Below are 60,948 nucleotides of genomic sequence, written 5' to 3' on the forward strand. Positions count from 1 at the left end.
AAGGAAAGTGCTGGTTTCACTCTGATCCCTGAACACCATGAGTTCCTCTCCGGTTTCCCTTCCCCCAGCTTTCCAGCCTGGCTGCCAAACGGAAAAGCTCATTATTCATGATGACCTACTGAACATGCCAAGAAAGATTTCTTCAAGAGATTAGGAAAATAGCAGCTCAATCTTCTGTGAACAGTCACTCTGCTGAAGGGAGGCGGCGGGGGGGGGGGCCGGGAAATTAGTCTGATATGGTACTCAAATCTATTCCATGTGGGAGCAGCTGGCAGCAGAGCAGGATGTAGAGCAGAGAGCTGGGGTCATCTAGCTTTGTGTAAGAGCTTCTCAGACATGACTATTTGTATCTATCATCAATATAAACACTAGTAAACCCTGCATAAAGTCCAAACATAAGCAACTAACACACACTTTGTGTGAAGCCTCAGAGAATATTTAAATCTTCTGCTGGAAAAGCACAGCAAAATAATTAAAAATCTGTTTTCATCTGCTAAAGATGTGCCTAGTCCTCTGCAGTGCTCAGAATCCTTTGCTCTAGCTGACACCAAGAAGACTGATGGTGCAAGCAGGATTTAATAAGTTCAGGGTAACATCTGTAAGGATTTGGGCTTTGTGTAGTAGCACTTAATTAACTTCAGAGAGCTGGAGTGTGAATCACCTCAGCATGTCTGGAGCGGGCCTCATTAAACACACACAATATCTCAGGCTTCCTACCTTGAAAAGATCTTTTTTTGTTTGTTTTACACCAGTCTCAAGCTCTGCCTAACAAGGGTAGAAATACCAAATTAATCTGCTAGATAGTAATTATCTACACACAGACAGTACAGCAACAAGAATCAGGGTTAAGGTCTTACTCAAATACAGTATATGCTTCAAAGACTTTCTCTCTTGCTACTAACTTTGTGGCTCCCACTAATCATCACATCAGAGGAAAGTAAAACCCCAGTGACTGAAAGAGCAAAAAACCATCTAACTTACTGCATTTATTGAAGCAGACTTCTTTCCCAAATAGTCCTGGTTGGTCCTTTTAACCAGGTAAACCAGAGCAGGAATCCAGAGAGGATCTGTCAGCAGACAGAGAGGATAGAGAGCTCCATCACATCCTGCAACTCAGGATCCCAGCACAAAGAAGAAAAGGAACATCAAATAAGAAAGATGGGGTTACAGAGCAGGAAAGGGAAGCTGCTGCAGACTGCAGCCTGTCTCACCTTGCAGAGCTGCTAGGACAGCCGAGCCTTTGCTGCCAGCAGTTGCAGGTCCAACCTGGCAGCAGCACTGGCTGCAACTCCTCCTGTGGACAAGACTTGAGGCTCCTGCTGTCAGAAACACCAAACTGGGAGCTGCAGGGGCAAGGTAGGAATTTCCAGACTCATGAGAAATACAATGCAAATTAAAATAAGAGAGGTTCCTCCTGACACTTGGCTGCAGTGGCTGGGGGACAGGCATCCTCACAGCACTACAGAGGGGCAACCAGGACCTACCTATGTTTTCCTTGGACACTTAGTGACTGTATTTACAAAATTAAAACAGGTATGTTATCCCCAGCAGCAGAGACTCTGGTGCAAGTGCAAGGCTTGGAGAGCAGCATTTGAGATACAGAGACAGGGGGATCACTGGCAAGAGGCCAAACCATGATGAAGTCCATGTTGAAACTGCCAGTCTTTGAGGCAATCAGGGTTTTTCTGTTGGTTCCGAGATAATCTCTCAGGAAATGGAAAGCCCAAGCTGAAGGCTGAGTTTCAAGTCACACACCAGGTTCAGCAGGATTGGCAATGTGCCCTTACAGCCCAACCATCTCCTGGGCTGCATCCCCAGCAGGTCAAGGGAGGGAATTCTGCCCCTCTGTTCCAGTCTGGTGGGATCCCACCTACAGTGCTGTGCCCAGCTCTGGAGTCCTCAGCACAGGAGAGGAATGGACTTGTTGGAGGGAGTCCAGAGAAGGCCACAAAAATGATCTGAGGGTTGGAACCTCTCTGCTGTCAGACCTTATTGCAGCCTTTCAGTACTTAAAGGGGCCTGTAAGAAAGATGAAGACAGACTTTTTAGCAGGGGCTATTGTGACAGGACAAGGGATGGTGGCTATAAACTAAGAGAGGTCGGTTTAGACCAAATAAAAGGAAGGAATTTTTTACAGTGAGGATGGTGAGCCACTGGCCCAGGTTGTCTAGAGAAGCAGTAGATACCCCAGTCCCTGGAAACATTGCAGGTCAGGTTATCTGGGGCACTGAGAAACCTGATGAAGATGTCTTTGATGACTCCTGGTGGGGAGGGTGGTCTTTAAAGGTCATTTCCAGCCCAAACCAGTCTATGACTCTACAACTATCCAGTCACTCCAGGTCAGCAATTGCAGGACTTGAGGAGGTGAAAGTGGCCTCTCCTAAACACCAACACCTCTTCTAGCTTCAGAGTGAGAAGCTGCTGAGAGAGCAGGCAGACCGCTTCATGCCGTCTGGAGACCCACACAGATACTGCTGGGTTAGTTACAGTCACTTGCAGGCAAAAACTGTGAAAACAAAGGTCAGGTTGTGTTTGGTATGAGAAGAGTGAAGGAACCAGATGTACCTGCTTGAACCTCATGGTCTCAGTGTGGAATGAGGCAGAAATACCACACTGCAGAACCACCATTTGTGAGTGTACTTCCCTAAAACTGTCCTTAAACAACTTGGCTTGGTTTCAAATGTAAAAATTAAGAAATTCATGTTAGAGGTTGAGTACAAAGATAAGGCCTTTAAGCAAGGCCCAGTGCTGTGGCTTTCCACACTCAGGATAGATAATAATGTGATCACAGCTGAGGCTTCACATACTAACCTAACGAGGACATAAAAGAACAAAGATGAAAACCAAGAGGTTAAAACAGCTACCGGACTAAAGATGATCCTAACAGTCCATCCGGAAGGAAAGCCTGTGTAGTAAGCCCACCTACACTGGATTGTCAGAGCAGAATTTTTACTGCAGGTAAAGTGGAGAAGATGCCAAAGAAACAGAAAACATAAGCACAGTGATTTCAGAACCTAGAAGCATAGCTCCTACCTCATGGAACAGTATTTTCACTTTTCTCCTTTTATTCATCAGCTCCTAGCTAAAATCTCACTTTTATGTTGCATTTCACTTCATAATGCCTGAGTTGAGTGTAAAGTATGATTCCGTGTTGGTGTTTCTTCTGTATCATAACACATGGACTAAACAGATGGAAACATCCAGAGCAATGGAGATGAAGACAGGACTCCCTTCCCTGGGTTCCAGCTCAGTAAAGACTAAGGCTACGCTTAAACTGACCTAAGGCTTCCTAGAGTTTATACTCACTTCTTTGTGAACCCTGCTTCCCTGGAGGGGTGTTCGTTCCCAGGTGAAGCTGGGAATGACATTCCTCCTGAGTTGCAGTGAGAGTAGCAATTTCTTCATGGGAACAAGCAGCTCAGATCTCTCTCTTTGCTGAGCTCCCAGCACTAAATGATGCAGCGTGGGAGCTGGAACGAATTCCTACAGATTTCAGCAGGCATGTTCCCCAGTGAAGATGGTGAGATACCAGCTGAACCACAGTAATGGTGCTGCTCTATGTGCTACTGTTACAGCACTATGCATACGAACCTTCAGTCTTGAGCAGTGTCAGCAGGGGACAAGCACTCCCAGTGAAGATGCAAACAGAGCTGTAATGGTAGGCAACATCAAATTGAGCAAGGAAACTAAATCAGGGATAATCTTATGATAGTAAATGAAGTGTACTCTTGAGCCATAAAACCAAACTTGTCTACAAGGAAAGTGTATGCCTACGGATCTTCAAACAGCTACAGAACTCAGAATCCCCTTTAAAGTTAAAAATTTTAAATAATTAAACTTTGTGTTTATTGTGTCTTGTTACTTGCATATCACTTCAAAGAAACCAAACTCACTAATAATTACCCTTCTACATGCAACTACAAATCCTACCAATGACATTTTAATCAAACTACAAATGAATTTTAAGTGGACATGAAGAAAGCAAGCAAAAAAGAAACCAGAATTCTACTCCAGCCTGTTAAATAAACCTCACTAATGTACACAACAAGCATAAAGGTATCAAACTCACCTTTGGCAGTCCTAGGGTTGTCTTGCTCTCTCTGACCAGAGTTTTCACATTCTTCATCTTCAAATCCTCAGTGTTGTGGGTTCCTTGTTCAATGGTAAAGGACACACACCCCAAACAGGACCTCAGCAAAGTCTCCTTCTGAATAACTAGTGTCTTCCAGGCTATTATTTTTAAAATGGAACCTGCACTCTTACCACTTGGCACTGAAGAGAGCCATTGCTCCCTCTTATTCTTTTAGCACTCTTGACCATGTAGTTTGTGGGAAAAAAAAAAAAAAGACTTAAGGACATAATTATGCTGTCCATCATTTAACATCTAAGCTCAGCACTTCCCAGAGCCACTGGCGGTAGAGAGCTCCAGCTGCCATGCAGCGGCACAACTGCAACTCTAATGACAAAGCCCTCCTGTCAACACCAGCAACATTAATACTTCTAGCAACATTAATTATTTTGTAGGCTTCAGGAGGGTAAAAAGGATGTGAACCCATTTCTCCTTGAAAAGCACATGGGAAAGCATCAACACTGATCACCACGACAGTTGTGCTATTGAAGAACGGGACATGCACAACCCAAAACTTTCACACTTAGAGGAAGATGTTTCCAAGGACTTGAAACACAATCCAAACCCCAGATCTCATCCAGCCTGTTTAGCATTGTTCCATGGCTAAGCAACAATTACATTAATATCCAGCAACCCTTTTTTACAGTGGCTGATGGCCTGGCTGTTCTCTTTTGGAGCTGAATTCTTGATGAATTCTTGGTGGCAGGGATGTCTCCCAGCCACCTCCTCTGACTTGAAAACTAATCTGTATGCTTTGGGTGTGCGGTAAGCTTCAGTAAAGCTTCTTAATAAACAGGTTCAGAATAATCAAGCCAAATTATCCCCCCCCAATTCCAGTCCCTCTCTGTAGAATAAATACCCTGCTACAGAGCAATAGCCAGGATTTGTATCTTTACAGGTTGGAGAGAGCTGAAATTTGGGACACACAATGAAAAGTCCTCCCCAGCCACATTGCTACATGACACCCCCACCAAATATTTAACACAGCTCATCAAGAAACGCTCTGAGAGTGTCTTAATGCTCCACAACCAAGTTTTGCTTCTTGTTTCAGCTCCAGCTCTACATACTAGAAGCCAATCCCCAGCTGTACTTTTCACTATCTATGGATGACAGTAATGTGAAGCAAGAAAAAAAGTAGATTGCTTTGAATTAGAGCAGTTTCTCTGCAGCTATTTTCCTATGTAATCATGCACTGGAATGTTAGAAGTCCTGTTTAATAACTCTGCAGCACAATGTACACTTCAAACTGCTTCCAACTATGCTTCCAACTATCAGAGTAATAATGCCACTAAAGGGCCATTTTTAATCTATTTTTGCAGATTACTGACAAGAAGAGTTTGGGATAGGAACTAAAAATGTCGTTCCAGTAACAACTTGATTGCACATTTAAAATGTGTTTTTAAAATCCAGTAGTGCAGGCTGGCTTCACGTTAATCTCCTGAAGCAAGCGCTCATGGTGGGAAACCCTGGGGCTACAGATCCATCCCTGATGACTATTAAGAAAACATAATCAAAGTATGTTTCCCCAGGGGACAGATTTTTTTTTAGCTTCAGAAGATTGTCAACCCTGCACTCTGACACACTTGACTTAGTTGCTTGTGTACACTAAATCCATTTATTTTAAATTTATTTTGTCTACATTTAGTGAAATAAAAACATCGCCCTGTACAATCCACCATCAGCAGTGAGTACAACAGCAAAAATTATTATACAGTTTATACACACTAAAATCTTCTCCTGTTTTCCTATGAAGAAACCAGAACAAACCTAATCAATATAGAGTTTAATTTCGAAGAACTCAAATTACAGAGGGAAAGCTGAAATTATTTAACGTAGTGTTTTTTTTTCTCTGAGCCCCCAGAAGTTTCCGATTCATGTTGGTGGAAGCGAGTGTGGCTGGAAGGGTGAAACATGCTCAAGTTGTCTTCTTGGGTCTTCAAAAGATTTCCCAAACATTTAAATTAAACATAGTTAAAAGAAGTATTTGAAGCAGAGCAAAAAATAAACTTGGGAATTCTGCTTTACCAGTTGCGGCTTCTTTTCAACCCAACTTGTACAATGCGCGAAGTGCTAAGCAACACTACAGACACACGTTTACATCAACACTGAAGACCTGGGGAAATTTAATTCCAACCATTTTATTTGTGGGGGGTTTTGTTGGTTTGGGGGTGGGTTGGTTGTTTTTTTTTTTTTTCTTTTTCTTTTTTTAGTTTTTTTTTGTTCGTTTTTTAAATGAGTTGTATTTTCTAAATTCCATTTTTTATTTCTTTTCCTGTTTTCATACAGTATTGAAAACAAAACGCGGCACATTCACATTTTCCCGAAGGATTGTAAGGATGATGTCTACAAGGGGTAACGTTGGAAAGCCTGAAGCTCAATCAATTTTGATGTTGAAAACTCTCAAAAGGAGTAAAAGGCTTGATCTGAACGGTCTAGAACATGTAATTTAATAGAAGAGATGGTCGTCTTAATATTAATGATTTAAAAGAACTTCCCAGTTCATGCGAAGAGTATAGTCCAAGGATAAATCAAACTTTCTGAACGCATTTTACGCTACGTAAGTGTACACTTTGCGATCCTCAGGTGTTCGTGCCAAATATTCTCTCTCAATAAGTCCTTCAATACGTTTTTTAATAACAACTGGACTTGGTAAGAATCGAGCCTTCAGCTGCTGAGTTACCTGAAACAGAAGGGCAGAAAACAGTAATGTGAGGTCACGGCACAAGCGAGAGCACTAAGTACAGAATCAGAACTGTTCAGGCGGAGCAAGACCTTCAAGATCATTGAATCCAACAATTAGTTAACTCTACCAAGCCTGGTGCTAAACCATATCCCCCAGCACCACATCAATGTTTAAACACCTCCAGAGATGGGGATTCAACCACCTCCCTGGGGAGCCTATTCCAGTGTTTAATAACCCCATCAGTGAAGATTCATCTAATATCCAACCTAAACTTCCCCTGGCATGACTTGAGGCCATTTCCTGTCCTACCACTTGTTATTAGGGAGAGACCAACCCCCATCTCGCTCCAACCTCCTTCCAGGAACAGTAGAGAGCAACAAGGTCTCCCCTTGGCCTCCTTTTCTCCAGGCTAAACAAGCCCAGTTCCCTCAGCTGCTCCTCACAAGTCTTGTGCTCCAGACCCTTCACCAGCATCACTGCCTTTCCCTGGATGCCCTCCAGCACAGTCACAACCTGAGAATACTCTCAATTTCACAGCCCTCAGGGAAAGTGGAAAGTACGTGCTACTGCTGAAGCTGTCAAAACTTTGTAGTTAAAAGCAGCAGGACTCAGAGCTCAAATCTCTCAAACCTGGACACGTCAGTAACAAGATCAGAGCAAAAAATAATCCTAAGTACAGTGGGGTTTATTTCAAGGAATTTGAGAACATCACAACAGCACTAAAAGGGAGGAGGTAAATAGGATATATCCATGAATACATCCTGAAGTGAAGGGTGAGGATTTAGATGTCTTCAGATACACAGGGAAAATAATCCTGGAGGAACTGAACACAGCATCTCTCAACAGTCTTTCAGAAAAATGGGAGACTTGTTTAACTTTCACTTAATAGGAAAGGCAAAAGGAAACCTCAAGCCCACACTAGAACTGTATACAAACGTACCTCTGCTACTAGCACATTGTGTTGCATCTTCTTCCTAGATTTCATTATCCGAACTATAGCAGCTTCTATCTCATGTTTCCTGTCATCATCTACTTTCTGCCTTGTTTCTTTCCTTTCTGGATCAGACTCTCCTTGTTTGGCAGCAACTTAAAGAGAAGGAAGGAACGTAAAGCACAATAGTAAAATTAGAATTAATTTCATTGTGTAAGTGTGAGCTTCAGTATTTATTTCACCTAGACATCAAGTTCTATTTTCCTGAGTTTTGACATTCCCAAACTTCATTTTTTTGTTTTATTGAAAAGCAGCCACAAGAACATATTAACACTTTCTGGCATACTGATAGCAGCTGACAAGGTACCAATCTGTTATTTAATTATTGCTATCTTAAAACTTGAACAGTGCTCAAAATCTGCTACAGGCACCACCAACCCTCATGCTCCCACTAAATGTTTTCCTCTTTAATATAGAAAATAATCCATTAATTAAAATAGAAAGAGGAACTGAAAATTTATTTCATTAATTAAATGCCTTAAAAACATAGAAGAAAGAGCTCACTTTTACCCTCTCCAGCTCAACTATACTCTATTTTCTTCTCTTCTTCTATTTATAGTTTATTTCTGCCCCTACGTCTAATTCTTCTCACCCTTTCACCTTTCATTGTTGTACTCAAGCCCTTCTCCCACTCTGCTGTAACACCTTCCTTCTGCCCTTCTTCACTCCCCCAATTATTTCTCAGTCTTAAAGCAATACACATAAGTCTAAGACAGAAACAAAATCACATGCATCAAATTTGCTTTAAAACCATTTTGAACCCCAAATCATATCCACCACATGTAGGCAGTGGAAATGAAAAGGCAAAACTCCACTAAAGCTCAAGGAGTTGTCACAAAATTTACTTCAATTACAGCAGGGAAGTGCCTTGGGCCCTGATCAGAGGGTTAAAACCATTCCATTGCATGCCAGTGCAGCAACTTCTGAGGCAATTCTCTTATTTCTGAGTCAATCAGTGGAGTATTTTTAATTGTACTAACGAAATTGAATTTTATTTCTTGTTTAACATTTGCTGTCGAGAGATAATTACAATTTTTTTTTCAATAAAAACCTGAACTATGACTCTTCCAAGCATTTAACTTTCATTTTGATGCCATGAATCAACAACAACAAAGTATTACTCTCTTCCTTTTACTTGTATGGGCATCAATCCTGCAAAAGGTAAGTTGGCATTTTAAGGCAGTTTTGGGGCTGCAGAGAGCAGGCTATGAACTTCCCTTACCCGTCTGAATCTTGACTCTGTGTAGTTTGGATGTGAACTGGTCGTTCACTGTAAATATGTGACCATTCTCTATTTCTTTTGATTTAGGCTCTTTCGTGAGGACACGTTGCGTTGGTTTGCCACACGCCAGGGACTGCAGGGCTCGAACCAGCTCTCTTTCAGGGATATCAGTTTCTTGTTGAATTTCCTGAAGAAAAATAATCTTTATTAGTTGATGGCTGTGGCAGAAATAAGTATCACATTTTGCAAACAGCACTGACGCTTGCAAGGTTAAGAATCCATTTGATAACCAAGTCTCAAGAGACACATATACTATGCAAAATGATTCACCTGGGTCTGTGCAGAGGGAATTCTGTCAAGTAAAGAGTCACCATGAGCTGAAAAGAGAAGAATGAATACCACCTGCTTCATCTCACTGTATTTTTGAGAAGACTTAAAGGATTTGCTCACTCTCCAGCATTTGCTGAACAGAACAAGTTCTAAATCAGCGATGGAGAACATCTATAATGTTCCTGATTATTCCTGATCAAGAACTGCTTTTGCATTCAGCAACACTGTTGAAAAGGTCTTTACCAATGGAAGGGAGAGCCAAAGATGATCCGAGGGCTAGGGCATCTCTCTTATAAGGATGAGCTGAGACACTTGAGATTGTTCAGCCTAGGGAAGAGGGGGCTCTGGGGAGACATTAAAGCAGCCTTCCTGTATTTGAAGGGGGTCTACAGGGTAGTTGGAGGGGGGCTTGCTACAAAGGCATGTAGTGACAGAGTGAGGAAGATTTAGATTAGGTATTAGAAAGAAATTCTTCCTCATGAAGGTGGTGAGGCACTGGAACAGGCTGTCCAGAGAAGTACAGAAGGCTCCAACCCTGGAAGTGTTCAAAGGCAGGATGGATTGGACCTTGAACAAGCTGGTCTAGTAAGAGGGAGTAGGAGGTGTCCCTGCCTGTGGCACTGGGGTTGGAAGTAGATGACCTTTAATGTCCTTTCCAACCCAAACCATTCTGTGATTCTCCCAGACCCTGCCCCTTCGATTCACCCTAGATTAATGGAGACCCACATGACAACCAGTTCTTTTGCATACATAAATAAACTCTACAGAAGTACAATCAATCCACACATTTTTGTGAAGGAATTTTGATACTCAGTAACTTTAAATTTCTGTAGGATCTTAGGCATGATTTTTGCATTATCATTATCTCATTTTTCTCTCAATCACAGAATTATTATGTGGATGTTGTCAAGTCTGAAATTAATAACCACACTCAATGTAAAGCAAACCACCAAAATCTGCTCAACTGCGAGGGGGACTTGTTAGCTGGGAATCTGCAGGAGCACTTGTGTATCAGAGCTGGATGCTTATACAAGCTCACCCCACAATCGTTTCTCATGCTGTGCTGCACTAAAAGCACTTATTTGATATGACAGAGAAGTAACAGTTGGCCAGCATCCAGCAATTAATCACAGTGTTCAATACTCAATGAACGAAGATTAAGTTCATTCCACTCTTAGGTTTTCAGAAACTTTCCCAGCAGAAGTTAAAGACAACTCCCACACACTTCACCAGAGAAACCAAACAAAAACAAACATGTCTAAATGCTGTAGATACAATGGGGCACAAAAGAAGAGTTTAAGAACTCCTAAAGAAGAAATAAACAAAATAGACACAACCTAAAAGCACATGGACACATTTCTCTATCATCTGGCCTTAGTAAAACAAACTATAAAATAGAGCATGTATTAAAATCTGTATTTGTCACTGCTCTGCAAAGTATTTAGCCATGTGTGGGTGAGACACCACCACTCCAAAGCCTACAATTTTGTGGAATAAGGTATCCCCCAGCCCAATTTCAACACCAAGAAAAACTGAGCTAGGTCATCTTTATTTCTTTGTTCCTCTTCAAGTATTCTGCAGAGAAAGTACTCAAAGCTGTAATGCTCCTGCTATAGATTTGACAAGAAACATCCTGTGCTCTAATATCTTTTTTGAAATATGAGCAGTTCATTAAGAGCCTCTTATTGAACCTGCCTTCCTTAATCCCAACTGAGACCACTTCAAAGAAATATTATTTATTAACAGGATAGAATTATGCCAATTAAGTTGAAAATAAAATCCAAATAAAAAGGGAAATTATTATTCTACAAAGTCAAAGGTAGATAAAGCAAATCTGCAAATTCATTGTTCCAAACTATGCTCATACTGCTTTTTGTGGCTGCCAATGCTCTCTCAAACAGAAGACAACATCTAAAATAAAACTGTTAATTGCCATTAACACCATGATGCTCAAACATCATAGCACAGGATCCTCCTCCGCTCCCAAAAGCTTCTCCATCACCATCTTACCAGCTGACCGCTTTAACCACTCCCAGCAATGGCCCTCTAGACTCCTTGTCCTTTGTGGCTCACCATCTCAGAGAAAAAAATGAAAGCTTTTTGATTCATCCTACAGCTCATTCCAACCAGCCAATTTAAGCACCTCCATGTTTAAGAAGCCAGGATACAAACCCTTCTCTACCTTCTGGCCTCTAAATCCAGTTGCTCAAAGATAAAACGAGGAAATGGAGCCACCTGCTGCTTTCCAACTTCAGCTTTTCTGTAGTTCTGTGGCCCAGGAAAAACCACACTAAACTCAATTCAACCTTCCCAAAAACCTCTGTTCCCAAACAATTTCCTCCCCTAGGACTGCTTCCCAAGATGCACTGCTTGTAATCTGTCTTCTCTATTGATTGGCCTGATCCACGCTCAAATGAGAGGTACCTTATCTTCAAAGGTTTACTCAAGAGGCCAAGAAAGTGCCTAAAACAGTTAACTGAAACCTGGCAAGAAAACCACAACTCTTACCTCAAATGTGTATTTTTCTCTGTTGTTAAAGAGCATTAATATTGTCATCTGGAAGGTGGAGACTTGCAATATGTGCTTCCGTGTGTTTGAGCCAGTTACTTGGGCACCTCCTACGCCAACCTCTGAGCCATCTTCCTATTTTAAAAGGACAAAACTACTATTAGGTGATTCTCCACTGCAAAATATTTTACCTTGGCAAGATGGAAGCTATATGATGAAATAATTCTCTTGGAGATCAGCTTACACAACTGACAGAAAAGCATATGCCTTGACACAACGTCTCTCCAGCAACTGTCTTGGAATCGCAGGGTGACCGAGGGTAGACGCAACTCTGTAGGTCCCACCAAGTGGGCTGGCCACCACTCAAAGCCAGAACTGCTAGAGCAGGATGCTCAGGGCTGCCTTCAGAAAAACACTGAGTCAAGGATGGAAACTCCACTACCTCACTGTCCCCTGTTCTACTACTTCCTTATCCCTCAGGGTTCTTAGTTTTATCTCTAATACGATCTCTATATTTATCCTACACTAACACAATTTTAACATCCTCACAATTGCACATTAGTACTTTGTGTTAAAACTCTTGGGTTTATTTTGCATTGTTGTCTATCTTTCTAAGCCATTACTACCTCTAAGCTTAGCACTTTAGAGCTGGTCTTAAACCACCAGGAAATTATTTTCATGCATGTGTGAACTTTAAGCACTGTACTTCCATAAATCCTACTAAGATTCCAAAGTTTGAAAAAATGCCTTTGTATAAAGGTAACAAAGGCATGACACCAAGTGATGCACTCAGATCAGATTTAGGGCAGTGGGGAGGGGTGGAAATCAAAACTGCCAAGTAAGAATCAGACTCTAAAGCCAATGGAATGCACCTTATTCTTACACTATTTAGAGTTGTCTTCTCTGGAGAGATTCTGAACCCACCTGGATGATGCAGTACTGGATAACCTGCTGTGGGTCACCCTGCTTTAGCAGGGGGTTGGACTAGATGATCTCCAGAGGTCCCTTTCAACCCCCACAATGCTGGATTCTGTATGACTATCAATGGGTAAGCTTTTGTTTTACAAAATCCTGAAGTTTTTACACTTGTGTATTCGTTTCTTTTGAAAAAAGGACAAAATATTTTCATAATTTTGACACTTTACCTTTTTAACAGGGCCATAGAATGTGGCGTTGAGATCTGCAGAACCCATATGGTGCTGGAGTGTCAGCTGTCGCCCACTGTGTTTGGCTAAATAAAATCTGAAATATAATTGAATGGAAAGCTTAATACACAGTTCATGCTTTGTGTCTAAGAGGAAACTGCTTTAAACAATTACAGAGAGTTTTTGTAGCCAACAAGGACACAAAATTTCTAACTTGTACTTTGCCAAAACACTGTCTTGTTAGAATTCTACTGAAAAGCTCCCAAAATCTCAAGCCTAAAAACGTGACTACAGAATTCTCCAAATTCTGCATCAATTTCTTCCTAATGCCTAATCATGTTAGCATGCTAACACATCCTTAATGGTAAAATACATCTGAAAGTTGACGAAGTTTCTACCCTGAAATCTGGGGGTTTTATATACATACCTTCTAAATATTTCAAAAGCATGCCGGGGCGCTGGAGGGATGTTGCACTTTGGTGTGGCTGACTGAGTAGGCCAGTAACCTGTTGTGAGGACCCGCACTGTGAGATCAACACCACCTAATGAGACCTATGGACAGATAGAAGAAAACATCCACTAAGTTAAAACAGGATCATATTTCATTTGTCTCAGTGTAAAATGTATAGAATTTTCACAGACTAAGAAAAAGAGACATTTATCTTGAAACATTATTTTTACAAAGGAAGACAGATGAATTCATCATTATCAGGGTAGATGGCACAGGAAAAATATTCCACATTATTCCCCTCTGGCACTTAGACAGAAATTAACACAATAAATTCTTAAACAAGAAATGTCTGTGATCGTGAACAAAACTGGTAATCCGTTCAACAAATCTTTCTAAACAGGTTTTTGAAAAGATACAATAAAGAAAGGTTGCTAAACCTATCAGTTTCAACATAACTGTTTATAAATTTCTTCTCTGGAAAGAGAGAGTAAATATTGAATATCTCCTATCAAACCAGAGGGAGCTGTTCCTGCTTGTACCTCCGGACTGCAATGTAAACAGTGACTGAAGTTTACAGATGCAGCCCTGCCACTTGATCCCTGAAGATAGCCCTTACCAGAAATATTCACCACTGGTTATGAAGAATTTGACAGTTGAAGCGTTCATCTTTTAAGTAACTCTGATAGGGGGTGCTAAACATCTGATTACCAGCGAGGCATATTCCTTGCTAGGTATCACAACTAGAGTGGCCACAGCCAGATGAGGAAGATAGGCACAGCCAGGCAGGGCTGGGGCCAGGCGGGAGCCGGCAGGCCCAGCCGGGCCGGGGAAGGGCAGCAGCAGGCAAGCCCCGCAGTGCCGGGAAGGCGGCGTCCAGGCGCCCCCTGCCGGCCGCACGAGGCAGATCCACCCCGTGGACCTGCCGCAGCGCCCGGCCAAGGGAATGGGACACAACAGGGACCCCAAAGGCGTTTCATGGAATGGGACTGGCACTGCTCCGGCTGTAAAACAAGCCTCGAACAGACCTCCGTATTTCTGTAAATACCAACAAATTAAAACCCTCTAGGCTTGATAAGGTCTGGGGTTTGTACAAGCAGACATAGCCTACTACACTCTTACCCCAGTTGCCTGAAGATGCTGCCTGAACTCATCCATCGTCGTGTTTGAGATGCTCATGTCCCTGAACATTCCTTCCAGTTTAGACGTGAACTGACATCCACATTCAGTCTGAAAATACACAAAATATTTTATTGTGCAGCACTATAAAAGCAAAGCTTCTTGTACGTGAACTGCAAATTAGTTTAGAAACCTCGTAAAAATGGTACTTCTGTACATTTGGTTACTGGATTCCCATTTCCATTACTTTAAGAACACAAAACTGAGTTTTCTATTTCATACAAGGATCTAACTACACATATCCAAACTTGCTGTCCTGCTCTTTTCTCTGTTAATGTTTTTTTTTATGTTTTTTTTAGTTTCCTATCTCATCTTAAAATAGTATGTCAAGCTTACCAGACCAAGGCAGACACTTTCAGATGCTTTTTAACATGATACTGTAAATGGAAATGAACTTGCTTTTTATCAGAAAAAGGGAAAATTAGACCTTTTGAGAGTCAGACATAGGCATTTAACAGCAACAACAGATTCACAGAAGCACAGAAGCATTTTGGTTGGAAGAGATAATTAAGATCACTGAGTCCAGTTCTTAACCCAGCATTGCCAAGTCACCACTAGACCACATTCCTCAGCACATCTACCCAGTTTTTAAACCCCTCCAGAGAAGATGACTACACCACTGCTCTGGGCTACCTGTTCCAGGCCTTGACAACCCCCTTTCAGGGAAGAAATTTTTTCTCATGTCCAGCCTAAACCCCCGCCGGCACAACTTGAGGCCATTTCCTCTTTCATCAGTTTTCCCTCAGGAGGCTGATTCCACGCTCCAACCTCCTTTCAGGGAGTTGTAGAGCACAAATCAAAACGTATATGATTTATATATCCCTTATGTAAAGACAGAAGAAATCATATTTACTAAAATAAATGAAGAAGCATGCAGATACCATCTTACCTTTAATTTAGATATCATATTTTTCTCAGAGTCATCTGAAACACTCTTGTTCGTAAGAAGCCTTCTTGCCAAGTGCTGCTTGTAATAGCGTTCAAAAACATCTTTCTCTTGCATAAACCTAAATAAAACCATTGCCTTATCCAAAATAGTTTCTACTTCTTGCTCTGTTAGCTGCAAAAGAAATAATTTGCTAGTTCAAACCTTCCAGCACAAGTGTTTTATATAATCTAAGTCACAAAAACCATATGGTCTAACAGTAGTCTATAGAGAAGCTAATACACGTGAATGACAGAGCCAACAAGCAGTGCACAAACTCAATAGAACAGAGAAACAAACGTCTAAAATGGAGGGAAAAGCAATGATTAGTGACAATGGATGCGTAGAATGCCTGGATAAATATAAGGAAAAGTTCCTATATAAATTTTAAAGTATTTTAAAAAAGCACACATGCAAGTCAGTATTAGAAGTATTTTAGCTTGGAATTGAAGCCCTTAAATATTAAGACTTGTTTTGCAAAACCTACCTAATGACACAAGAAACAAAATGATTACTAAATTTTATAAACAAACAGAATTTAATTTTAGCATAAGACACATGGAATAACATCCATCTTTATTCAGAGCCACAGAAGCCTCAGCTGAACCACCCTGTCCAGTTTCAGGTGCCCTACCTTGAAACATTTCATGAAAGAAGCTATGAGTTAATATTGAGAGCAACAGTTGCACTTAAGCTAGGTAAGACAGACACAGTAACAGTCCTCTGGTATGTAAAAGCAGTAAAAAGAAGCAAAAGACAAACTGTTTTCCCCAGTCAAGTGAGTTAATTTACAAAAGAAAAATTATTAGCTAATTTTTAGATCTCAATTATTAGACCTATTATTAGATATTAATAATAGATAACAAGGAAGGGAACTTCAGAATCTGCTACAATCTTATTTCTAATATCTGCCAGAAGTAATCCAGTTACAGTGCTTCAGAGATGGGGGATGAGCCACACAACATCTTAAAAAGTAAATTTATACAAGGAGATCTTATTTAATTTATACTTACTCCCTTGACTCCCTTTTTGAGCTTATCATCAATAAATAATGAGAGGTACTCTGGAGACCTAGAGTTGAGGTTTAGGAAGTACTCAAAGTCACCCGCAATAGTCTGCTTGAAGAGTCGATCGTTATTGAAAGATTCTTGCAGAAAGCGGTCAAACCTGCTCTTCAAATCCAGTAAACCCTTCAAAAAGAAGCAAAGACAGATCTTCACTGATTTGAAGTTGCAAAGCAGTAATAACAGATGAAGTCAGAGATAATCACATCCACAGTCAGATTCTGCACAGCTCTCCGTCCAGCATCTATAGCTGCCACAGATCTCTTACAGGAGCAATTTTAAGATAAAATTGGCTAAAATATTGGTGTCCAATACCAGTGCAGTTTACCAGAATAGGCTACTCAAAGATTAAAACAGCTTTTTGATCACCCTTGTTGAACAGGTTGGTTTAGTGTAGTTTTAAATCCACAACTTGAAGGAGCTACTTGTTCTGGCTGTCTTTCGAATAAGGTTGACAAAGTCACAATCACAAACACAGGATAGGGGGAAGACGAAGCTAAGCACCCTTTAACTGCAGCCCTAGACAAGTCTGAGGAGAAAACACACTGCAAGGACAGACTTAATCTTGAGGGGTTTCCCGTCTCATTTCAATCCAGGGACATGTTCTGCAGTATTCAGTTGCATGCTTTGTACTGATCTTTAAGAGTCACTGTTGAGATAAGGAAGCCAGATGCAAGCTCTTCAGTTATCACAGCGTGAAGTTCACAAGCCCAAGGCGAAACACTTTCTCTGAGCTAAATCAGCAGATTCTGAACATGATTTTTAGGGTTTGCACCATCTTCCCCCAGAGTTAAAAAAGCTGAGTGCAGAAGGCAGAAGCATCTGAAAATCACCTGAGCACCTTGCTAAGTACGTATGATACACACAAGGTTTAGACATGACTACAACAGCATTTGACAGAGGAAGAAAATTTCATATCAGAGTTAAACTTATCATGGATAGTGACTGCCCACAACAACTGCTCAGGTTAAATGATCTTAAATTCTTCTTTAAGAAATTATTTCTCTGTGGTTATTTAAAGAAGCTATGCAGGAATTACTCAAAGTAGTAGTAGTAATGTTTCTTGAACTAAACATCTCACTTAAAGGAATGGTCTTTAGATAGGCTAATTAAAGCTCACTAGAAATATCAAACTCAAGGTAAATCCCACTGTCTCTCTGTTTACCAAGGTTAGTTCATGTGTCCTCATCCAGGAGTACACCATCTGAACAACCTGGTGTCCAACAGGAGAAACTGTTAGTACCTTCAATTACAACAGCAGTTCAACATCCCTTCTGATTAGTGTAGGAATTTTTCAGTCTAAACCCTTGGCAATGCTTTTGCAATCATCTCAACAATTACACTTGGGGTTTTGGTGATGTCACGTTGCAGGGGCAGTGCTGCACTATGATGAAATTTCTTGATGGTATAATGTGGTTTCTTGTGTATCTTCTTACTGCTATTTAAGTCCTTGAAAGATTCAGATGTTCAGATTGCTGAGATGAGCAAGATGGTTCCTCAATTCTCTTCTTCCATTGTGTCAATGGAAGCAAAGGATTAATCAAGCGGTAACCAAGTATCAACCCCTTCTTCCCTTGGACACCTTTATGAGGTGGTTGGGCTACATACTGGTGGGCTGAGAGGATGAGCTCTGCCAGAGCACATGCAGCATGGCTCTTCTTCGGCTTCACAATACTGTTCACTTTTGCAGCAGGAAACATCATGAGCATCTTTACAATTAAGTTTTTAACTCTTTCCCAGTTAGCCTTTTTACAATACCTCTTTAGGTCCCTCAGGATTTAAAAAAGAGTGAAAACTTCTTTGAAGCAATCCAGATACCCAGATACTATTTTTCCACAAAATTTTCCTTGCTTTTTAGTTTTAAATCATACCACCACAGAAAACCTAACAGATTTTAATCATTAAGTCTACTGAATTTCAAAGGTCATTCTCTCTTCTTGTTAACAATCCTTGGATAGGTGATTCTTGTCCAAGCTTGGTAAGAAGTTTCCTTCAGCATTGCCAGAAAATTAAGAATCCAATTAAAAGTGGTTTTATACTCAAGTGACTTCTTTCAGTAGTAAAGAGTTCTAGCAATGTTATTGATTTCAAACAAAGCAAGAGAGATGAGGACAGATACTCAGCATTACATGCTGCTCATAGAAGAGACCAGGCACAAGGACTTCAACTACACATTTAACAACCTTAATGTTTAAATAAACACAAATTTTCACATGAAGTATAAAAACATCTCCCAACTATAAAAATATTTCCTTAAAGTTCAATGAATTCTAAAGATTTTATGCGCAAATTCAAACCACCTTCTCGAGTGACAATGGGAGAGGAAAGATGACAATCAGTCCTGAAGCATATTTTGTGTGGTACACAGCACTTTGTAGCAACGGAGAAGAAAACACACTTAGATCTAACACAGAGGTGTTCTGTTTCTCAGGAAGTTTGAGAATGAAGCAAGTTATTTATTGTGATTTGTAACACCTTCACCTCTCAGTCATATCTAATCTTGCCATGGAATTCTGTCAGGCTATTTTTGTCTTATGAAAGCTTGATAGCTAACATTACAGAAAACCATACAGAATAGGCAATATAAAGCTATTTGCCAGCAGATGCACAACTTGCTCTGGAGGCAAATATCATTTAGGATAATTCAGAAAGTCCCCAGCAGCTTGATAATCAGTCTGAGGGAGTCAAAAACTGAGCATGCATTTTTCAAGATCAGGTAAATGAAGAGTTCTAAACATGTCTGAAAATACAGAAAATGTATCTCAAAAAAACAAAGACAAAGTAAAAGAAGTGTAGCTGATTAATAACAATCCCTTTTGAATCAGTACTAAAGTTACCTTGTCAATCACAGAGTTAACAGCTATTCTGGAGAACGTGGCCAAAGTGGGAGAAAAGAAAGTTATAATATTTAACTACCTGAATGTAGTCAACTGGATTCTTTCCTTCTCCTTCTTCCGACACTAGTGCTTTGCCTTGCTCTCTCAGGTACGAGCTCATGCATTCACACATTGTCTTCAGACCATTTGGCACACGGCTGAACAATTTGTACATGCAAGCAAGGTCTGGAAACAAGGAGGAGATATTATACAGGACAGTCTGTTAGTAACTCATTCATCTCAGAGCAGAAGACAACAGTAAAAGTTCAGCCACAAACACATCCTGTAACAGCTCAGGCCCTAGCATCTTTTGGTGACCCCTTTCCTTTACTCCTGACAAGCTGACTGCAGCAGCCACAACATTAAAACAAAGATTGTCTTCAATTATTTTGGGATGTCTGAAGCATGGAATCCACTACTGCTGACCCCAGGCTTGTGCTAAAGGATAATGCACTGAAACTTCAGTGTGGTTGTATTTTTCAGTGTAACTTCCAAGATTTAGTCCACAAAAATGATGAACCCCACTGCTCTGAGGACAGCCTGAGAAAGTTGGGATTGTTCAGCCTGGAGACAAAAAAGCACCAGAGACCTTATTGTGGCCTTTCAGTACTCAAAGGGCCCTGTAAGAAAGACAGGGACAAATTTTTTAGCAGGGCCTGTTGTGACAGAACAAGGGGTGATATAAGGAAGAAAATTTTTACTGTCCCAGGTTACCCAGAAATGTAGTAGATGTCCCATCCCTGGAAACCTTCCAGGTCAGGTTGGGCAGGGCTCTGAGCAACCTGATTGAGCTGGAGATGTTCCTGCTCACTGCAGGGGGGGCTGGACAAGATAACTGTTAAACATCCCTTCCAACCTAAGCCGTCCTGTGATTATCATTCTAAAAATCAAACATAATATTAGAAGTTATTTTAAAAGTCTAAATTAAAGCAATTACAAAAACACTGAGAACTCTGTTTCTGTATTAAAAGGAAAACCTGCAGTTCAATTCATATTTATTTGAAGTAAGCTGTATCATTTTAACATTACTTTGTTTCATCCATCTAAAATCAGAAGTGGCTTGGGTTAAACACAGCTTTCCAAAAGAGAAATCCATCCTTGGTCATTTATATGAAATCTTATCTCCACAATGCAGCAACTATCTCCTCTTCAGTATTTAACTAAATCAAATCAAGGCCTGTAAAGGTTAAACTAATTTCTCTATCAATACCCTTCAATATCCTTGTACCCTCAGACTGAAGGCTATCTTAACTGGATGCTAAAGAAAAAACCCAAAACATTCAGTATAGTATCATCACTTTCCTTTTCAATGCAGTAATTCTTTCAGCTGAGAAATTTGCTCACTTTGTCACTCTAGCTCCTTGTAATTGTGAAGCTGCTTTAAGGAACCAAAGCCATTAATCTAAGCAGCAAGGCCATTCCCCATTTTCAGGGCTTTAGCATGAGTTCTAAATATAGATACTACAATCACTCCCTTCATTATGCTGCTTCAGAAACTTATTCTCTATTTCTTTCCACACTATCTTTCATTCAGTCATTTTGTCCTACATGAGCCTCTATTAGAGAAAACCACATCAAGCCAAGCCTCTTTTTCAACTTCATTATACTTTCCTCTTATCCTTTAAAAACAGCCAACATTTTTTTCTGCAACAAAGCCCTCTCACCAAGAATTGGTCCTGCAATAGTTCTATTAATGTCATTTATACCAGCACTTTTTACATAGATTTGTTTTGATTGCAGAAGATCTGTAAGATCACTGAGTCCAACCATTATTTAATAACCATTCTTTCAGTGAAAAAGCTTCTTCTGATAACCAAATTAAACTTTCCCTGGTGCAACTTGAGACCATTTCCTCTTGTCCTATCACTTGTTACCAGGGAGAAGAGACCGACCCCCACCTCACTATCATCTCCTTTCTGGGAGCTGTAGAGGGCAAGAAGCTCTACCCTAAGCTTCCTTTTTCCCACACTAGAAAAGTCCAGTTCCCCCAGCTGCTCCTCACAACACTTGTTCTCCAGACCCTCTATCAAACTCGTTGCCCTCCTCTGGTCCTGCTCCAAGACTGAATGAGTATTCAAGGAGTGGTGTCACCAGTACTAAATACAGGGGGACAATTACTGCCCTGGTCCTGCTGGCCACACTATTCCTGATTCAGGCCAGGATGCTGGTGGCCTTCTGGCCACCTTGGCAGATGCTGGATCAACTTCAGCCAGCTTTTGACTAACACCCCCAGGTCCTTTTCCACCAGGCAGTTTCCAGCCACTCTTCCCCAAGCCTGTAGCATCACAGGGGGTTATTGTTGAACCTTATACAGTTATTTTTGGCCCATGGATCCATACTGTCCAGGTCCCTCTGTAGAGCTTTCCTACAGTCCAGCAAATCGACACTCCCAACTCAGTGTTATCTTCAAAGTTATTGAGGATGTCCTTGATCCCCTCACCCAGACTACTGATACAGATATTAAAAGGAACTGGCCCCAACATGGAGCCCTGGGGAACACCGTTAGTGACTGGCCACCAGCCAGATTAAACTCCAGGTCACCACCATTGTAGGTAGTGAACTGTCTGTGGGCCAGGGGAAAAAAAAAAAAAATTGCATTTTGACAGCTACATACTAGAGGAGAGAAAGTCATAGAATGGCTCTTGGAAAACAGGTAACAAGGACTGCTACAACAGGCATGTGCTTTTATTAAGAGATACCTGGCTTACCAAAAAAATTACTTGTATCTGGTACTAAATAAAATAAGTTATATGTATAGGTTCCGTTTTAAGAGCCCGCTAAAGTCCTCTGAAGTCATATTTTGAGGTGTTTGCAAAACAGTGCCACTACAGTGTTCTTACAATTACACAGGAACACAAACATTAAGCTTGACTTATCCAATGTTTAAAAACAACAAGCAGTATTGTAACCATTTCTGTCTTCACACGATACACTCTTACCTTCTGTCTTCCCATTTTTCAGCATATGAACTAGCCCAGAGTTCTCCATTTCCACTATAGTTTTCATATGCTTGGAAATAAGTTCCCTCTCAACAACTTTCACAATTGGTTCTTCGGTTGATTTATCCAGACAATGCATCACCCGTTCTATTTCTTCATTAATTCTAGCTTCTACTTTCTTTATATATACAGAAGCACTGTTTTCAGCTAAAAATTTCTGACTTTCCATCTGTGATTAACACAAATTAATACTTTAGAGTTTATTTTTAAAGGGAAAAAAGTAACATAGTAGTTAATTCAGATCAGCATTTATAAGCAAGTTCAAGGCAAGCCCAGCACATTATACACCTAAGATTTACATACATGCTTAAGACAAACAATGACACTATTACACTAACTGTGCTACATATAGAAGGTGGAACATTAAGCATTAACCCGGTCTTTTTCACCTGAAAACTATCTAGCCTAGCTTTCACTTACCAACTGCAAGTTTTAGCCATGGGTCCAAAGCAAATGGAAGGACGGGCAGAAGGAAGAGGCAAGGATTCCTTTCCGATATCAATTTATGGCACATTTATGAGTTGTGAGGATCACCAGTTACCACTTGTTAGTGACAATGCTGAGCACATTATGATCTCAAACTGGTTTTATCCATGCTGGTGAGCAGAGTCTTTTGGAGGACTTTCTAATTTACTTTTCTTTTTTTCTTTTTTTTTTTTAAGGCAAGGCTAAGAGGGTATTACAGACAGCTGATACTGCTTAAGAACTGGGAGACTGACAAATGACCTTATCTTTTAAAATGCTTTTATAATTTCTATCCATTTTTAATAATAGATGAGCAGTACACTCAACAACCACAAAACTAGATTTTTTTCCTGAAGCTATCTCACAAAAACCTCAGGAAATATTTAAAATGTATTATTATTCAGTAGCTGACCAATAACTAGATTACCACTTGGATACACTTAATTCCTTGAGTTGCTTCATTTTATTACAAAGTAACTCATAAATGTAGAGACGAGGAAGGAAACTGTTTCCTCAAAGGTAGGCTGACAGAAGTCTCCCATCTCCATTCCCAGCTTGGAACAGTTTGAACCCTTCATGCTACTGGTATTTCAAACAGACTGGCTTAAAGGTGCATGAAATAGCCCGAAGCAGGCACCAGATGAGCATGATGATGACTTTGCATGTTACTGGAACCCACAGCTCAGTTACATTTAAATTATGGTATTTGTGTAAAATTTTTTTTCCTCCAAAGATAGTGATTTTACTTATTCATTTGACAGAGATGGACAGACTCAGCAAATAAGCAGCAACCACAAAGCACCACCAATTCTCACAAATCCATGTGGTTACAACAACTTTCCAAACATGATTATTACAACATTGCTGTACCTGAAAAAATTCTGCAGACATCTCCAAAAACGGAGCCTCAAAGTCCTCCTCATAGACTGATCTTCCTTCAAGACCTAGAATCATTAACATCTGGCAAGCATTTCTTATTGCGCCTCTGCCAAAAAGTAAGTTGTTAACAACTTGAGAAATCTACATGCTTGGGAGACACAGCAGAATAACAATTCAGAGCAGAATATCAGCATAAATACAGTAATAGGAATTCCTCCATATCATAATAAGTCCATCTGTTTGCTACATGACACTTTTTCAAGATTACAGGAGCAAAATTGTTTAGTTTTGTTCTAAATGAAGGAGCTGTCAATGTTTATTCAATATTCAAGGTGAGGCTCTGGGCAACCTGATGTAGCTAACGATGCCCTGCTTACTGCAGAGGGAGTCAGACTAGATGACCTTTGGAGGTCCCTTCCAACCCAGACCATTGTATGACTCTATAACTTTAATATTTTTAGTAGGGTGACAGGGACGCATGTCTCAAAATTTGGAATATTTCAACATACAAGAAAATCATCAAAAGTACTACTTCAAGGAGAACTGGGAACTGCACATGTAGGTTGGAACTGAGCAATTCAAAACAACTGCACAGAGGGAAGATGCTTTGCAAAGCTGAGGTTTTTTAGATGGTTGGTTGGGGTTCAGGTTTTTGTGATTTTAAAGAAAAAAACAACAAAATGAAAATGGATTTGGTTAGGCAGTGACACGTCAATAAACTGTAAAAACAAAAGAACTGCATCCAGGAAAAAAATCCTCTATGTGGCAGCAGGGGACAATACACAGCTGTGACGAGGGACGATTTTTCTCTTCATAACTTGAATGTTGGGCAATCTCAGCCACAGAATTGCAGCCAAATTAGTATCTCCACACCCAACAGCTGCTCTGAAACTGGAGAGGCACAAGAAAACTGGCAAATCTGAAGTGGCTTCATCTGCAGAATCTGTAGCATGTGGCATGAAACTCCACACCTATTAAACTGGCTAGAGAACATAAGGAACTGATTAAAAGCTCAGAGATGCAACTGAACTACCAAGAAACAACTGGGTCAAAACATGAGGAGAGGAAATAGAATTTAAAAACTTCAATAATAATACTACTACTAAAAAAAACAGGTAGGAGAAAAATCAACCTCTTGGTACAGAGAAAATGTAAGGGAGAAAGAGGCAGAGGATTGTCGAAACTCTACTTTATAACCAAATGCTCTGGTACAGGGGTTTCAATAGAGAGATTTAATAAAAGTATTAAAAAACCCACAAGACAAGTATTAAAAAAATATTAATGAGATTCCCTCTTTACCATTATGCTAAACCTTCACGTACAAAGAAGCATGGATAAATTCTACTTGTGATCAGAAATGCAGCCTTAAATAATGATTTTTGTATGTCTTTGATTCACTTGTAGCTGACAGGTTATTTCCAACCCAAGACAGTCACAAACATCTTACCTGTCTACAACTTCTCCTTTCCTTTCTCTCGCAATCATATCCAGCAGAGTCTGCCGCAGGTGATCCCTGATACAGCCGTAGCGGACAACTTGGTCTCGGAAAATAATCAAGCCCAAATTGTAGACGTTCTCTACGTTATTCTGCTGCACATACACTCGATCCTACAACAAAGGCATACATAGCAAGACAATATTACACTCAGTACACACATGCTACTCAAAACTGCAAGAGATAGGTCAGATTTTCACTGTACAGACATAATCTCTCCTTTCTTCGTACAGAAAAATTCTCAATACCCTCAAAAATTCAAAATCAGTCCCATCTTCCAAAGCTTTATTTACATAATCTTTACTTAAGAGTGCGAGCCCATTTATGACTAAAGCAAGCCAGAACACATTTTTTACAACCCTGACATTTTTTAGTCTTGGGGACTGGGGAATCTCCAAATACTGACAACATTCATGGTACAATCTGAAAAAGGTTTTACCTATCTATTCAACCCCCTTCCATCCACCTCCTTTTTGTTAAGAAATTTGTTTCTTTCCCATCTCATCTTCCTCCCACTCCTTTTAGTCAACAAGTTCCACCTCACTATTCAGAGAAATGTCCTGAAATAGCATCATTAGATGAACAGCAGAAAAAGTACAGCCCAAATGAGAATAGTTACAACCAAAACATTTGTGGATTGATACTGCAAAATTGTACAGGACTTGTGATGGCCTCCAACCCAAAAAATTCGCTTTCAATCAACTTGAGCAAATTATCTTTAAACCTAGTTATGCTCTATTAGAGGAAAAAAAAAAAAAAAGGCAAAAGAATCAGTTTTATGTTTCAATATGGGTTTAAATTCTAAAGGAAGGATTGAGCTCCTCAACTAGCCCTCTACTACCCATGTTCACAAGTCAAGGCTGATCCTCAGATCATTATTCTAAGGATGTACAGCTCAAACACCATCACACAGAGTTGACTGAGACACTGCTGAGCAGACACCCCGAGTTTCTTACTGCTACCCGCAGAAATGCTCCAAAAATTTGTCTCCCCTTTTCTGTTCCTCTCTCCCAACTTCGCAACTCTCTAGAAAAGGAAAACAATAGTTACTAGCAGACAGAAAATTAGTGTATTCATTTAATACCCAGTATTAAATGTGATTCTAAAGTAAGACAAACTTAAAATACACTTTCAAAGAGAAGAAAAAAATTTAAAAGCAGTGTCTTTTATAGTATATAACTTAGAGAGAAAAGAATATATATATTATTTCCAAAGAATATTGAGGCCTTTGAAGCCCAGGCAGCAGGGTATCAAAATGGAGTAAAGCCATGGCCATGACTCATGTGCAGAGCTTCTCTTGTGGCAGTACTAAATACTGCCATTATGAAATGAAATTGTAGCTCTAGAAACTCTTCTTGGTGTTATAGCAATGACTCTTACTAAGCCAAACCATGCTACCATACCCAGATTAGAGCAGCAGCACTGATGTTTCTGACACTGCTGATTTGCTCACACTTTGTAATAGATCATTTCTACTGAAAGCCCTCCCAGACTTTGAAAAAGAAGAAAAAAAAAAAAAAAGAAAAAGGAAAAAAAAGCAAACTTAGAGTCAGGAAGCCCCATCTGGAACAGGTTTGACTGACAAGCCTACATGCTGCCAAACAGTAATCACTTCCCACAAGGGAGGTGCAGCAGGTGCTTAAAGGTAAGAGGAACTTTAAGAAGACAAGGGTGGAGTGTCAGACAGCAATTATTCACTAACTACGGTGCTGCTTACGCTGCAGAATCATTCTGATCGCAGCTAAAGCAAGTTACCTACTGTAAAATACCACCAGCCACATTTTACCCATCTCTGCATGGAGGCATGACCTGGATGATGAAGCCTTCAGCATACAGCTACTGTCTTTGATCCTAGTTCTGAAAATAAAAATACCACTTATCCCTACTACCTTGTGCATAAGTCATGACTGATGACAGTCACACACCCTAAGGTCTAAAATCACAAAATTCATCTGTCAGTGCTGGCCTAAAGCAAGACCCCTACTTTCTGTACAGCACAGAGACAAAGGCAAGTGGCATTCCAAGAGTCATTGTCACTTCTGACAGTGTCCAACTTGCACTGCTAGCAAGCCTATGATGCAGCCAGGGCTGTGACCAGTGCACTTGCATAGCTGAAGTTGCTTTAACCAGCAAAGAAGGAGCACCATAGAATCCAGTTTAGCCCAGTTTCCAGAAGATATTCCAAAAATATCCATACTCATGTAGCTTGAAGAGAAGATCCAATCACTGTACCTATACTGTCTCTGTTACACACCACAGCTGAGCACAACCCGTCGCAGGCACACATACCTACACTGCAGCCATAAGCAAGACTGCCTTTCAGACCTGCCCAAACACAGCACGTTACTTCACTACTTCAGCATGTCCTAGTACACAACTTGCCTTAGTGAAGACGCTACTTCAGTCATGACTTCACTGCTTCGGCACCTTGCTGCTGGCTGCAGCCAGTGCTGTGAATTCACACAGAGCATTACCTCCCTTCTGGTGCAGAGCACTGCAGCCCAGGTGAAACAGGAGAGCTACTGCAAAGCAAATCTGAAACTCACTTGTGGAAACTAGACTATCTCAGAAAAGTTAGATTTACCTTTATTGTGCAATTTCAGGTTGCAAAACCTCATGCTAGAAGTACATTATGTAACAGACATGAAACCAAGCGGATGTCTACCAGAAGGCAACCATGACCCAAGAGACAAAGTATTATACTCTTGTAAAACTGCAACTACCAGGCAAGCTGTGATGGTTTGAAACTGTCTTTTTAGTTTTTCCTTGCAAAGTTCAAAACAGACAAAGAGTGTAAATAAGTCACTATTGGGTGTAAGAAAGCAAAATACTGATTGTTCTAAACACACTTCCATTGGATAGATAGAAACGTTTAAGAACTATCACCCAAAACAAAGTAGGCACTCTGCACATTCTGCGTTCAGCAGTGGGGGCAGTTGCTGGGCTGTCTGGCTGCTGTTTCTTCTTCTCTTCTGGCTGAAGATAACACGTACTGACCTTGGCAGCTAAGTTAACAACTTTCTGCTTAACTAACTCTGCTTTCTGTCCAGGGGGGTCTGGGGGGAAGCTCCTGGGAGAGAGAGAGGCCCCTTTGGGAGGGTCCCCTTGGGGGGAAGCAAAGGGAGATCAGTTGTGCTTTTCTGTTGATTGTACATATTTGTAAATGTTGTGAATTTTGTATATTTGTACATATTCATTGCATTTCATCGTAGATTTTAGACTCTGCTTGTAAATACAGCTTTACATTTGCTTCCAGACTGAGCTAGCCTGGCTATTGTCGGTGAGGGGGGAATTTCAGCTCACACCGACACACAAGCTTTACAAGTGTCTTGTAGAAAAGGTTCTACTGGTAAAATGAAGTCCAGTCAGAAATCTCAAACAGCAAGAGACCTAGTTATTAAACATCAGTGTTCCACCACCCTCAGTGCAAAAGACTTCCTTGCATCTTGTCTGTATCTCCTGTTTTAGTTTAAAACCATCACCCCTTGTCCTGTCACAACAGGTCCTGCTAAAAAGTGTCCCCTCCTCTTTATGATGGGTGTCTTTAAGTACTGAGAGGCTGCAACAAGCTCTCCAGCAGCCTGATCAAAGCATCAGTTTTCTAATGACAATGTCTTATGCCCCTCCAAGCCAAAGAAAAGGACTCAGTCTGCTAGTTTTCCCAGCTTCTTGCATTAGATCTAGTAAAGTAAGCACAAAAGCCATGTTACATTATAGATGTTTAAGAAACATCAGGGCCCTTGAAGTTTACATAATCACTTTGAAATTAAAAAAAAAAAATTACGTTTTTACCACAATACCATAAACATTATTATTATAAATGAGTCTTTCGGGGATTTTGTGTCTCGTTTCAGTACTGGAAAAAAGCCTATAGGAGGGAAGTAATTAGGCAAGTGGAAGTATCAGCCGGGCGCCCACTTGAAATAATTAGGAACTGTCAAACAGCACATGAAAGACTACACATTCCAGAGATATTCAAATTTATTGTTACTCTGTTCTGAATCTAAGGCATGACCCAATGAAGTTAAATTTGTACTTGCAGGGATGCTGCATGTCTCCTGGTGTTTTGGTGGAAAAGATAAGGCTGTTCTAACAGCACTTGCAAGCATCCAATGGGAGTCAAGGCACAAAAAAATACTTAGGAAACAGCTCTTATCTCACTCTGAAAGTGCTAGCTGAAGCATGTAATCCTTCCTGAACAAGGGGTCTTCCTGGTCCTCTATACACTGCTCAATACACTAAAACAGGACAGCTAAGCCAGTTTCTCTGACACTGTTCAAGCCATCAAAGATTTATTGAATTTAAGAGCATCTGACAACACTGGATTACCCACTCTGACCACCTTTGAGCATCCATCACCTCCTGCACTGAAACAATGCTGGATTCCATCTTCTAACCTTTCTTAACATTCACCACCAGCTTGGGTAGATTGTGTTAGTAACTACTATTGAATTCACCCAGCTAACAGCAATTCATTTGTGTTTGTCCTTCACAAACAGATTAGAGATTCCAAGATTTCTCATAGAACATCTTCAGAATAGTCTCATTTTTCTTTTGGCAAGATAAGATACACAGCTGTGTCACTGAAGGCATTTATCCAGCCCTATATCTGTAGATATGTGGTCTTTTCCCAACTTAACATCCCCCAAAACGAAACTAAATAAACAAAAGACACACAGAAAATTCCTAACATCAAAGCCATTAAAACAAAATGATAAAAGATTAAGCTATGTGGCTACAATAATTACTCTGAATTCTTTTAGCAGCTTTAAATAAAGTCAGATTTCTTCACCGCTGACACAAACAGGTTTAGTTTTGGCGCACGAAATTTTAAACATCTGCAAGTTCTTAAAAAAAAGGGGGGAGAAAAGAGCATTACCATCATCTGTCCTTCACCGTTTAATACCACATGAAGTAGTATCTTCAATATGATAGTTTGGAAAGAAAAGACTTTATATAAGAAAACCCTCAGTGCCTTAACACTTTTCCTTTTGAAGTTAAAGCCTTTGAGTAGAAGCTATGCATGAATTTCAGATTGGCCAGAGAGGTGGTAGATGCCCTATCCCTGGAAACGTTCCTCAGAGCACGCCCATCACACTGTGAATGTAAACATACATCAACTACCTAAAGCATAACACAATCCAGACATGAAAACATATGGTGTTCCATCTTCAGAAAAGGCCTCTTCTGTCTGCTCTCAGGTAACAAATGCCTTTTTCTTTTAAAATTACAACCATGCAACCAAGGATCACACACTCATCTACGTATGCTGCTTAATCTCATACCCGAGCTCTGTATGAGCAGCACAGGATTCAATTAATATTTAGCATTCAAGGATGCAGACTACACATAAATTATCCTTTTCAAACCCTTAAAGAACAACTCCACTGGAAATCTGAAGGAGCTTTACACCATCATGCTTTCCACAGTCAGAAACTATCCCTACAGGAACCAAAACAAAGTAGTGTACAAGTACAACGCAAGTAACATCTACAACCTGCCAGAATTGGCCTGACTAGCTTCATAACAATTGCAAAATTCACCCATTTTTCAGGTGCATTTTTCAAGTGGTAATGAGATATCCTGAAAGAAGAATGCAATTATAATTTCCCACTCACCCCAATAGTCTTGTAAGCGCACAGAGAACTCAAAACAAGGGACAGAGAGTAGTCTTGGGAAGAAGACTTGTAAGCATGCCTTGCTTTTTACCCCTCCAGCCCATTTATTTAGATTTGTAAAAATGCTATTTGCTGCATCAAGTTAAACGCATGGTAAAAGCAGAATACCCACCATATACATCAGAATATCTCTAATCATCACCATCGCCGTTTGATGATCATTCCATGCTTGATTTAGTGTTTGTAGGAAGTTGTTATTCAAGGAGTTCAACACGTCATCTCGCACCTGAAACAGAAAAATAATATATTGTCATAAATACAAGTCAGTTTTTACAGCATCATCTAAATAACAAAGTCACCGAATGGTGTGGGTTCAAAGGGACCTTAAAGATCATCTGCTGACTGCAGAGGGGCTGGACATCTTCAGCTAGATCAAGTTGCTCAGAGCCCCAGACAACTTGAACTGGAATACTTCCAGGGACAGGGCAGCTACCACACCTTGTGGAGGCTGAAGCCTCCACAACTTCCCTGGGCAACTTGTTCCAGTGCCTCATCACACTCATGGGGAAGAAATTCTTCCTAATGTCTAATCTCAATCAAGCTTCTTCCAGTTTGAAGCCCTCACCCCTTGGCCTGTCACTACACACCTTTTTAAAAGGTTCCTCTCCAGCTATCCTGTACGCCACCTTGAAATCCTGGAAGTCTGCCCTGAGGTGTCCTCAGAAGCACACATCCACCATAATAATCCAGATAGACCAGCCAATGCCACATCATACACCAACTGGTAGCAAAGGAGGTGTTTGCCATCAGGTGAACTTGCTTCCAAGCAGACAGAGGAATGCTCTTCTTTTTGCCACTTCTGCTCCATTTGGTTTTCCAAATCCAGGAATAGGTGCTGGACAACAAAACCACTCAGAGTCTCTCTGTGAAGCATCTCAATTGCATTCTCCCAGGTTTAAGCTGAAGACAGGTTTTGGAAGCTGTTCTTTTATTTGCTACAAAACCAAATTGATGCTTACAGCAGCTGTCTAGTTACCAAGTGTTGAACACACTCCTTGCATGGGCTGTGACCACTAAAACATCACAGAAAAACTATTGTAATGCACAAAATAGGTATGCAAAGGCACAGCCAAATCACTTTGGTAGGATAAATGACCTGTACTAAAAAACCCCTGGATATCCACAATCTTACACAGAGAAGGAAGCCCTTCAGAGACACAGCTCAAAGACTTTTATCAGCAATCACCAATCTCGAAGACTTATCAGCAGGATGCTACTTTAAATTACCTCAGCTTGTAGTGATTTCTGTGACAAATCTTTGCAGGAAACTCCAGATTAAAAGGACTGTTCACATGAAGCCTCAAAAATAAAACTGGCAGTTTCACAATCTACACAAAGTCTTCTAGTATATTCAAGGATAGAATCATAGCACCACAGAATGGTTTGGGTTGGAAGGAACCTTAAAGACCCTCTTCAATGGACAGGAACACCTTCTACTAGACCAGCTTGCTCAAGGCCCCATACAACCTGCTTTTCAACACTTCCAGGCTTGGAGCCTTCACAACTTCTCTGGGCAACCTGTTCCAGTGCTACACTACCCTCATGGGCAAGAACTTCCTAACATCTCATTTCAATCCAGCTTCTTCCAGTTTGAAGCCATTAGTACTCATTCTGTCACTACTTAGCTTTGTAATCGGTTCCTCTCTAGCTACCCTGCAAGCCCCCTTCAAATCCTGGAAGGTCGCTTTAAGGTTTTCCTGGAGGCTTCTCTTCTCCAAACTGAAAAAAAAAAAAAATAATCAGCTCTGTCAGCCTGTCCTCGCAGCAGAGGGGGTTCCAGCCCTCAGACCAATTTCTGTGGCCTCCTCTGAGACCTGCTCCAACAGGTCCATACCTCTCCTGTGTTGAGGACTCCAGAGTTGGACACAGCACTGTAGGTGGGGTCTCACTAGAGCAGAGGAGCAGAATCCCCTCCTTCAACTTGGTGGCCACACTGCTTTTCAAATCTTGCATATAATTTCAGGCTCCACTTCTATTTTATACTGTATATAGCTCTTCATGAAATGTAGCACTTTCCCCTGTCAATCTCTTAAAATAGTTTGTTGGCACAAGCTATCAGTACCTTTAAATAACTCTCCAAGTGTACACAAACCAGACTTACAGCCTAGTATTTTCTCTCTTACAGTGCCTGGGCTGATGCAGCAGCACAAATAGCTCAATTATGTAATTTTCACTACTGTAAGGACAGCCAGAACCTTCTGTGGGAGCAGCAGTTTAAAAAGGCACTTTCTGAGCTAAGGCCTCAAGGTCTCAAATTTTATTACAGAGTTTCTTCAACTTAAACCAAAGTCCAAGTAGTCCAATAGTTTCTAAAAATCTTAGATTCTCACTAAGAGAAAAACTGTGGCTTTACCAGAAACAGCCATTCATTCCTTCAGCTGCTACTCCTTAGCTGAAAGAAAAATACACGAAATATTGATGATTCTGAACTGCATTCACTTCCCGGCACATTCTGCATTCACATCCTTTTGCCTTCCCTAACTGCAGACTTGCCCAAGATCATCTTCAAACATCATTAACTAAAGATATAGGCAGGTGACTCTTCAGACATTGCCAACCATGCTTTACGTGTACCCTAAAGCTCACTAATTAGTCTCTGGTATTACTCCTCTTGTTCTTCCTCCCTATTTCATAGATGTTAAGGAAATAATTTCCAACTCCCTGTAGGGGATTCCTATCTTCTCTGCAATATCATGATAGCCAGTTCTAAAGCCTGCTCAAGATCCTAGATGTACCCTTATAACCCCCACATTAGACATGCCCCTCAACCCCAGCTCTCTCAGATGCTCCTCATAGGACCTTCACCAGCCCTGCTGACCTTCTCTGAACAAGCTCCAGCACCTCAATATCCTTCCTGTAGTGAGGGGCCCAGAACTGAACACAATACTCAAGGTATGGTCTCAGCAGTGAGCAGTGGTGAGTACAGGGGGATGATCACCTCTCCCTGTTCCTTCTGGCCACAGGGTTTCTAATACAAGCCAGGATGCCATTGCCCCCCCAGCCACATTGCTGACTCATGTTCAGTTAACTAAATATCCTAAGCACCACTTCTTCCTTTTCAGTAATGCTCTAGTATCTCCCCAAACCAGGACATTTCAGCCCATTTATTCTTAGCACATCTCTGATATACAGTGCAGAGGAAAAATAGCAGAACCATACTGGTTTGGCTAACAAATCAACAAATTCCTTTGTGACACACAATATGATGTGTTGCATGCCATGGTTTAGATTTCACTAGGCCATGAAATACTCATAAAAACAAAGGGAATTTTGAAGCAGCAAAAAACTAAGCTCAAGAAGTATGAAGGAGGAACATCCACATCAAGCTACAAGACTGCTAAAGGACAAAAAAGGGAGGAATCAGTGAATAGATGCACAAGAATTAAACACTGGAATTATTCAAAATAAAAGGTTTCAGCACTTTTCATTCAGCATTAATTTTAAATTCAATTCTACGTGTACTATAGTTTAATAACAACATTAACAAACAGGCAAAGACAAGTTTTAGCATGTTCTTATCCTGTAGTGAAAACAAGGCAGTTCAAGACAGCTGAGTCCTGGTTAGGGATACAGAGTAAGGTACCCAGCTTACTGCTGCCTTCGTTTAGGCAGCTAGATCCTGGTAAGGGCAACTACAGATCATTAGGGCTTGCAAAATTCAAACCAAACTTGCTTTATAGTTACTTGCTCACATACTTGTGTCAAGCATGTCTGTACCTATCATTTTATGTACAATTAAATGGTCTGTAAAGACAAATTATATCTTGATGATGTTTTCTTCTTGAAAAGTTAACTAATTTTCTTCTTAAAAGTATTGGGTTTCTTTCTCATTAAGTTTGCGGATGACACCAAGCTGAGCGGTACAGCTGATGTGCCTGAGGGATGAGACCCACCCAGAGGGACCTGGACAAGCTTGAGAACGGGGCCTGTGTGAATCTCATGAGGTTTAACAACGCCAGGTGCAAGGTCCTGCACATGGGTCAGGGCAATTGTTGGTATCAGGGCAGGCTGGGGGATGAAAAGCAGCCCTGTCCAGAAGGACCCTGGGGGTACTGGTGGGTGAAAAGCTGGCCATGAGCTGGTAATGTGTGCTTGCAGCCCAGAAAGCCAGCTGTACCCTGGGTTGCATCCCCAGCAGTACAGACTAGATTGAGGGAGTGGATTCTATCTTTATGCTCTCCTTTGGTGAGATCCTGCCTGCAGTAGAGTGTCCAGCTCTGGAGTTCTCAGCACAGCAAAGACAGACCTGTTGGTACAGATTCAGAGGCCACAATAATGATCTGAGGGCTTGAAGAGTTGGAGTTGTTCAGCCCAGAGAAGAGAAGGCTCCATGAAGACATAACTGTGGCCTTTCAGTACTTAGAGCAGCCTAGAATAAAGACAGGGACAGACCTTTTAACTGAGCCTGTTATGACAAGACAAGGATGATGGAAGAGGGGAGACTTAGGTTAGATAGAAGGAACACGTTTTACACTGAGGGTGGTGAGACACTGGCCCATGTTGCCCAGGGGTAGCAGAAGTGCCATTCCTGGAAACGTTCCAGGTCAGTGCCTGGGGCTCTGAGCAACCTGATTTAGAGGATGTCCCTGCTCACTGCAGCAGAGTTGGGCTAGATGACCTTTAATGATCCCTTCCAATCTAAAGGATTCTTTCTAAAAAAATGCTGACTAAGCACAACTTTCACCTATCAATTAAGTACACACAAAGTATAAATAAAGCTCTTCATTGTGCCACACCAAAAAAAAAAAATCTTTTTCTTTCTAATATTGAAAACTCCTAGCAGAAACATCTGAACAAATACACTGCCTCTACCCAGTTTATCTATTCTTAACTAACCAGCACAACTGGAATGCTACAAAAATGCAGTATTTTTTTCCTTTAGGGAAGAGAATCAGATGTGGACAGTTAAGTGGCAATTCTGTTACAACAATTCTATCAAACCAGAGTTTAGCTCCCCTGAAGCACTTCCTGAACTGAGTGTACTAAAATCTTTTCATTTTGATAAGAGTTAACAGTTTTTATGACCAATATTCCAGTTGCCAAATCCCCTCTTCTAAACTCAGCACCACCACCGAGAAGAAATGTTTACAATAACTTCTGATAAAAGCCTTTATTGTTAATTAGCTACTTATCACTGAAAGGAGAACTGCCCTTGGAAAGAAACATCGAAAATACAAAATTCCTCTAAAATTTCTGTTACATCAAATGTAAGGTTAAACAAATACTTCCTTCTATCTTATGACAAGTAATTCTCTGTCTTTCTTGTAGACAGGGAACTCCTACAGAAGGTCCAGCAGAGGCTACAAATATGACGAGGGGGACTGGAGCATCCCTCTCACAAGGAAAAGCTGAGATCTCAAGCTGTTTAGGCTGTAAAAGAGAGGGATATTATCAGTGCTTATCAATAGCTAAAGTGCAGGAGGCAATCTCTGGAGATATTCCAAGCCTGCCTGAACATTGCAATTCAGAGCAATCTGCTGTGGCTGACGCCAATTTAGTTGGGTCCTAGATGATCTCCAGAGGTCCCTTCTAACCTCAACAATTCTGTAATCAAGTACTAATGACACACCTGTAAAATGCATTATTCTTAATATACAATGCACTATTTTTTCCATATTTCCATCTGTAACTTCCTCAACAGAACACTATTAAGTAAGCCACCAGAAAGGCCAAGGAGTACCTTTCAGCCTATAGAAGTTTTCCTTATGTTCAGAACTTTTTGAGAGGAGTCATGTTTTTTTATATCTTTTCCTGGGATTATTTAATTTAAAAGGATGACACCAGCAGGCATATGAGTAATTTAGTCTTTAACTTTACACTATTAAACTACTAAAACTTAGCAGTTAGTCTTTTTTTATTTAAAAGCTTTTAGCCACTTGTTTTTATGCTACCCTTCACAGTTATAATTGCACTAATCATGTTAAAGATTAGAATACTCCAGTGATCTAGATTGTTTTCTTTTAAGCATCAGATCTAACAGCATGAAGTGTTATAAAGGCATTTCTCTACACTGGTATCTGTGCAACACTCTCAGCAACTGCAGTGACAGTATAAGCTCACATGATCTTCTATTCTTTCATCAGTTTTCCACAATTAGCATTTCAAAATAATTAACTTTTTTCATATGGATATTTTTTAATATGCAGAACAGCTAGGAACAAATATAAGTAGCTTTCCTCAAACTAATAAACTAAAGCCTAGGAAGAACAACAGTTTAGCATCATGATTAAGCATAGACTGCAAACTTTGGCATATACAAGGAGGAGGCACAAAACGTCTCAGCCATTTGTCACGTTTTATATGAGTAATACAGATTATAAATGCAGAAGCATTTGAGAGTCACAGATGTGCTACAGAAAACAGTAAAAAAAGCCCCACATTCAAAGCAGCTTTAGAGGTGTGGTCCAGAGAAGTATAGTCTGAAAACTAAGATTTTGAAAAGAAGTAACACTTCCCTGACAGAGCAGTAACTCTAGTTAGAAGGCACAGAAAGCTCCCCAAGGATTATCCATTATTTAGACATAAACCTCTCATCCACTCTCTGTACTTCAGCCAAAAGTAATCACCCAAAGCAAACAATGGTGGGTGTCTTTCCTTGTCTAACCCTGTAATAACAGGACAAGAATCTGATACTCCATCCAGACCCACAGCCTGTGCATGGGATTGCCTTGAATACCTGGTTCAGTTTTGGCGCCCTAACTGAAACGAGGACATTGAGGTGCTGGAGTGTGGCCAGAGAAGGGAAACAAAGCTGGTAAAGGATCTAGAGCACAAGTCTTCTGACAAGCAGCTGACAGAACTGGAGAGAAGGAGGCTGAGGAGAGACCTTCTCACTCTCTGCAACTACCTGAAAGGAGGCTGGACTGAGGTGAGGGTCGATTTCTTCTTGCTAGAGACAAGCAATAGGACAAGAGAGAAGCCTCTTGTCCTCAAGTTCTGCCAAAGCAAGTTTAGGTTTGACATTAGGTAAAACTTCTTCACTAAAAGGGACTAAACCCTGGAACAGGCTGCTCAGAGAAGTGATGGAGTCACCATTCCTGGAAATATTCAAAAATCATGTAGACTGCTGAGCTGAGAGCCATGGTTTAGTGGTGATCTGACAGTGCTTGGTTAATGGTTGGATTCAACGATCTTTGGAGGTCTTTGCCAACCTTAACAACTCTATGATTCTATGTGTCACTGCAAGAAGTAAGGCATCTTCCCCAGAGTTAGAATTCACTTATGACAAAATATTATCTGGACTCACAAAACGTGAGTTTTACCTTTTTTTAAATGATACTTATCAATCAACTCTAATCTTGCCTCACAAATAGGTGGCTCCACAATTTAACACAACATGTGAAGAGCCCTTTTCTCATACATACAACTACAGAAATAAGAAGCTATGCTATCATTTTGACCAACTTACATGGTTTTGAAAAGGTTGAAATGATGGAACACAGACTACTGAGCACTTTCCTTGCTGCTGAGCTGCTGCTTTTGCCTACCGCCTCTTTAAAGAGTGCAATCCTACTACAACTCTCTCATTGACTTGTGAATTTAGTTTGTTAGCCCATAACAAACAGGTTCTTGTATTGGTATTTTTGTACCACAGAAGAGAAAACTGACTGGAAAAGAACCCACCATCTATTCTAAGAAAGCCACAAAACGCTACAAACCTTCTTCAAAAAGATTCTCAATACTTGTCCTTCAGCTAAAGTTGTTCCTGCTACACACTCCAACGCTTTCTAAGGTCTGTCCTCCATCAGTAACTTAAAACACTTAATATTTCAGGTAGTGTTTAAGTTTGATGTTATCTCTAAACTACCATTTTGAGGTCACAACACCATTTCAACACAAGGCAATGTAGCAACATAATACAGTGTCACCTAAATAATTCTTCTGAACTCTGTCACAGAAGATTTCACTTTTAAGTCACAAAAATTACATACCTTGTTTATTAGATGCTCGGTGACCACTTCTCTTAGTCCAGTGTAGAGTTTCTCGCCGTGTTTATGCAACACCATCGTATACGCGTTCCTGTACAGCTCCTCAAAGCTGAGGCCACTGTTGTTCTTCCGCTGTATCTCCTGGATTGCGTTTTTCAGAAGATCCCAAATGCTGTTCACATATTTCTCATCCATAGTCATCTATAAAAATAAAATAGTCTTGTTCAGAATGAAGAAAGATCACTAAAGGAAGTCATCTTCAGAAGTTGTAAGTCCAGGAGCAGTAATTGCTTCTGCTGCATTTTGTCTATTTCATTATCACAAAGTTTCTCAAACTTTATCAGAAGAAAAATAGTAATTTATGAAACTAGTTCAAGGAATAATTATGATTAATTGTAATTTATAAATGCTTAATACTTTTTTCCTTCAGAGCTGCAAATCTACAGAACCAAACTCCAGAGCCTCTGTAGTAGGTATGAGTCTCTTCCCTCCTCTTCTGTCTGTAGATTCACAGATTGCATTGGGTTGGAAGGGACCCTCGAAGGTTATCCTGTCCAACCCCCCTGCAGTGAGCAGGGACACCTCCAACTACATCAGGCTGCCCAGGGCCACACTGAGACTGATCTTGAATGTCTCCAGTGACAGAGGCTCAACCACATCCCTGGGGCAACCTGTTCCAGTATTTTACCACTCCCATTGTAAAGAACTTCCTCCTGATGTCCAACCTAAATCTACTCTGCTCCAGTTTCAAACCACTGCCACTCATTCTATCACTACAAGCCCTTCAAAATACTCCTTCCCCAGCATTCCTTTAGGCCCTCCTTCAGATAATGAAATGCAGTTATAAGGTCTCCCTGGAGCCTTCTCTTCTCCAGGCTGAACAGTCCCAATTCTTTCACCCTGGATTCACAGAAGTGCTCTAACCCTCTGGTTATCTTTGTGGATCCAGAGGACCCACTTCATGTCTCTCTTGTTATGGAGGCCCCAGAGCTGGACATTGTACTCCAGCTGAGGTCTCACCAGAGAAAAGTGGAAGAATCACCTTTCTTGACCTGCTGGCCATACTTCTTTTGATACAGCCCAGGATGCAACAGACCCTTTGGGTGCAAGTGCCCATTGTTGGCTCATGTCCAGATTCTCATCTGCCAGTATCCCCAAGTCCTTTTCTGCAGGGCTGCTCTCAATTTCATCATCCCCCAGCATGTATCGATACTGAGGATTGCCCTGGCCCACATGCAGGATCTTGCACTTTGCCTTATTGAACCTCATAGTATCCTCCTCAGCCCACCTCTCCAGCCTGTCCAGGTCTCTCTGGATGGCATCCGATCCTTCAGTCTTATCAACCACACCACTCAGCTTTGCATCAGCAAATTTGCTGAGGGTGCACTTAATCTCACTGTTGGTATCATTCATGAAGATATTGAACAGCACTGGCCCCAGTACAGACCCGTGAGGGACACCACTTGTCACCCTCCTCCATCTGGACATCAAGCACTCTCTGGAGAGATTCCAAACCTGCCTGGACATTACAATCCCGGACAACCTGATCTGGGTGACTCTTCTTTAGCAGCAGTGGGTTGAAATAAGTGATCCTCAGAGATCCCTCCCATTCCCTAATAATATGCTGGGATTCTGTGTGAATGTTGTCCCCCTCCCTGCTTTTTTTGCTTATTCTGACAGGTGTAATATTGAAAGGTCATTTATTTTCTTTCTCATTTGCACTTGCTACATTAGAGCCTCTTCAGGGAAATTATTTTCTAAAGCCTTCCTGAATAAGCAATTTCACAAATACTGATAATGAAGGCAAGTATTTAGAATTGCAGACATCATTCCGAGTAAAAGCTTTCCAGTTTTCCTTTAAATAAAAACAAAAAAAAATGTTTTGTTTTCAAAGCACAGATTCAAAACAGCACTTCTCAATGCCATTTTCTCTCCTCACTAATGAAAAATCTCCCACCCAACATGACCTTTTTAGCTCAGCTGCAACTTAACTGCTCACATACTAACACACACCAAAAAAGAATAAAAATAGATATAAAAATGGCAAAGCCCCAGGTGCTAGTTTGAAGAGGTGTTACAACATTGCTGTTTTGGGGCTGGTCTGTCAGTAAACATTTCTGTAGGTTTCAGATAAGCAGCACATCCAGAAATTCAGATCTGCTCAAGAAAAGCTAAAGGGAAACTGTTTGGAGTCTTCTACTTCTCTACTTTTTTATAGCATTCAGATTAAGAAATGATTGTAACATCCCTGAATATAAACACAAACACAGAGCTTTCTGCCACTTACTTGACATGCCACAAGCTACTCTGAAAGCACAAGATCCATAAAAGGTCATTTTAGAGTACTCATCTCCTTGGGATAAATGTGCAGAACTACTATAAACTAATTTTATTACCTTTTAAGCATGAGGGACTCTGCCTCTCTGTGCAGCTTCCTATCCTCCTACTGACTTACTTCAGATTAATTTCTGTGAGGTTTTATGGGAAAAAGTTTGCTGAAGTTCTAGGATATGAAATTAGAAGAGCACTGTCTTCAAAAAAGATGTCTTGCTTGCAGTAGTGTTTTCTGACATAGCAAAGCCTCCTAATACATCAAACAAATCCACTCCATCAGACAGTAAGTCACCACAGTAAAGAGTTAGCAAGAATTTATTATTTCCTCTCCACTGCTGAACAGTTGTTTAGCTTGTGAAGAGGTCTTCCTGCATCATCCTCTTCAATATTATGTAAGAATTGCAATGACTAAATCCATCCTTGAATCATTTCATTCAGGTTCATCCCTTTTCATCCCTCCTCCTTAAGTCAGGCTTGTCAGACATTTAAAAATCCCAAACAACTTAAGCAATAAATAACGTTGTGATGTTATTAGAATGTTTTGGAATTTTTCAGGATTCTGTACAAAAGCATCTGTAAAAACACCATTAGAGAACTGTGATCCTGATCCTCCAGTCTGACACAACAGCAAAGATTTATTCAACTCTCCAGATCTTTATCAACAAAGTCTGTAAGGGATCCACTTCCACATGTACAGGATCAGAGCTGCAATGTTCTTCCATGCTCGTTCCCAGATTCCTTTTAGTGGCTGTATTTTACAAGTGAAGTCCACAGCTGAAATGCAGCTGTCTTGCTTGCACCTCCTATTCTTGCAGATTTAAGCAGAAGCTACATTAAATCTAAATCCTAAGTATCTAAAGGGTGGACACTGCAGTCCTGGGCAACCTGCTGTGGGTGACCCTGCTTTAGGGGAGACGATAGATTAGATGATCTCTGGAGGTCCCTACCAACTGCCATCATGCTGGGATTCTGTGATTCTGAACTCCTTTCTGGGTGCTTTGTAAAAAACCCAACCAGGTTCAGAAAAACTTGCAGAAGCAAAACCCCAGTGATATCAGCAGTATTTACAGGCAGATTTTCCAAGACAGTAAGAAGCCAATGTCCAAAGAGAGGAGATGCATTAACACACTCCAGTGGATCTGAACATTACCTTTCTTGGGGAATGGGACAGAGCTCAAGTCTGTTACTGGCAGGAGAGACAGCTGTTTATAAGAAGCTGCTAGTTGGAAAACTTCCACAAACTGCTGCGCAAACACTAACGATTCAAAAACGCAACTTGAACACAAACATCTGAACTCCAAGTGGAGCAGCAGTACACATTGAGGAAATTAGACTAAAATATCAGTGCACATGAAAGTGCAATCGTTTCACACAAAAAGCAATGTCAGTGGAAGACTTCAAAGGTCCTTTATTTCACAGTACTGCCACAGTGCAGAATCAGGTATGTGCAAGCCTCTTCAACATTTGTCTATTCTACTAAAACATTTGTCTATTCTACTAAACCTCCTCAAGCTGCGCCAGGGGAGGTTTAGGCCTGGAGGTGAGGAGAAAGTTCTTCACAGAGAGAGTGGTTGGCTATTGGAATGTGCTGCCCAGGGAGGTGGTGGAGTCACCATCCCTGGAGGTGTTCAAGAGGGGATTGGACGTGGCACTTGGTGCCATGGTTTAGATAGTCATGAGGTGTAGGGTGACAGGTTGGACTCGATGATCTTTGAGGTCTCTTCCAGCCTTCTTGATTCTATGATTCTAAAATGCCCCAGACTAAGTAGAAAATAACTTCCAGCAATCTCCATTATCACCTGAAGAGTGTGACACCAGCAGTAAAGCCACTAATAATCCCAAAGCTAACACTAGAAGCCTCCTAGAAGCTAACAATACAGACATTGTCTCTTTCAGTAACTTCAGCAGCAGCCCTTAAATAAAAGGGGCAAGCAGCTAACTCCAGTAGTTTTGGTATGACCATGTAACTTCATACAAAATATTGTCATCTCCCTTCTAGCCATGTCATTAAAATGGAAGTGGAACAGCCCAGAAAGGTGGAAGAAGCCCCGTGCCTGGAAACATTCCAGGTCAGGTTGGACAGGGCTCTAAGCAACTGCATCTACTTGAAGATGTTCCCACTCACTGCAGGGGAGATGGAGTAGGTGACCTTTAAAGGTACCCTCCAACCCAAACCATTTCATGATTCTATGATCCTGTTCCTGGTTAGAAACAATCCCATGCATTAATACATGCTGGAAAGGAGCTGGGCAAAAAAGAACCCAGGGCTCTTGTTAGACATCAAATTGACAACATGCCAATGGGCCCTTGAGGCAAAGAATGTTAATGGTATCTAGGGCTGCACACCATGAAGTGACAATTAAAGTTAGTTAGCAGCTCTGAGAGTGAACATTTACACCTAGTACTTGCAGCCTGTCCTCACTCCCCCATTTCCTATCCCTCATTAGACAAAATGAGCAAGGGCTGACTGATGCCAGCTAAACCTGCCACCACAGGGCTCCTGACCCACAGTTCAAGACCTGTCAAAACCAAGAGTCTTCACTTCAGTTTCAAGTCAAAGCATTCATCAAGATGGTATTAAACAGTCTGTCACACACTAACTCTGCACTCTTAGCCTACATCCTTCATTGTGGATGAAGCCTGGCTGAGGTTATCCAGAAAAGGGCAAGAGCAGTACATTTCGTGCCTCAGAACCTCATCACTAGAATTTTTATAAACCTTTCCAACACTGTTAATTTAAAAGACAAGAATTTAAAATGACAGATGTATTGTCTAGTGTTTGCTCCAAGAATATCTCTGAAAAATGGCACATTAAGATACAGAATGATACTCTTCAACTGCAGAACAGATCAAATGTACTCCTGTTAATGACAAATGGAGAGCCAAAAATTCAGACTTCTCTGAATTTTGAGGTCTTCATCCTTGCCTATCAATGAGCAAGTCTGAAAGAGATACACTAGCAGCACCTTACTGCCTGACAAACATCAGTATGTTAAGAAGCAAACTCCGTAACACACCAATAAAAACAACTACATTCCACACAACCAAAACCACCAGGCACAAATTTCCTCAGCAGTGTTATCTGAATAGGTTGACACATTCAGAACACATAACTAGAAGCTAAGAGGAGCATGAAGAAAGGACACCTCGACCTACAGCTGTTCTCCATCTTGGCTACTACTACATTCTGATGAAAGAGTTACTGGGAAATTACAAGAATGTGCTAGCAAAACTGGTCCTGATAACTAGGCTTCTCTTTCCAAGTGACCTGTAACAACAACTGGAGGTGACAATCCAGTATTACCTACACCTCCTAGGAGTGCTGGAGAATGCTTACCACACATGACCTGTAACAACAACGGGAGGTGACAATCCAGTATTACCTACACCTCCTAGGAGTGCTGGAGAATGCTTACCACACGATCATCACAGAATCATGGAATGGTTTGGGTTGGAACTGCACCTCTCTCAGAGGGTGGAAGGGAAACCTCTGCCTATAGTTTGCTTCTGGCATCTGCCAGTTATGACAGAATGGTTTGGGTTGGAAGCGACTGTAAAGATCATCTAGTTCCAAGCGCCGCGATAGGCAGGAACGCTTCTTAACAGAACAGATTGCTCAAGGCCCCATCCAACCTGCCGTTGAACACTGCCAGGGTTGAAGGCTCCACAACTTCTCTGAACAACCTCTTTCACTGCCTCACCGTGGAGAAGAATTTCTTCCTAACATCTAATCTAAAATCAAGCTTCTAGTCTGAAGTCATTGCCCCTAGGCCTGTCACTGCATGCCTTGGTAACAAGTCTCTCTCCAGCTATCCTGCAGGCCCCCTTCAAACACTTGAAGGCTGGTTTACTGCCTTCCTGGAGCCTTCTTTACTACAGGCTGAACCACCTCTCCTGTCTTCATAGGAGAGTTAATGGATAACACTGTTATCATTTACAACGTTAAATATTGAAACTATTTTTAATATCTGTGTTTTATTCCTCACTCATCCCTTGACACTAAAGTCTTACCCTTGTTTAGGTGATCTCTACACTAAACTCCACATTCCTCCTTCAAGGAATATTCATGGCCTTCACTGTGCTACATTCCAGGCTCAGATGACCAAGGAACCCCTGCTGAGAGTAATCCCATAAAGTCTGACCGTAAAAAAAGACTCAGCCTCTGCAGAACAGGCAGGGCTCCATGACAATACTCAAGACAGTGGTGGAAATGCAGGAATCACAATATCCACCTTTCCTTCCCAGCTCTGTCAGGCTTTACTCAACCAAAGCAAGCAAAATGTGCAATTAAGTCACTGAAACATTCAAGAGTTGCAGGATTTTAGGCAAAACCTTCTCCTTCTCCACTTCGCTTTAATGGGTTGTCTAGCAACAAAAAGCTACCTTGCCAGTGTGGAACAGGAAAGGTAAGCAGATTAAAAAGTGCTTGTTTCTTAAAACCTGGAATTGTACCTCCTGCATAGTGACTGACAGATTTAGTCTACCTCCCAGGTACTGACTGTCTCAGAGCACAGCTACTCTCATTACAAAACAAGGGCTGCTCTGGGGTGGGGGGGCTTGAAAAAGGGGTTTGGTTGGTCAGTTTTGATAAGCTTTACAGCAAATTCTAATATCCTCCAATAACTTCCTTTTCTAGTAAACCTAAAGCCCAGAAGAAAGACTTGTTCTTCCTCTCAAGAGGTGACATGCTTAGTGTTACAGGAAGACTTGACAGGAACAACACCACGGAGTATCAATTTCAGAGCCTATATGAAAAGTTTAAACCACAGAAAATGTCACATTGCAGCAACAGTTTTGACATGTTTAGGGAGACTACACAGATTTAAAGAGAGATCAGAAACTCTCTTCTCCTTCATATTTCAGGAACCAATGCAGAAGAATGAGACTAATCCTGAGATGCCAACATACCTCATTCTAGATTTCAACTTGTAATTGATACAATTTCTTCCCTTTCCCCCCAAATTACACAGACATCCTCCTTTCCATTTACAGACCCTTACACACTTTCCTACCACTAACTCATAGTAAGTGTTTGTAACTACTACTGAGCAACTCTAAGAATGGATCATATACACAAAGACTAAGGTCAACAGTATTTCATAGAATTGTTCCACAGCATTTCCCAACTCTAAAAGACAAAACATTTAGTCAGTAATAAACAGCAGAAGTGCAGTATGGAACAGCACCTATTTAATTCCAAACTGCATATGTTTTCCCTACTCTCTAACACCCTTGAGACTCTTCAATTTGGCAATTATCTTCATTTTCGCATTAGAGATGCAGGCTCCTGCACAACACATTTAAGTTCATGGTCAAGCCTTACCCATCTTTTTCCTCTCTTGAGGGTCAATTGACTATAGTCCACAAACTACATCATGCTGTCTAGAAACTTGAACCTAGGGTTCAATTTGCAATTTATGATGCTCTCAGTGTACAAAATGCACCTTCAGACAGTCACTCCCATTAATAAAGATTAAAACAGAACTCTCATGAATACAGATAACTGCAGAATGTTACTTTTCTAAGTGGGTCAATGAAAAATGAATGATAGCTCAGCAGCCTCATTTTTCATTCTCTTACTGGTATATATTGATTCATACAGAACAGTTTTTAAGGTTCTGGACAAAAACTGTATCAGGAAGTTAAGTAAAAACACAGGGATAATCAAAGTCAGTAAATACTGTATGTACAATCACTTACACAAAGCTTAATTCTGACTCTTGTACACTCATCTGTCTTATGTATTTTCCACGAGACCCAAGCTCCTGCTCTAATCAGAAAGGACTGAGAATGTTGGTTGCTGGAGGAATAATAAAGAAAACAGACCAATATAACCTCTTTTTCAAGTAAACTTTCAAAGATGCTACGAAGTACACTAGAGACTTTATTGTAGACTTACACGCTTTGCCCAAAGAGAATAGCAGAACACTTAATTAAAAAATATAAAAATTCAAATTTTAAAGTTAACCCACCCTAGCACCTGCAGACAAGTAGAAATGCTTTTTCAAATATCAAAAGACATTATCTGTGAATGAGTAAATCTTTTCCTGCCATGGTACAAGCTTCTGCCCATCTGTCATAGAATCACATAATGCTCTAGGTTGAAAGGGACCTTTAAAGGTCACCTTGTCCAACAACCCTGCAGTCAGCAGGGACATCTTCAACTAAATCATGTTGCTCGGTGTCCCAAACAACCTGAGCTGGAATGTTTCCATGTAAAACATTTGTTCCTTCTATGTAGTCTATCTCCCCTCTTCCCTCACCCCTTGTCCTGTCACAACATGCTCTGATAAAGTCTGTCCCCATCTTTCTTACAGACCCCTTTAAGTACTGAAGGGCCACACTACGGACTCTCTGGAGCCTTCTCTTCCCCACGCTGAACAACCCCAACTCTCTCAGCTTGTCCTCATAGCAGAGAGCTTCCAGCCCTCAGATCATTATTGTGGCCTCCTCCTGACCTCCTCCAAGAGGTCCATGTCTCTCCTGCGCTGTAGTCTTCTGAGCTAAGGACAGCATTGCAGGTGAGGTCTCACAGAGCAAAGCATAAGAGCAGAATCACCTCCCTCAACATGCTGTCTACACATGGATCCCAGTATATGGTTAGCTTCTGGGCTGTGAGCATACCGTTGGCTTATGTTCAGCTTTTCACCCACCATCATGGCATGAAACTTGTTTTAGAAAGAGTTGTATTTAAAATATAACATCTAACTGGTTTTGTTCTAACTCCTAGAACTGAATTGGTTAAGAGGCTAAATATAGGAAATTCTAGTTCAAAAGATAGTTGTCACTGCTATAGAATGAAAGTGCTTATACAGCCAAAATAGTGACATTGCCTGTACTATTAACCAAGGTTCTTTTCAAAACATTCAATGACATTTCTACAATGCTCATTACCACAGTGCCTGAAAACGGAGGAGGATTATAAAGCAACTATAATCAAACTACTTATTTCCTAAGAACACTTCAACCTAACAATAGTAGAAAAGAACTGTCTATACTTCTGAGACTTCTCTTACTAATTTAGAAACTGCTAGAGCTCATCTAGCTCTAAGCATACACTTCAGAAAATCTTTTATGTTTAACTTTGCAAAATAATGGAAGCATTTTCAGACATGAAATAAGTTTTAGGCTTATTTCAGTAGTTGTAGTGGTTATTTAAGAAGCAAATGGGGGGGAGAAAAAAAAGAAAAAAGTATATCAAGTAAAAAAAAAATCCATTCCAAACAAAACAGGAATAAACAAAATCTGACACCAAAAAATCTGCCTACTCCCTTTCGCACAGAAGAACAAAAAATAATAACAATATTTTGAAGACTAATGAAAAGCTTGGAGTCCTCCTGACTCTAGAAGTAGCAATCCTAGCACAACTGTCCTCAAATTAAAGTTATGGAAAAAAGATTGTGAAAGGTTTGTGTAACAGCAGGAAATAATGTTTGTCAAATAAATACAATAGCTTTAAGGTTGCTAGCCTAAACAAAGCTGGATGTCAAAAGAAAATACTTGAACCTAATTTGAACAGCAGAAATGGAATAAAGAACATGAATTTCTGGGAGTGAATTATCCCCTTCATCTGTCGGTGGGATTCTGGATGTCTGGAAGGTGCAGGGGGGACAGGTAATTCTACACATCCTAGAGATCAGCTGTGTCTGTGGCTGTCAAACAGGCTCTTGTCAAAGGTGAAGTGACAGGCAGTGGAAACAGTGGCACAATGTTTGATCAACTACTGGACATGCCTTTCCCCATTTACAATGAAGAGTCAAATCCTAAATATTTTATTCAAGTTGTTTAGCATTCTGCTTCAGTAAAAACCTCAGAAAAACCACAGACATGATTTTCAAGAGACACTTTTCACAATCTGAGGCCTCTGTAACTATGAGCAAACCACCACAAAGCTCAGCTGCAATTTTCCTCAAAGCAGCTTACATGAGGTAACAGCCACATGCCGTCTCTTACACTGGAGCAGAAGGAAGGAAGGTGGCTTATTCCTCTTCTATTGCAATTACTGCCAATTTACTAAAGACTTAAAAGAGCAGAAAGGTGTTTGCTTAGCTATAACCTAACAAGATTTACCCAAAGATTAAAAATTCCTGCAACTATCGAACTTCAGTGGAATTTAGATCCCTGACCTCATCCATCTCCTTTTAAAAGCCAGTAGTGTTCCAGGTAACATGAAGTAGGTTGTCCTGCAACTGCCATAACAGACAGGAGTTCACTGTCTGCAGAATCAGTGTTAGTAAAGCCAGCCTGCAAATCTCATCCTGCCTAACTCTGCATCAACAGAAACCCAAGCCAAAATAGTTTAAGACCTGGATTTGTTTGATGATCGTGCTCATTAGTTTCAAGATCATGATCCCAACACTACAAATAAACAGCATTAATCTAATAAGAGGTACATTCAAAGGGCTTTTTGGCAAATATTTTGTATTGATGACTTGCATAACATCGAGATGACAACGTTTTAAAGAATAACACAGAAGCTGCATGCCTCAGTTCAGAACTGTCAGGGAGAAAGAAATACAGTTCTGCACACACTTGAAGGCACAGACTCTCCTCAGGGGTATCATCTCTCCAAGAGACAAAAAAATCCAGAAGCTTATTAACTTCCCAGCCTGGATGACCTGGATCCAGAAAGCTTCCCTGAACCACAAACAGCTCACTCTTTGCCCACACAACTTCAATGCAAATCCCACAAGAAATATTTGTGGGTTTTTTTCTTCAATTAACCTACAAGCTGCTCAATACTTTACAACTGTCCAAAAATCAACACTATTTCAAGAGGAAATGTGTGACATATACACTGTTTTATACAGATTGTATACACCTTTCCTGAACCATTTCAAACTCAAGGAACCCAGTGGATGATTTGTGGGGGGATGAAGGAAAAAGGGACAGGTTAGAGTGGCCTTTAAAGCCTTTGGAGGCAGTGTACTCAGGTGGCCAAGATGACCAAAAGCATCCTGGCCTAGATCAGCACTAGTGTGGCCAGCAGGACTAGGGCAGCATTGTCCCCCTCTACTTGGCACTGGTCTCTTCTCCCAGGTAACAAGCAATAGAACAAGAGAGGCCTCAAGTTGTATAAAAGCTGGATATTAGGAAAAAAAATTTTACTGAAAGAGTGGTTAAGTCCTGACACAGGCTGCCCAGGGAAGTGGTGGAACCATCGTTCCTGGAAGTGTTCAAAAAGCATGAAGATGGGGTACTAAGGGACATGGTTTACATGATAGACTTGGCAGTGTTATGTTAAGGGCTGGACTTGATCTTGGAGGTCTTTTTCAACTTTAATGATTTCATGTCAGCTCCTCCTCCATAATGAAAACAGCACAATTCCAGAATTTGTATAGTAAATAAAAGACAACATTTTATAGTAGACAGAGGCCAACAGAGGATAATTTCTTAGAAGAAAGAAGATATATGTAATAAACGACTACAGATAATCAATACTGCTTGCATGCTGACCATCACCTTTCTCTAGAGGATTTTTGCACCCTATAGAGCACACCATGATCAGATGCACAGATCTGCAGTACCTAGAACAAAAAAACTATCACTGAAACACAGCAGAACAAGAAAAAAAAAAAAAGAGCTATACATGGAAATTATATCCATGTATAGAGTATCAAAATAGGTCTGTTCAGATGCTATCAGCACTTTAAAAACAATAGTGTGAAAGTCAAAAGAAAGTCTTTCAATAAGGATTCTCCACATGCAAGAACAGCCACACTCAGCTTTCACTCAAGAGTATATGTAGCATAAGAAATTAATGTTACAAATTTAAGCTACTCCTATTTTCTTTCACATGTACAACTTAAGTTATCATCTTATCATTATTCTCAAAAATATAAAATAAAAAATTGGGATTTCCGCAAATGCACCTTATCCACAACCATAAAGGAAGTGAGTTAAGTGTACGTTTTATACACTATTACACCTGATTTGAACTACAAGCAAGGCAGTTTCAGCCCTCAAACACTTATTTTATGCACAACTTATTAAAGAATCAAGGCAACTCCATAGCAAGCATCATCCAAAGAAGTGTTTTTTCCATCCTCCTTGATGTACTCGGGTATTAAATGCACTTTTTTCTTTCCCCTAAATGCAATATGAAAGTTCTTTTCTTAAGCCGTCTAACAGCATTTACTTCTACTGACTGCACCTTCACAGAAGGGCTATCAGCAATTTAAAAATTCTACTGGCTTTAACTGAACTTCAGAAAAATGAAATAATTATATAGTAATTATAATAGCCACACTGTAGTTTTCTACTACAGTACTCTCCTCCTTCTTGTTTCCACAAAAGCTGCCTCTGAATGAGAAGTAGGAACACACTTCTTCTCAAGAGCTGGTTTTCCACAGCTATAGCTACCAAAGATAACACCCAGCAATCACACACACAAAGTCAAGAACCCATTTTGGACTCTTTAACAGAATCATTGTGCATTTTATGACTGGACTCAAGCAAACCATCTGTATAAAATCTGCCCCAGTCTATCATAAAATGTTTTCACCAAATACAGACATTTTCAGGCACTGAGCATCAGTCATGGAGATGAAAATTTAGATCATCTGCACTAAGCCTACCTGTCCTACAGCCCAGACCCAAAGTCTAAAGAATATATGAGAAATTCTGATAAATGTTGGCATTTATGCTCTGTAGAGCTGACCAGAACAAAGAAATATTGAGAAATCGTAGTAATTTTCTGTGAGAAAACTTGTTTCTCACATTATTATTATGACTCCTCACATAGAATACTGAAAACTTTTCACCAGTTTTAGAATAACTCTTAAAGCCTACTACTACTAGGGAAAAACAGTAATTCCTGTTTAATAATGTACTGCTTACAACACAAGAATAAGGAGGTGGAGAAATCTACCTAAGCACTTGAGGAAACTCAGACTGATTTAGCCAGTAAAAAAACTAAAACTCTTAAGAGAATGCTGGTGATGCTGCTATATATTCATAGTTTTCCACAGAAAAATCACATAAATTTCAAAGACAGGCAAGACTCATGAACTGCAGTACCCTGTGATGGTTTGAAACTGTCTTTTTAATTTTTCCTTGCAAAGTTCAGAACAGAGAAAGTGAAAGAATGTAAATAAGTCACTATTGGGTGTAAGAAAGCAAAATACTGATTGTTCTAAACACTTCCATTGGATAGATAGAAATGTTTAAGAACTATTACCCAAAACAAAGTGAGCACTCTGCACATTCTGCGTTCGGCAGTGGGGGCAGTTGCTGGGCTGTCTGGCTGCTGTTTCTTCTTCTCTTCTGGCTGAAGATAACACTACTGACCTTGGCAGCTAAGTTAACAACTTTCTGCTTAACTAACTCTGCTTCTCTGTCCAGGGGGGTCTAGGGGGAAGCTCCTGGGAGAGAGAGGCCTCTTTGGGAGGGTCCCCTTTGGGGGGAAGCAAAGGGAGCTTGGTTGTGCTTTTCTGTTGATTGTATGTATTTGTAAATGTTGTGAATTTTGTATATTTGTACATATTCATTGCATTTCATCGTAGATTTTAGACTCTGCTTGTAAATACAGCCTTCATTTGCTTCCAGACTGGGCTAGCCTGGTTACTTGTTGGTAGGGGGCGGGGGAATTTCAGCTCACACCGACACACTTTCTATATTTTTGGCGCTCCAACTCGGGGCTTGATTGCTTGTATGATTTATTTCTGCTCAGATACCCTTTCCAATGCCATGCACACATTTAGTCAACACTCAGACCAAGTGGATGATGACTGCTCAGAACTTGAGGCCCGAGAAACAAGAGAAAAAAAGATTTGCAACCAAACCCCAAACATTGACAGAATTTGGGAATTCTAATCAACTAGATTAAAAGACAGTATGTACACTGTGTTAAAAACAAAACAAACAAACAAAAAAGAAAAACCAAAAAAAAAACAAACCCAAAACAGCCAAACAAAACCCACCTACAACTACTCACAAGTCAATTCTGGAATTAGTGTGTAATACAATCCTAGAATGGTTTGGGCTGGAAGGCACCTTGAAGACCATCTAGTTCTAACTCCCCTGACATGGGGAGGAACACCTCCTACTAGACCAGCTTGCTCAAGGCCCCATCCAACCTTTGAACACTTCCAGGCACGAAGCCTCCACAACCTCTCTGGGCACCCTCTTCCAGTACCTCACCACCCTCATGGGGAAGAATTTCTTCCTAATGTCTCATCTAAATCCAGCTTCTTCCAGTTTGAAGCCATTACTCCTCATCCTTGTCATTACATACCTCTGCAGGAAGTCCCCTTCCAGCCATCCTGTAGGCCTTCTCCCAATCCTGGAAGGCTGCTTTAAGCTCTCTCCAGAGCCTTCTCTTCTCCAGGCTGAACAAATCCTACACTTTCAGCCTACGCTCTCATATGAGAGGTGCTCCAGCCCCTCAAAGCCCCTCTGTGGACTCCCTTTAACAGTTCCATGCCCTCCTCGTGTTGGGCAGTCCAGAGCTGGACACAGTACTCCAGGGGGGTTTCACAAGAGCACAGTAGAGGGGGACTATCACCTCCTTGATCCTGCTGACCATCACCACTTAGAAATTCTGAGGTATTGGGGCATTCAGTTTACTTACAGCATTTCACTAAAACATATGTGAGAACTGGGAGGCCTTCATACAATTACTTTCCAGCACACAGCGAGTATTTTTCTGAAAATCACAGCAAAACACCTTTTTCCTTCGAAGACGATAAACAGTGGGTTTGGTGGGGCATTTTTTTTCCAGTCCATTTTACTTCTAGGTTTTAAACCTAACTGTTTTAGCTGTGAATAGTAACATTATTACTGTGCACACCTGTGGGCTAATAGCGAAGACACTCTCATAATTATGTTTGAGAATTTAAAGAAATCAAGATTCATAAAAATCAACCATGCAGAACATGAGGTTAACCAGGTAGTCTTGCACATGGGTTTAAATTATTTTAATCAGAGCTGAAAGAGTTTGTAGTAAACTACCCTCCAGTTCTACTTCCATCCTGCCCCCCTGCCTCTCCATTCATTCACCAACACAGCTCTGCAGGTTCTAAGGCATAGCAGAAATACTCACAGTGCTCACAGAATTGAACATTTAGAAGATTTCATAGAATTAATCATAGAATGGTTTGGGTTGGAAGGGACCTCCAAAGGTCATCTAGTCCAACCCCCCTGCGGTCAGCAGGGACATCTTCCACTAGGATGAGGTTGCTCAGAGCCCTGTCAAGCCTAACCTTGAGTATCTCCGAGGATAGGGCCTCAACCACCTCCCCAGTCAACCTGTCCCAGTGTTCCACTACTCTCATGGTAAAGAACTTCCTCCTAACACCCAATCTAAATTTGCTCTTCTCTAATTTAAAACCATTGCCCCTCATCATATCACTACAAGCCTTTGTAAAGTCCCTTCCCAGCCTTCTTGTAGGCCCCCTTCAGCTACTGGAAGGCCCTTAATAGGTCTCTGCAGCATCTTCTCTTCTCCAGGCTGCACAACCCCAGCTCCTTCAGCCGGTCCTTGTAACAGAGGTGTTTCAGACCCTTGATCATTTTCATGGCCCTCCTCTGGACATGCTCCATCAGGTCTGTGTACTTCTTGAGTGGTAGGCACCAGAGCTGGACACAGTACTCCACTTGGTTTTACCAGAGCAATGTGGGAAAATCACTGTTCATCATGTTTCGTATGGTCTATCTACTGCAAGATGCTCAAATAAGGCACAACATCTATTTCAACTTCTTGAACAAATAGATTGACACGTTAAGGGTTGAAGCAAAAATGTAACAAACCTCATATCAACTTACATCATCAATTCTGCAAGATTCAACACATACCACAGAAGAGGTCGGTATTTCCTGAGGAAAACAAAACACCTTCTGCTGACACAAAGCCTAAAAGAAGTGGCTGCTAGATCTGAAAGAAAGGAGCAATGGGAATGAAAATACTTTCGCATGAAGGGCTGAAGCCATTTACTTCTGAGTGTACATATCTTTGAATGAAGTTGTAACATCAATTGATAAACAGGGCTTAAAGAACCAAAAGGACTTTTCAGACTCATAGAATCACAAAACTTGGAAAAGACCTCCAAGATCGAGTTCAACTGTTTAACCCAGCATTGCCAAGTCAGCACTAAACCTTGTCCCTCAGCACCAAGTCTGCATGCTTTTTGGACACTCCCAGGGATGATAATGCCACCGCTTTCCTGGGCAGCCTGTTCCAGGGCTTAACCACTCTTCCAGCAAATAAGTTTTTTCTAATATTCAAACTAAACTTCCCCTTCTGCAACTTGAGGCCATTTCCTCTCATCCTATCACTTGTCACTAGGGAGAAAAGACTGACCTCCTTTTAATGAGTTGTAGAGAACAAGGTGGTCTCCCCTCAGCCTCCTTTACTACAGACTAACAATCCCAGTTCCCTCAGTTGCTCCTTCACAAGACTTGTGCTCTAGACCCTCCATCAGCTTCACTGCCCTTCTCTGGATGTGCTCCAGCACCTTCATTTCCTTCTTACAGTGAAGGGCCCAAAACTGAACCCAGTATTTGAGGTGTGGCCTCATCAGTGCCAAGTACAGAGGAACAATCTCTTCCCTAGCTCTGCTGGGCACACTAGCCCTGATGGAGGCCAGGATGCTGTTGGCCTTCTTATCCAACTGGGACCAGGCAGCTTTTCAGGCACTCTTCCCCAAGGCTGAAGCATTGCCATGGGTTGTGACCCAAATGCAGGACCCAGATGCACAAGACTGGATGAAATGAAAACGTTCTCAGGCACAAGTATTTCAAATAAAGTGAGTCAGTGAAGCTTATACACATACACACTTGAAGGACTCATCCTGTGTAGGATCTCTCTAAATGCTTTTCAGAATTCATAATGCAATGATATAATACACCAGAATAGTTCTGAGAACTGGCAAAACACTATTTGGTAGCATTGCTCTAGAGAGGAAAAATAGGTGTGCAGGAAAAAAAAAATTAAAAGTACTCAAAAAACAAATACCCAGCCCCCCACACACACTATAAACATCAAACCAAGCAACCTACACTGGGGTCACACTGGTTTTCAGAAAGATCTGTGCAACCAATTTTATGGTGGTAAGTGACATAGCACATAGACAGAATGATGAGCTCTTGCACAAAATTCATTCAACACAGCTCAAAGTTGCTTGAATAAAACCTGAATATGAATTCTCCAAGCATTTTCTGAATTCTCACACACTGTTTATTTCAGTAAGAAACGTGCATTTTTTTGTAAAGACATGTAGTAACAGGATAAGGGGTAATGGCGTCAAACTGGGAGGAGAGTGGTGATGCACTGGAACAGGTTGCCCTGAGAAGTGGTGGAGGCTCCGAGCCTGGAAGCGTTCAAAGGCAGGATGGATGAGCTTGAGCAACCTGGTCCCTTCCAACACAAATCATTCCATGAGGCTATGATTTTTTCACTTTGTGCAATTTTTCCATCAAAACACATTTGAAGGTACTATTTTCCACTAACTGAACAGTCACATCTGCAGGAAACAATTTAGATGTGCTGGATCTCCATTACAGACACCAAATCTCTCACTGTTTTAAGCACAATTCTAGTGGGTTTTGGCACCACTTTTCACAGATCAACTACATTAATTTAAGATTTGCTACAAGCTTGTTCCAAAGTGTTTCTTTGGCCAGCAGTAATGGGCTCACTGAGAGGTAAGCAATGAGTGAAAATATGAGATTTTGAGAGTACTTTGAACCTGGTAAGGGAAGGAAATAACCTCAAACACTTCTGCAAAACAGATGCCATTAATTCTGGTGTTATAGGAGCATCAAACCTGTATTTTCACATAAAGCATAAACTGTGTTCAGCAAAAAACCTAATAATTCAAAACATACAATAAAATACTTACAAGCTGTGTCCAACTTACATCATGGACAATTACTCAACATTTTGTTCAGTGCCCAACCATAACTTATTCCTCTCTGCTACAGAATGTGAAACAAGAAAGTTCAATGACCACTTAAGAAAAAAGAGCCTATGCTCACCCAAGCCCTCTTTGACTATTCTTCTATGATTCTTTCTACGTTAAAAAAAAATCCCAAATAAAAAGTGTAAAGATTATCCCTGTCTTTAAATCAAACCCAAGAAGAAAACTTTTCGGTTAGATTTTAAATTAAGAAAATGTTTGTTGTTTTTTTTTTTTTCATATTGTGAATAGAAAAATCAGTTAATTGTATAGAAAACTATTTTCTTCCATTACTTTTGATTACTCTAAATCCACTTCAGCAAAACAGCACACTACATACTCAGTGTCATTGTCCTTGAGCTATGAAGAAGCACATCAGAGGACATACCAGGAGCCAGCAAATATTAACGGACACCTGGGACGACAGATAATCGATTACTAATTACAAGTAGTAAAGGAATACATAATAAAATTAATTCCAAGCCATTCATATCTCTGGGAACAACACCTGTGGTTTTCAAATAGTTTGGTCAATCGCTAGTCAATTTCTAGGTAGGTAGAAAAACAACAGCTTTAGAGTGGTAGTATTTTGAAAATTACTATTTATCCTTTCTTTTAACTACTGTAAAATAAAACAATGTAATAAATAACAAAAATATTATTAAAAAAAGAGAAACTATTCAAGAGACAGCACCTATATGGAGGGAGTTACTATAATACTGCCACATCCTAAGAACCTTTACAATTTGTCTATTTCTAGCTTAATATAAAGAGGAAAGACAGATGATCCAGAGGAGAGCCTTGAGGGCTGGGACACCTCTCCTGTAATACAGGCTGACAGAGTTAGGGTTGTTCAACCTGGAGAAGGCTCTGGAGACATATTCTAGCAGCCTTTCAGGATTTGAAGGGGGCTTGCAGGATATCTGGAAAGCAACCAGTTTTTTACTATGTAGTAACAGAATGAGGAGTAATGGCTTCAAACTGGAAGAAGCTGGATTTAGATGAGACATTAGGAAGAAATTCTTCGCCATGAGGGTAGTGAGGCACTGGAACAGGTTGCCCAGAGAAGTTGTGAAGGCTTCAAGCCTGAAAGTGTTCAAAGGCAGGTTGGATGGGGCCTTGAGCAAGCTGGTCTAGTAGGTGTTCCTGCCCACTGCAGAGGGTTGGAACTAGATGACCTTTAAGGTTCCTTCCAACCCAACCCATTTTGTGATTCTATGATAATAGTAAGTAGCTCTCTTCATGCAAGAGACAAACTAATCTAAATCAGGTAGACCTGCTGAGGAAAGATGATCAATAGGAAGACAAATGGAAGCAGTCTACAAAGTCACCTCTGGAAGCACTCTGAATTCAAAGCTGAATAGGAGAGCCACCAAATTTGATATAAAAGAGTGCAGATCAGTAGCTGAGGTACAAATAGTACACTTACTAAATATAGACTCCATCCCACACCCAAACACAGCCTCATTGACAGGAATAATCCCACTAAGGGCACTGCCACCGCTTGCACTACTGAAGCCATACAACCACTTAGGCCTCCCCAAAATTCATGTCAAGATTTTAACATGAACTTCAACTCAATCTTTCTGCAGTTATGAAAGAAATCCCTGCAAATTTCTCAGCCAAGTACATGTTTCCTTCCTATAAACACTTCAACAGGATTGTGAACAAAATCTCATAGAAGAGAGAGTCTAGCGAAGGGAACAGCTGAAAAAATGCTGTCAGGTGTCACCAAGCATTTAATGATGTCTATTTACTTACTGAATTATTTTACTGAGAAGTTAATTTTATTTTTAAATTTTAACCTAGATACTCTTTAAGCAACTGAAAAGAAGAACTACACTGGCAGAAAGTTTCAGGAAGAAAAAAATTTGATGACAAGGTTTAACTTTAGGTATGAGAGGGCTCTGTATCAGCATTCTTCACCCCCCCTACTCATTTATGTGGTGAAAAAAGTAAACCACAAACTAAAGTTTATTCCATTGTTAACTCTGCCTTTGCTGGCTGACCTCTACCCCATCTACATGTTAGTGAACATGAATCTGTTCAAATGTAAACATTTTTGGTGTAGTTTGTTATAAAGCATACATATGTGGTTTGCCATGCTTTATTTTCCTGTGAGTTTTCCCACTCCTTGTTAGTAAAGCCGTGGCCACACAGTAGTAAATATTTTTATTCCCGTAATTCATGTCCTAACAAAACTGACAGCTGTGGAAAAAAATTCTTTAAGGAAATAAATGCAATTTGGAGATCAAAAACGTTTCATCTGCTAAATTCTTTTTTTTTTGTGATTTTTACCACTAAACACAACTGTCAATGAGTAAAAGCAGAGGAAAGAATAAAATATTATAAATCATACTGCTATGATTAAGCCAGCTCCTGAGAATATAAATCCTCTGATTACCTCAGCAAGAGGTTTGATGGAGCAAATATATTGATATATTCCCTACCAGTGAAGAAACATAAACAGGTATGTCCAGTTTCTTTATAAAGCCAAGGAGCATTAGTTCTAGACTATTGCATACTGGGATCAGACATAGCACCAAAAACGTTAACACTAAACCTTAAAAGCCGGTGACTCAACTAAGTACCTTCTTTTTAACGTACACACCGATGAACACACACACATTTCCTGGCCGTCCTCTGGCAGACTAAGGCTTTTCTATTTCTCTCGTTCCTCAACACCATTAATAGTCCTGTGGTTGTTTTTCTGTTGTAAGCTTTAATTGAAGCAACTGTCAAAACACAGCAAGCTTGATGGCAGCATAAATTAATAACCTGGCTCATTCCCCTCTGCAACTCAAGGGGATGGCACGCTCTCAGCTGCACCGAACACGCAGAGAAGAAGTTACCTATGCCTAGACGTTTATAGTAACATTTTCCCAAAAGCTGGCATTGTGCCACCTAAATCTTATAATCATAGGACTTATACCCTCTTTAGCGGGGTGGAGAGTGAAATAAATTCACCAAGAGGAAAGCCCCCAGAAGACATAAACAAACACAGTCCCCCTCCTTCCGGGGCTAACTAATTTTGTTGAAGTAGGCGTACAACCTTCGACTCCTTTGAGGCCTTTTCTTTGAAAACAAAGAAACCAGACCCCCGCCCCCAAATGTCGTATGTGGATTTTCATAATTGATTTGCTTGACTGATGGGGAGACGATAATCGCGGGGACCAGTTTCTCCACCTCCCACTCACCCTGCGAAGGTTGCGCTGCTCGCAAAAGATGCAGCTCGCTCAAGTCCCCGTGTCCCGTCTCCTCTCCCCACATCTCGCACCTGGGGTGCCCCAGGCCACCGGCCTGCTGACAGTTCACCCCGCGCCGCTCACACCCGCAGACCCCTCCAAAGCCGCCTCTCCGCGGGGCCGGCCCGGCTCACTCCCACACCCCGCGGCCCCGGGCACACAGCACAGCAGGCGGGGAGACGAGGCCGCGGGGCCTGCGGAGGCCGGGGCCTGGCGCAGCCGCTCCGCCCGGCCTAGGCCCGGTACTCACGGGGAAGGCTCGGATCCGCATCTTGGTGTCCTTCCGGCTGCCCGTCCCCTTGCTCAGGTTCGACATCTTCGGGCCCGACGGGGGCGGCGGCTCCTCCCGTCCGGAGGGGCGCCGGGTATCGCGCGACGGGACTGCAGACCCCGCGAGGGGGACCAGGGGCCGGACAGGGGAGGCCGCTGGCGACCTTCACTCCGGGCTGCGGCCCCCTGGGCTGCGCGGGGAGCGGGAAGGCCGAGCCGAGTCGAGTCGAGTCGAGTCGGGCCGGGCCGGGCCGGGCCG

General features: G+C 41.0%; 1 protein-coding gene across 2 annotated transcripts; it reads right to left on the minus strand.

Moving 5' to 3' along the window:
* Window positions 1-6,354: 6,354 nt before the first annotated feature.
* On the minus strand, window positions 6,355-60,735 carry CUL3 (cullin 3). Of its 2 annotated transcripts, XM_054386346.1 has the most exons (16): window positions 60,670-60,735; window positions 38,948-39,145; window positions 31,129-31,242; window positions 25,291-25,451; window positions 23,835-23,949; window positions 22,440-22,668; window positions 19,541-19,686; window positions 16,574-16,750; window positions 15,525-15,695; window positions 14,579-14,686; window positions 13,436-13,560; window positions 13,009-13,105; window positions 11,864-11,998; window positions 9,026-9,212; window positions 7,753-7,898; window positions 6,355-6,809 (listed from the first exon to the last, which is right to left on the minus strand). In XM_054386346.1, the coding sequence occupies exons 1-16, from the start codon at window positions 60,733-60,735 to the stop codon at window positions 6,678-6,680; spliced, it is 2,307 nt and encodes a 768-aa protein (XP_054242321.1). In that variant the 3' UTR covers window positions 6,355-6,677. The 2 variants fall into 2 exon arrangements, with proteins under 2 accessions (XP_054242321.1, XP_054242322.1); XM_054386347.1 differs by lacking the exon at window positions 38,948-39,145.
* Window positions 60,736-60,948: the final 213 nt, after the last annotated feature.

This window comes from Indicator indicator, chromosome 13 (assembly GCF_027791375.1).
Source record: "Indicator indicator isolate 239-I01 chromosome 13, UM_Iind_1.1, whole genome shotgun sequence".
Classification (NCBI taxonomy): domain Eukaryota; kingdom Metazoa; phylum Chordata; class Aves; order Piciformes; family Indicatoridae; genus Indicator; species Indicator indicator.

Coding starts and splice junctions, on each gene's coding strand:
- CUL3 (XM_054386346.1), bottom strand. CDS start 60,735: ATGTCGAACCTGAGCAAGGGGACGGGCAGCCGGAAGGACACCAAGATG. Junction 22,669..23,834: donor TGTCTGCAGAATTTTTTCAG/GTACAGCAATGT, acceptor TGTTAATCACAG/ATGGAAAGTCAGAAATTTTT. Junction 11,999..13,008: donor TCTATGGCCCTGTTAAAAAG/GTAAAGTGTCAA, acceptor CTTTTAAAATAG/GAAGATGGCTCAGAGGTTGG.